The 72,089-nt window shown below is 35.2% G+C and overlaps 2 protein-coding genes across 2 annotated transcripts; both read right to left on the bottom strand.

Annotated features, from left to right (window-relative positions):
• Positions 1–17,519: 17,519 nt before the first annotated feature.
• On the bottom strand, positions 17,520–18,050 carry LOC136032421 (uncharacterized). Its single transcript, XM_065712731.1, has one exon. The coding sequence runs from the start codon at positions 18,048–18,050 to the stop codon at positions 17,520–17,522; it is 531 nt and encodes a 176-aa protein (XP_065568803.1).
• Positions 18,051–19,680: 1,630 nt separating this feature from the next.
• LOC136031926 (uncharacterized) lies at positions 19,681–44,102 on the bottom strand. Its single transcript, XM_065711918.1, has 3 exons — positions 43,944–44,102; positions 26,071–26,277; positions 19,681–19,987 (listed from the first exon to the last, which is right to left on the bottom strand). Exons 1-3 carry the CDS (start codon positions 44,006–44,008, stop codon positions 19,900–19,902), a joined length of 360 nt encoding a protein of 119 aa, XP_065567990.1. The 5' UTR covers positions 44,009–44,102; the 3' UTR covers positions 19,681–19,899.
• Between the last annotated feature and the right edge of the window lie 27,987 nt (positions 44,103–72,089).

Genomic DNA, 72,089 nt, shown 5'->3' with positions numbered 1-72,089 from the left:
AAGCTTATAGAGGATAAATATAAGTAAAAAGAACCATGAATTCAAGAAAGGGTGGGATTCTACCAACCAAATCCAGCGGAGAAGGGAATTGGTATTGGACGTAAATTTAAACCACATTAGGATGCTTTTGAGGGCTTTTAATGAAAATATTTAGTTTCTTTCAGCAAGGACTATACATTCCCTTTTGAGAAGCTTACATTTGAATAATATTTTTATCTCCAAATTTCATATAATCTCGTTATAGATAAATTTAAGCCAAATAAGATATTGTTGAGGATTTTTAATGAAAATCCCTCGTTTTTTTGAGCCAGGACTATACATTCTCCGTTGACAATTGCTCATTTGAATAGTATTTTCTCTTCATTATCTTATAATTTTGTTGGAGCTAAATTTAAGCCATATTAAAATATTTTAGATGGTTTTTAATGGAAATATCTTTTGTTGTTCCGCATAGTCGAAAACCATAATAACTACGTCTTTGGGGATGACTTACTCCCCCACAGTCCCTGGGGAAGGGGTTGCAAGTTACAAACTTTGACCAGTGTTTACATACAGTAATGGTTATTGGGAAGTGTATATACGTTTCAGGGGGATTCTTTTGGTTGGGGGTCTATATGTCTTGGGGGAAGAGAAACTCAATGAAAAGGGCGCAGAATTTTCAAGCATTACAATAAAAAAAATAAACATTAAAAGGTTTTTTCAATTGAAAGTAAGGAGTAGCATTAAAATTTAAAACGAACAGAGATTATTAAGCATATAAGGTGTAGCATAAAAAGAGAGGTATTTAGGAGGAGATAAATACTTCGCTCTTTATGCTAAAGTATTTAGTAGTTTCAGTTACTTATTCCACGGCTTTTCTGTTTCAGGGGTCATTTTTAAAGATTCGGGACAAAACTTAAGATTTAGTATAAAGAGCGGGGTATTAACGAGAGATAAGCCCCCTCATATACATACTAAAAATATAAGAATATAAAAGTTTGTTACGTAAGTTAATTAAGGTACGTACATTTTTTACAAATAAAAACGTTCGTTAAAAATTAAAAGTTCTTGTTGCCTTTTTAATTAACCAAACAATTGGAGGGCAACTATGCCTCCTTCCCCACCCCTTATTTTTCAAGACCATCTGATCAAAATTAAGAGAAAGCCATTTAGCCAAAAAAGAATCAGTATGCAAATTTAATTTTAATAATTTATGTGCGAAGAGCCAAAATCAAACATGCATTAATTCAAAAATGTTCAGAAATTAGTATGCAAATTTCGTTTTAATAATTTATGTGGGGAGAGCCAAAATCAAACATGCATTAATTCAAAACGTTCAGAAATCCCTGGCTCTTTACGGTGAAGTTTGACTCTTTGCCACAATTTTAATCTTCAGAATAATTAAAACCTTTAGCATAAAGAGCGAGGGATTGCGGAGGGGAAAACCCATTTCATATACGGAGTAATTTCTGTTCGTTTTAAGTTTTAATGTCGTTTCTTACTTTCAGTTAAAAAACTGTTGTTTTTTTTATTTAATGGCTCAAAGAAATTAGGAATTCTCATTAAAATCCTTCAAAATATCCTAATCTGATGTAAATTTACCTCTAACAAGATTATTTGAAATTTGAAGAGAAAATAACATTCCAATGTGCGCTTGTCGACGGGGACAGTATGTTCCTGGCTCGACGAAACGAAGAGTTTTCACAAAGAGCCCTCAAGAATATCTTAATGTGGTTTACATCTTACACTCGCCCCCCTTACGTCCTATAACTTACGTCTAATACCACTTCCCTCTTGGAATTGGTTGGTAGGATCCCCGCTTTTCTTTGATTCACGGTTCTTTTTGCTTATATTTTATCCTTTATTAGGGTTTTCACATTTGTTTTCTCTCAATTTTTTGAGTTTTAATTGCTTTTTCCTATGTTTTACGGGCCAGCCAAATATTGCCATAGTGACCTAAATTGCTTTGACTAACAAATCCTAGAACTTAAGCTTAAGCTGGGAGGTGTTTAGAGAATATTTCGACTAAGGGGGAGTGAAATCTAACACTCAGTCAAGGCTTTTCCATAAAAAGTCCATAAAGTACCTACAAACCTACATAAAATCTATTCTTACCCCTTAAGAAATTATCTCTTATCTAAGAAATATGACGAATGCACAAATTTGGAATCACCATTGAAATCATAGTTTCAACCTTAAAAGAACCCTGCTCTTAACTCAGTGTAAAGTCAGTGTTTGACGTCTTGTCGAATTCTTTTATAACGACTCCCCAAACACAAGGACTGTTTAAAAAATAAAAAGCTCTTTAAAAGTATTTCATTTTCAGTGTAAAGAGCGAGGTATTGAGGAGGGGAGCTCCCGGTAGACGGAGTCATTTTATTGTGTTTTATGTTTAATGTTGCTCCTTACTTTTACCTGAAAAAACTTGTTTATTTGTTCGATCAAGCACTTCAAGGTAGCCAACTGTAAGTAAGGAGCAACACGGCTTAACAGTAACCAATATTCTAAAAGATGAAACTTTCATATCAATATATTTGGCATACCAATAATAAGACATATCAAAATACTTGGCTTTTTATGCTGATTTCAAATATATAATATTTGATTGAGTTGTTTTGCCCATTAAAAGCTGAGAGCCTGAGAAAATCTGACTGATTTTCAAAAAATGAGGTAAACATCCTATAAGCGTCTAGTAAAAATCTCACTGAAAATTGCACCATCAGATTCAGAATATCAAAGAACCGTACTAAAAAGGTTTCAAACTCCCATGTGCAAAAATGTGGAATATTGTAATGTTTGGCAGATGAAATACAACGGATGCTTGTTTATTCTTTTTTACAAGGGATGATTACATCGAGCCAATGGACCTAGAACATTGGAAGAGACTTCATTCGAACCGAAATTAAAAGCACCTGTGCCCCTTTTAAGCAACCAAACAGATTAGAGGGTAGCTAATTTCCCTCCCACGGCCCTTTCTCTCCAAGTTGATCTGGTTACACTTAGTAGGGACTTGCATGTTAAGTAATATTTTAGAGAATGCTATCAGATAAACTGCTATCAGCGATGAAATAAAAGCGATAGTGCCATTATGGCTAGAATATGCTACACCTTTATAAATGATCGAATTTTCCCTGTTCCTCTCTACCACACAAACAACAAAGAAAGATAAAACTCCACAAAATAATCTCAAACGATACTGCAGTAGAGAAAAAAGACTAAAATAACGCTAATATTTTGTCTGTATCTCAAATAGGCGTCCAAAGCACAAGATAAAAAGAAAAAAACACTAAGCTAAAAACAAATAAAACTATCAGCAGTAACAATAACTACAATTGTCACTACTGGCCCACGTAGGTAAAAGAAGCTATTCGAGTTATCAAAATTTTGATAACTCGATGAGAACATCAAAAGTTTTCGATGAGAACATCAAAAAACTGAGAAAAAAATTTGAAGATTGAAACTATGTTAACTATTCCGTTGCAAAATAATCCTCTTGTAAGCTAATATTGAAGCAACTCTTTTTGGTATAGTATTTGATCTTGTCTCCTGGTGATTATATAAAATTATAATTCCTTATGGTTCATTTTTCAAAATACAATCATAAACTGGGTCAATATTTTAATTCCTTGTGTCTCTATTTATTGAAAGATTAACAAATATATGTTTTTTAATTTCTATAGCGTCCCTTGCCCACTGAGAGAAACCCCTATTATTAGAAATAGCTGTAGCCTCATTAAATTGTATAAAATGTTCATGATGAAAGAATGTATTTTCATCCAGAGCGGAAACAAAAGTTTCAGGAGGATTTCTCAAGTATAGGGTTTTTCTATTGAATTGCGATGCTCAATAAATTGGTGAGCTCTACCAATATAAATATTTCCTCAAGAACAAGGAATTTTTTACACCCCACTAACTAAATCTCCCCCGGTTAAGTCCTTCCCAGAATTAAGAGAACTGCCTAATGATCTCACTGATTGGAAACAAGTATGTATGTTATGTTTACGGAAAATTCTTTTAAGAATCTCCTCCAAAATAGGTACATAAGACAAAGAAATGAAACTTTTCGGCAGATTTAATTCTGTACACTGTGAAACCCCAATAACCCTATTGTCATGTTTAATGCGTCTGTTTCTTATTATTTTATCAATGAATTTAACCGGGTAACTATTACAAAATAAAATATACCTCAAATACATTAATTCAGAATCTAAAAACTCCAGGGAACGAATTCCGAAAGCTATTCTATCCACCAGTGCAACCACAACCCCTGGTTTTACTGAAATAGGGTGGCACGAATGGAGGATCAAATACCTATCACTGTGTATAGGCTTTCTATATACTGAGAAAAGTAAATAGAAATCTCTTCTAATCAGAAGGATATCAAGAAAAGGTATTTTGTCCTTTTCTTCAAACTCCACTATAAATTTTACGTTTTTATCGAAACTATTTAAACGTTTATGGTAAAGGTCTAAGGACTCTAAGCCGTGTTTCCAAATGCAAACCACATCATCCATGAGTCTGCCCCAGAAACAAGGGAAGAGCTTATATTTGTGTATAGCGGAGGTTTCAATAGAGTCCATGAAGAGATTTGCAAACAATTAGCCACTTCTGTCAATTATTATTTTTCTTTGGTTAGTAAACATGTAAATTTGTTAAATCAGCAATTTCTCTTTAAAAAATGCACAAAGAAATCAGTAATTTTTAAACCTTTTAGAATTAATACCTATTTTGGTACTGAAAATGAATCAAAATTAAAAAACAAATTAAGTCTCATGGCTTTAAATCACGTGACTTCCGAGCAAAAACAAAGACGTTTTAAGTTGTCCAAAGACTTAAATTTTGTCGAAAACTTTTGAAGGAAAAACCTTCCATCTGAAATTTTTATGAGAATTAGAGATATGACCGTTAGACCTTTTCACCATGATTTCCATTTGTAAAAGGTTCGTTTGGTCGACAAGTTTAAAAGACTTTGGTTTGAGAAGTTCCAGGATTCAGATGTTTTTTTTCCTTGTTTTTGTCTTGGTCCTGCCACTAATAATTTGTCATCATACACCTTAATAGACAACAAGAGGCAGTGCTGTTGAATAGTTTTAGATTCTGTTTCCAACACCGATTTCTTTTTCAAAATTAAAAAAAAAGTTTTTTTTAAATGAAAGTAAGGAGCGACATTAAAACTAAAAACGAACAGTAATTACTCCGTATATGAAAGGGGCTTTTCCTCCTCAACGCCCCACTCTTTACGCTAAAGTTTGACTCTTTCTCTTACTCTACTTATTAAAACCGTAAAAAACCTCATTGAATTTCTCATCCCCCATGAAATATTCCTCCAAGAAAAGATCTTCCCATATAGCCCCCTCCCCTGAACCCCACGTCCAAACCAAAAAAATTCCCCTGATACCGTCGGTACACTTTCCAGTAACCATTACTGTATGTAAACATTGGTCAAAGTTTGTAGCTTGCAGCCCCTCCCCCAGGGACTGCGGGGTGTAAATCGTCCCCAAAGACATAGTTATTAGGTTTTCGACTATGTTGAATAAAAAGGCTATCTCGGAGTTTTGATCCGGTGACTTTAGGGAAAAATGAACGTGGGAGGGGGCCTAGGTGCCCTACAATTTTTTTGGTCACTTTAAAAGGGCACTAGAATTTTAAATATCTGTTAGAATGAGCCCTTTCGCGAAATTGTAGCACCACTGGGTCGATACGATCATCCCCGGGAAAAAAATAAATAAACACGCATCCGTGATTTGGCTTCCTGCAAAAAATGCGAAATTCCACATTTTTGTAGATAGTGGCTTGAAACTTCTACAGTAGGGTTCTCTGATACGCTGAATCTGATGGTGTGATTTTCGTTAAGATGGTATGACTTTTAGGGGGTGTTTCCCCTATTTTCTAAAATGAGTTAAATTTTCTCAGGCTCGTAACCTTGAAATACTAATCTTGATGAAACTTATATATTTAAAATCAGCATTAAAATGCAATTCTCTTGATGTAACTATTGGTATCAAAATTCCATTTTTAGAGTTTCGGTTACTATTGAACCGGGTCGCTCCTTACTACAGTTCGTTACCACGAACTGTTTGATAATTTCTAAGGTAGTGTAAGGAATTATGGATTCTATTGATATAGTCGAGGCTCCTCAGAAGCTTAGAGCTGAAATCGTAAGGAAAGTAAACAATTTAACATGAGAAAAATTGAAAATGATATCACAAAAATGACGTTAAAATACGTTCTGATTTGAAAAAGGATAAGGTCCTTACTATCGCTAGGGCAGACAAAGGCAACACTATTGTTATTATGAACACTGATGATTTTGGTCATAAAATGAATACAAATATTTTTGATACTACTACTTACAAAGAATTGGATTTCGATCCTACGGATAGTATGTAAAGTCGATAAGAAAGGAATTGGAGTCACAAAAAAATAATTTACACATTACCCCACAATTTTATCATAAATTTTATCCAAGAGGTTGTTCCAAACCCAAGATCTATGGTCTACCTAAAATTCATAAGACGGGAGTCCCTCTCCGTCCTATTGTATCACCTTTATCATCACCTATGGCAAAATTAGGAAAGTGGTTGCTGGCAGCATTGTGTCCAATCTTAGGAACGCAAAGCTCATATAAGTTGAAAAATTTCACATTGGAGGAGAGATCAATTCTCTGTAGTTTTGATGTGGTTTCCATGTATTTCTATTGTAATGTGAAAAATTACAAAGATATATTAAGGATTAAATTACAAAAAGCACTTTGATTTGATACCAGCAGTGACCATGGCTAGTTTGGAGATTGAAGTCATTATGAAGTTGGTTATCCTTGCAAACGAATATTCTCTTTATTTTGGTTTTAGATGTGAATTTTACAAACAGGTGTTTGGTTTGGCTATGGAGGTATTTCTCTCTTCTTTGTTGGCAAATCTCTTCATGGACTCGCTATAAACAGTTTTAGGCTCTCCCCTTGTTTCTGGGGCAGATTCATGAATGAAGTGGTTTGCATTTGGAACCACGGTTTAGAGTCCTTAGCCCTTTTCCACAAACATTTAAATAGTTTTGATAAAATTGTAAAACTTAAAGTGGAGTTTGAAGAAAAGGACAAAATACATTTTCTTGGTATCCTATTGATTAAAAGTGATTTTTATTTAATTTTCCCAGTAGGCTACATAGAAAGTATACACACAGTGATAGGTATTTGAACTTCCATTCGTGCCACCCTATTTCAGTGAAACGAGGGGTTGTGATTGCACTAGTGGATAGAGCTTTCAGAATTTGTTCCCAGGAGTTTTTAGATTCTGAATTATGTATTTCAGGGATATTTTATTTTGTAATAGTTACCCGATTAAATTCATTGATAAAATAATAAGAAACAGACGCATTAAACACGACAATAGGGTTATTGGGGTTTCACAGTGTACAGAATTATATATGCCGAAAAGTTTCATTTCTTTGCCTTATATACCTATTTTGGTGGAGATGCTTAACAGAATTTTGCGCAAACTTAACATAGATGCTTGTTTCCAATCAGTAAGATAATTAGGTAGTTCTCTTAATTCTGGGAAGGACTTAACCCAGGGAGATTTAGTTATTGGGGTGTGTAAAATTCCTTGTTCTTGAGGAAAGTTTTATATTGGCAGAACTCACCAACAATTTATTAAAAAATTTGTCGAGCATCGCAATTCAATAGAAAAAATCCTACAATTAAGAAAGCCTCCTAAACTTTTGTTTCGGCTCTGTCATCCTAACATTTTATACAATTTAATGAGGCTACAGCTATTTCTAATGATTGGGGTATTTCTCAGTGGGCAAGGGAGGCTATAGAAATTAAAAAAAAAACATACGCTTGCTAATCTTTGAATAAAAAGAGACACAGGGAATTTAAATATTGACCCAATTTACGATTTTCTTTTGAAAAATGAACCATTAGTCGATAAAGGAATTAAAAAATTTACAGACCAAAAAGAGTTACTTCAATATTGGCTAACAACAGGATTATTTTGCAACTGAGTAGTTAACTTAGTTTTAATTTTCATAATTTTTCCTCAGTTGCTTTGATGTTCTCATTGAAGTAACTCTAATAGCTTCTTTTTCCTACGTGGGCCAGTAGTGACAATTGTACTTATTATTACTGGTGGTGGTTTTATTTGTTTTTAGTTTAGTATTTTTTCTTTTTATATTGTGCTGAGGACGCTTAATTGAGATACAGGCGAAATATCCACGGTATTTTAGTCTTTTCTCTCTACTGGCCGCAGTTTCAGTTAAGATTTTTTTTTTGTGGAGTTTTATCTCTCTTTGTTGTTTGTTGTCATGTCTGACCAGTTCGGCTTAGGAACTTTTAATCTACCACACATAATTTCAAACTTATATTATAGACATTCTTGAAAGGGCATACCTATGTGCATAGGCTACAGGATGCTTCAATTACATTCATGCATCATATTGAAGTTTCATCTTAGATCAATAAATTTTAATGATAAAAACTTTTGAACTTTCAAGTTTTATCAACAGAGACAAATTTATAGCCATTATTAAAAGATATTATAGCCATTATTAAAATTATTAATTATTATTAAAATTAACTATTATTAACTATATTTATTATAATAAATTATTATTAAAATTAATTATAGCCATTATTAAAAGACAGAAAAGAGCAATTCAAACTCGAAAATATAAAAAAACAAAACGAGTAAAAATCTTCTTAAGGATAAAATAAAAGCAAAAAGAACCACGAATTAAAGAAAGGAAAGGATCATACCCACAAACTCCAGAGGGAGGATCAATATTAAAGTTAAATTTAAACCACATTTAAGATATCTTTGAGGGATTTTAATGAAAATGCTACGTTTTGAGTCTGGACTATACATTTCCCATTGACAATCTCAGATTTGAATAATATTTTCTGTTCAAATCTCACGTAATCTCGTTAGAAGTAAATTAAAGCCTCATTAAGATGTTCTTGGTGGCTTTTAATGAAAATTACTCTTTTTTAGGACAAGGACTATCCCTTCAATGTTCACAAGCGCACATTTGAATAATTTTTTTCTTGAAATTTTAGACAATCTCGTTAGAGGTAAATTTAAGCCATATTAAGATACTTTTGAGGACTTTTAATAGAAAAGCCTTGACTGAGTGTTAGATTTCACTCCCCCTTAGTCGAAAGATTCTCTAAACACCTCCCAGCTTAAGTTTAAGTTCTAGGATTTGTAAGACCAAGCAATTTAGGTCACTATGGCGATATTTGACTGGCCCGTAAAACATAGGAAAAAGCAATTAAAAGTCAAAAAATTGAGAAAAAACAAATGTGAAAACCCTAATAAAGAATAAAATATAAGCAAAAAGAAACATGAATCAAAGAAAAGCGGGGATCCTACCAACCAATTCCAAGAGGGGGGTGTTATTAGACGTAAGTTGTAGGACGTAAGGGGGGCGAGTGCAAGACGTAAACCACATTACGATATTCTTGAGGGCTCTTTGTGAAAACTCTTCGTTTCTTCGATTCAGGAAAGTACAGTCCCCGTCGACAAGCGCACATTGCAATATTATTTTCTCTTTAAATTTCAAATAATCTTGTTAGAGGTAAATTTACATCAGGTTAAGATATTTTGAAGGATTTTAATGAGAATTCCTCGTTTCTTTGAGCCATTAAGTAAAAAAAACAGTTTTTTTTTTTACTGAAAGTAAGAAGCGACATTAAAACTTAAAACGAACAGAAATTACTCCGTATATGAAACGGGTTTTCCCCTCCGCAATCCCTCGCTCTTTATGCTAAAGGTTTTAATTATTCTGAAGATTAAAACTGGGGCAAAGAGTCAATCTTTACCGTAAAGAGCCAGGGATTTCTGAACGTTTTGAATTAATGCATGTTTGACTTTGGCTCCCCACACATAAATTATTAAAACGAAATTTGCATACTAATTTCTGAACATTTTTGAATTAATGCATGTTTAATTTTGGCTCTCCGCACATAAATTATTAAAATTAAATTTGCATACTAATTCTTTTTTTTGGCTAAATGGATTTCTCTTAATTTTGATCAGACGGTCTTGAAAAATAAGGGGTGGGGAAGGAGGCATAGTTGCCCTCCAATTGTTTGGTTAGTTAAAAGGCAACAAGAACTTTTAATTTTTAACAAACGTTTTTATTAGTAAAAAATATATGTAACTTAAGAATTAACATACGTAACAAACTTTTATATTCTTATATTTTTATTATGTATATGAGGGGGCTTATCGCTCGTTAATACCCCACCCTTTATACTAAATCTTAAGTTTTGTCCCGATTCTTTAAAAATGACCCCTGAAACAGAAAGGCCGTAGAATAAGTAGTTGAAATTACTAGAACACTTTAGCATAAAGAGCGATGTATTTATCTCCTCCTAAATACCTCGCTTTTTATGCTACGCCTCATATGCTTAATAATCTCTGTTCGTTTTAAGTTTTAATGCTACTCCTTACTTGTTTTAATGCTACTAAATTGAAAAAACCTTTTAATGTTTATTTTATTTGTTTTTATTGTAATGCTAGAAAATTCTGCGCCCTTTTCATTGAGTTTCTCTTCCCATAAGACATATTCCTTCAAGGAAAGATCCTCCCACATAGCCCCCTTCCCTTAATCCAGCCCCCAGCCAAAAGACCCCTCCCCTGAAAACGTATATACACTTCCCAATAACCATTACTGTATGAAAACACTGGTCAAAGTTTGTAACTTGCAACCCCTCCCCAGGGACTGTGGGGGAGTAAGTCATCCCCAAAGACATAGTTATTATGGTTTTCGACTATGCGGAACAACAAAAGATATTTCCATTAAAAACCATCTAAAATATTTTAATATGGCTTAAATTTAGCTCAAACAATTTTATAAGATTATTAAGAGAAAATACTATTCAAATGAGCAATTGTCAACGGGGAATGTATAGTCCTGGCTCAAAAAACGAGGGATTTTCATTAAAAAACCGTCAACAATATCTTATTTGACTTAAATTTGCCTATAACGAGATTATTTGAAATTTGGACACAAAAATATTATTCAAATGTACGCTTCTCAAAGGGGAATGTATAGTCCTTGCTGAAAGAAACTAAACATTTTCATTAAAAGCCCTCAAAAATATCCTAATGTGGTTTAAATTTACCTCCAATACCACATCACTTCTCCGCTGGAATTGGTAGGATCCCCACCTTTCTTTAATTCATGGTTCTTTTTACTTATATTTATCCTCTATAAGCTTTTTTAACGTTTTGATTTTTCCATTATTGAGTTTAATTGTTTTTATGGCACTTGGTATTAACCAAGTGACATATAGCAATCGCCAATTCTGTCGGTCTGTCGGTCCCGGTTTGGCTACTTTAGGCACTTTCAGGTAAGCTAGGACGATGAAATTTGGCAAGCATATCAGGGACCGGACCAGATTAAATCAGAAATAGTCATTTTCCCGATTTGACCATCTGGGGGGAGTGGGGGGCCGGTTAACTCGCAAAAAAAAATAGAAAAAAAAGTATTTTTAACTTATGAGCGGGTAATTGGATCTGATGGAAATTTGATGTTTGGAATGATATTGTGTCTCAAAGCTCTTCTTTTAAATCCCGACCGGATCTGAAGCCATTGGGGGGAGTTGGAGGGGGGAAACCTAAAGTCCCGGTTTTGCTACTTTAGGCACTTCCAGGTAAGCTAGGACGATGAAATTTGGCAAGCGTATCAGGGACCGGACCAGATTAAATTAGAAATAGTCGTTTTCCCTATTTGACAATCTGGTTGGGGGGGGGGCTGGTTAATTCGTCAAAAATAGAAAAAAATGAAGTATTTTTAACTTATGAGCGGGTAATTGGATCTTAATGAAATTTGACGTTTGGAATGATATTGTGTCTCAGAGCTTATATTTTACATCCCGACCGGATCTGATGACATTGGGGGGAGTTGGAGGGGAAACCTAAAATCTTGGAAAACACTTAGAGTGGAGGGATCGGGATGAAACTTGATGGGAAAAATAAGCGCGTCCTAGATACATGATTGACATATCGGAACTGATTTGCTCTCTTTGGGGTAGTTGGGGCGGGGAGTAATTCTTAAAAATTAGAAAAAATGAGGTATTTTCAACTTACGAACAGGTGATCGGATCTCAATGAAATTTGATGTTTAGAAGGATATCGTGTCTTAGAGCTCTTATTTTAAATCCCGACCGGATCTGGTGACGGGGGCGGGGAATTGGGAGGGGGAAACCTAAAACTTGGATAACACTTAGAGTGGAGGGATCGGGATGAAAAAGTCCTAGATACATAATTGACATAACTGGAACGGATCCTCTCTGTTTTGGGTTGTTGGGGGGGGGGCTAGGGTTAATTCTGAAAAAATAGAAATAATGAGGTATTTGTAACTTACGAAGGAGTGATCGGATCTCAATGAAATTTGGAAGGATATCTTGTCTCAGAGCTCTTATTTTAAATCCCGACTGGATCTGGTGACATTGGGGGGAATTGAGGGGGGCCTAAAATTTGGGAAACGCTTAGAGTGGAGGGATCGGGATGAACCTTGGTGGGAAAAATAAGTACAAGTCCTAGATACGTGATTGACATAACCGCAACGGAACCGTTCTCTTTGGGGGAGTTGGGGAGGGTTAATTCTCCACAAATTAGAAAAATGAGGTATTTTTAACTTACGAAGGAATGATCGGATCTTAACGAAATTTGAAGTTTGGAAGTACATCGTGTCTCAGAGCTCTTATTTTTAATCCTGACTGGATCCGGTGACATTGGGGGGAATTGAGGGGGGACCTAACATTTGGAAAACGCTTAGAGTGGAGGGATCGGGATGAAACTTGGTGGGAAAAATAAGCACAAGTCCTAGATACGTGATTGACATAACCGGGACAGATCCGCTCTCTTTGGGGGAGTGGGGGCGAGGGTTAATTCTGAAAGATTAGAAAAATGACGTATTTTTAACTTACGAGTCAAGAAGGAAACATGTTTGAGAAGGAAACATGATAAGAATACAATATGCATAACAATTGTAGCAAACAGATTTTGCATGGAACTCCCTATATTTTACCCCCCCCCTTATTGTGTAAATATACAGTCGAAATTATATATTTTCCGTTTATTCTCCCAATGCGTCTCTCTTGTTTCATACCTTGTACTTATTAATTGAATTAACTGTTTAAAAGAAGAACCGGAAAACAAGTGATGGGTGACAGAATGCATTGGTTTTACATAATTTAGACTATATATTTGCTTTTTAGGGGAAGGTGGGTTGGCGGTAAAGTATAGGGGGGATCCATGCAAAGGGTGTTAGCTACAGCTATTGTGCGTATTATGAAATGTTTTCTTAACATGTTTCCTTCTCTAGGCTATACCCCTAAGCTGTAACTATTGCTGACGAAATTGGAATTCCCTAAGAAGCAAAGTCCTGCGGATGTAACTGTTCCAGTCATCTATACAGTCAGCACAGTAAAGGGAAAATATTTTTACACTGTGACAGTCATCAATGATGATTTTACATTCATGAACTTAGCTATTGACTTTTTATTAGTTCCCATATCCTTTGGGCACAGACAACGCGGACCCCAGTTATTGCTCACCTGTTTCAAAGGCCGCCTTTTCAAATGCGCAATTTAAATACGTATTTAAAACGTTTTCCATGAATTTGATAAGCAGGTCATTCAAAGAATATATGTCAAAAGATAAGGATAAAATTGTAACTGAAATGTATGAAAAAATTCCTACCTGTAAAGAACGGTATCGATAATTCAAAAGGGCAAGGTAATCATTTTTGATATTATTCTAAAGTCGGGTGTTGAATAATCGATAGCCTTGCAGACTCAAAGGACTGCAGGTACATACACAGGCTCTTGGTTCGTTTTTTAGGGGGGGGGGTGATTAACTTAAAAAACAATGAAAATTGGTTCTATTAGTCTGTGGCCTTTTGAAAGAAAATTACTGGTACTTATGTATTATACCTAACACACTCAAGAAGTGTAGTTACGTTAATCATAATGAAACACACCAAGACATGATGTAAATATAATACTTTAGTTTATACAATAGTATAATTTGGGCTATATATTTGCAAATTAGGGGGGGGGGGAGAGAATATATCTCAGAAATGGGTTAAAAACCTAACCTTACCCCCACCCCCTGATGTACAAATATTTGGCGCAAATCATACAAGTCCAATGCATTCTGTCTCCCGTCATTTGTCCTTGTGGCTATGAAACCGGTTTGGTCAGATCGTACATTCAGCTAACAGCTCGACTGTTTGGTATGTTACATGGCCTAAGTAACAAATTATTTTATGGTCTTTCCAAACATCAGGATGGTCTATCTGACACTACCCCCTCCCCCCTCTTTTGTTAGTTTATTTCAGCTTAGGGTAAATGTTTAGTTTCGTCACAAGTTTTCTAAAGTGTGTATTACTGCATATAGCAAGATTCTGATGATCGCATATTTTTTCTCTGTTATTATTAGAGAAGCGCATTTATTTTTTACCTTTCTAAAATCCCCCTTCAATGAAACTAAAAATGCGTAAAGTGGGCTTGCTTACAGGTAACATTATCTATAGAGCGAAGCTCCATGAGCCCCGCTGGCAGCGGGGTGAGGTTTATATTCTATATTTTTTTTAAATTAGTGTTAAAAAAAACCTCAGACTAGGTTTTTATGGCACTTGGTATTAACCAAGTGGCATATAGCAATCGCCAATTCTGTCGGTCTGTCTGTCGGTCTGTTGGTCCCGGTTTTGCTACTTTAAGCATTTCCAGGTAAGCTAGGATGATGAAATTTGGCAGGCGTATCAGGGACACGACCTGCTTAAATTAGAATTAGTCGTTTTCCCAATTTGACCATCTGGGGGGGGGCGGTTAATTCGTAAAAAAATGGAAAAAATGAAGTATTTTTAACTTATGAGCGGGTGATAGGATTTAATTGAAATTTTATGTTTGGAATGATATTGTGTCTCAGAGCTGTTATTTTAAATCTCGGCTGGATCTGATGACATTGGGGGGTGTTGGAGGGGGGAAACCTAAAATCTTGGAAAACACTTAGAGTGGAGGGATCGGGATGAAACTTGATGGGAAAAATAAGCACAAGTCCCAGATACATGATTGACATAATCGGAACGGATCCGCTCTCTTTGGGGTAGTTGGGGTGTGGGGGGGGGGGGTGTAATTCTGAAAAATTAGGAAAAATGAGGTATTTTTAAGTTACGAACGGGTGATTGGATCTCAATGAAACTTGATGTTTAGAAGGATATCGTGTCTTAGAGCTCTTATTTTAAAGCTTGAACGGATCTGGTGACATTGGGAGGGGGGAGTTGGGAGAGAGAAACCTAAAACTTGGAAAACACTTAGAGTGGAGGGATCGGGATGAAACTTGGTGGGAAAAATAAACACAAGTTCTAGATACATGATTGACATAAACGGAACGGATCCGCTTTCTTTGGGGTAGTTGGGTGGGGGGGGGTTTACTTCTGAAAAATTAGAAAAAATGAGCTATTTTAACTTACGAACGAGTGATCGGATCTCAATGAAATTTGATATTTAGAAGAATATCGTGGCTCAGAGCCCTGATTTAAAATCCGACCGGATCTGGTGACATTGGGGGGGGGGTAGTTGGGAGGGGGAAACCAAAACTTGGAAAACACTTACAATGGAGGGATCGGGATGAAACTTGGTGGGAAAAATAAGCACAAGTCCTGGATACATGATTGACATAAACGGAACGGATCCGCTCTCTTTGGGGTATTTGGGGGAAGGGTTAATTCTGAAAAATTAGAAAAAATGAGGTATTTTTAACTTACGAACGGGTGATCGGATCTCAATGAAATTTGATATTTAGAAGGATATCGTGTCTCAAAGCAATTATTTCAAATCCTGACGGGATCTGGTGACATTGGGGGAAGTTTGGGTGGGGGAACCTAAAATCATGGAAAACGCTTAGATTGGAGGGCTCGGGATGAAACTTGGCGGGGAAAATAATCAGAAGTGTTACATACGTGATTTGCATAATTGGAACGGATCCACTCTATTGGGGGGGGGGGGGTTAATTCTGAAAAATAAGAACAAATGACGTATTTTTAACTTACGAAGGAGTGATCGGATCTTAATGAAACTTCATATTTAGAAGGACTTCGTAACTCAGATCTTTTATTTTAAATCTCGACCAGATCAAGGGTAATTGGGGGGGGGGGGTAGTTGGGGGCGGACCGGAAATCTTAGAAAATACTTAAAGCGGTGAGATCAGGATGAAACTGGATGGGAAGAATAGAAACCTGTCTAAGATACGTGACTGACATAACCGGACCGGATCTGCTCTCTTTGATGGAATTGGGGGGGGGGGTAATTTTGAAAACTGAGGTATTTGTAACTTACGAAAGGGTGACCTAATCTTAATGAAATTTGGTATTTAGAAGGATCTTGTGCTTTTAAAGTTCTTATTTTAAATTCCGACCAGATCCTGTGACATTGGGGGGAGTTGGAGGAGGAAACCGGAATTCTTGGAAAATTTGAAAATTGGGGTATTTTTATCTTACGAATAGATGATCGGATCTTAATGAAATTTGATTTTTAGGAAGAATTTATGTCTCAGAGCTCTTATTTCAAATCCCGACCAGATCGTTTGACATTAGGGGGAGTTGGAGGGGGAAATCTTGGAAAAACACTTGGAGTGTAGGAATCGGGATGAAGCTTGGTGGATAGAATAAACAAATGTCCTTGATACGTGATTGACAGAATCGTACTGGATTCGCTCTCTTTGGGGAAGTTGGGGGGAGGGGTTCAATGATTTGGCGAGTTTGGTGCTTCTGGACGTGCTAGGACGATGAAAATTGATAGGCGTGTCAGGGAGCTGCACAATTTGACTTGATAAAGTCGTTTTCCCAGATTCGACCATCTGGGGTCTAAAGGGAGAGGAAAAATTAGTAAAAACTAGGTATTTATAACTTACGAGTGGGTGATCGGATCTTAATGAATTTTGATATTTAGAAGGACATCGTGACTCAGAGCTCTTATTTTAAATGCTGACCGGCATTGAGCCTCTTATTTTCCTTTTTAAATCAATCTATTGATTCATAGTATTTTGTTAGAGCTCATACCATATGATCTCTTGGCTCTTAGCTCTTCTCGCTTCGTCACAAGTGCCATATGAGCTCTTAGCTCTTGTTTTTTCTGTTTTTTAAAAGTGTTTGTAAATTTGATTGTATTAATAAAATTTGAATGTACTATAGGTCGTTTCTTTTAGATTTATTGATCTAGCACAAAACTTCAACGTATTTCACTTTAGCATTTTAAGTATCTTGTAGTTTATGCTCATAGGTATACATACTGAGGGCATGTTTGACAGTTCCATCCTTGAATTTACTCCTATCTCTGCGAGGTTTTGTTTTATTCTTTCTTCGTGTTGTAAGACGAAGGATAATTTTTGTGATGATCATTTATGATCTGAACCAGATTTCTATCCAGTATCTGCTCCCTTATAAGAACGTGAATCTTGAACAGAGCTTCTCCATCGCTGGTGGATGAGTTCGTAGTCATTTTGGGCTTTGGTAACGCCACTTTTGGAATCTCAAGTTAATAGGTGGCTTGGCTTATACTGGAAAAAAGTATTGGAAGCAGTCAGTTGATTCATCAGGGCATAATTGACTAGTCTTTCAACATTTTCGCAACATTGACCTAATCCAAAATTACAGAGCACTTTGCAAGTGGCTTGGTCCATAGGTCCCACTCTAGCATTGAAGTTTCCACCTACAATTAGGTAGTCTTGCGCGGCTATAGCTGAAGGCACGGTCTTTAGTTCCGTGTGAAAATGGTTTTTCGTCTCGCCTAAGGCATCACGCGTGGGGGCATAGCCCGACAGTAGATATATATTAGCTGGCCTGCCCTTGAGTCTAATCTTGGCTAGGCAGGGGGAAATTGTTTCCGATTCTAGAAGAGAATTTCTGGCTCTTTGGCTTACTAGGAATCCTAAACCGTGGAGTCCTGAGTTTTTCTCAACTCCTGAATAGAAGAAACAGAATTGTTGGAGTGTTTCAACGGCAGTAATGACTTTTTTGCTAGAGCCGCATATTCTTGTTTCGAATAGGTAAAGTATATCCATTTTTTATCTTCCTATTTCGTGCGCGAGGAGGACTTGAATAGTGTGTCTTTGGCGGATCGCACATTCCAGCAACCGATGTTCAGTTTTAATTTAGTTTAACTACTCCTTTAGTCAGCTTACTCCTTGACACCTTCACCAATACGGGGGCCGCGTATTATACCAGGTTGCCGTAGCCATATGCAAATTCTTACGAGGTGTGAGATCCATAGATGTTTCATGGGGATATATTTGGCCGCAAGGACCCTAATCTTGCGGGTCACACGGAGTGCGTTTGCTACCATCTCACTTGGCGTGGAGCTAAATGGTCCCTTCACGACTTTGAGGTGCGCTGACGGGTTTCCATTGCTGTCAAGGGACGGAGGTAGAAGCCTCATTAGCTACAATCCCACCACAGCCTCGAGAAACGTAGGCTTAGCTATGATCCTTTAATCCCAACCTAGAAACAGCAGAGGCTTCACGAGGAGGGATCAGGGACGATCTAAAAGAGCTCACTTGAAATACAGTTAATCGAGAGCAACCCTTCTCTTTTGCCAACTATCAAAAATATGATTTTCTTGGCCTACAGACCTATACCTGAACGTTTTGAGCTAATTAGATAACTAGAATCTAGTGAGCCCCCTTTTTGCGGTGTAAAGCCTATGTGACAGAGTTGGAAAACTGCATAATTTACACCCAATGCCCACCCGGTTATGGGGATAACCTCACTGCTGGAGAAATATTTTTTGAGTGATTCGACTTTTCGGACAAAACATCTGACTAAAAATTTCGATCGGATGAGTTTGGACGGGATAGAAGGCGGGTAGCAAAATGACCAGGCTCAAGTTTCCCAATAGGCCCACAAGAATCAGGCTTAGGGGCAAACAAAGCTAGGGGCGTACAAAAAATTATCACCAAGCAAATTTTTCTCAACAAAAACTGGACTGATGAGATTTATCCTCAAGTGCAAGGAAAAGCAGCTGAGAGTTCGGTATTACCTCTCTCTTTCATTACTTTGGTCATCATTTGTGGTCTGTTCGGTGCTACCATTATTGCTGAACTTTCGAAGATTTCCCCGAGGATCTCGCAAAAATGGAGGAGCAAAAACGCTTGGGCCTAGAAGTGCCAAAGCTTTAAGTCTGACCCTGAAAAAGAGGAATGGGACTGGCTGCCCTTCAACCACTTTAAACTCTTGAAAGGAGCACCCGATTGAGCCCCTTCATAATTCCTACAACCACCCCTTCTATATGAATCGATCTAGTAAAAACAAATATATATATATATATATATATATATATATATATATATATATATATATATATATATATATATATATATATATATATATATATATATATATATATATATATATATATATATATATATATATATATATATATATATATATATATATATATATAATCCACTTCGCCCTTTACTTAGCGCTACTGTCTTGGCTATGATGACACATGTCATGGTAAATTTCTAGCAAACCATTTATCTAATGAAGAAATCACTGGAGTTTTGTAAAATTTCCGCTCTTTAAGGATTTTGTTTTTCTCACTGAATGAATAAACATACGTAGCAGCCTTGTGGGGGGCCATTATTGAGGTAAAACTTTAATAACCATAATTAAAATTCTTATTAATGGGTGTAGTAAAAAATAAACCATTTATTACCTGTGTTGGACTTTACAAGTCATATATAAAGTAAATCAAAACATTTAGCAAGGAAAAACAATCTAAAAGGTGCATCCAGAAAATGCGAACAAATGTTGAATTAGTGTGAAAAAGTACGAATCATGCAGAAATTCAAAATTCAGATCATGCAGAAAGTACGAATTCGTTGAAATACTATTCCAACCGGCATGATGTTATAGTTTGTTTTCGGCAGAGCTTTCGGTTGCAGTTTCAAATTGTTTTTGTCTTTCGGCTATTGCTCTATCCTCTTCCTCTTGGAGTCTAGAAAATAAGTTTCAAAATATAGATTAATGCATTTATACAGCACTTCATGGAAAAGGACTACTTGTTAATCATAACTGTTGCCTCATTTTTTTCTATTACAAAAGTAATCAAGTAATTTCTCTAAAAGGTTTCCTGACATCCCATACATTGTAAGCTTGATTTACACATTCGTTTAAGAATATCATTGCGTTTTGGGAAACCCATTATGGTGAAAAAAAATCCTGAACCAAACTAATTCCTTCGACTAATTGTCATCTTTACTATTTTACATACCTAACTAAATAACTACATAAAACTTTCTCCATTTATAACTCGAAAGTGACGACCAGTGCTAAACCAGTGCAACAATTAATAGCAGTGCTCTGACGTTCCGTCCACTCGGCTTTCGGTACGAAACTACTATTCCGAGTGATTTATCGATGATCATCGCTAAAATTCTTTCTAATCAATTGAATAGAGTCAGTCCCAGTCTTATTTATTTAAAAATAACCGTTTTTACGACCAAAATAAAAAGCAAAATTAAAACTAAAATGAAGCAAACAGAAACATCGTATATGCCAGGACACCAGCCAATACCTTCTACTGTTTACTCTGGAGTACTACAACTAATGCTTTCCTTTACCACTTTTAGGGTGTATTCAGGTAAAAAAACAACAAGTTTTTCAATTGAAATTAAGGAGCAACATAAAAACTTAAAACGAAGATAAATTATTCCGTATATCAGGGGGTACTAAACCTTCCTAAACCCTCAGTCTTTACGTGAAAGTTTTAGTTTTTGTTACCATTCTTTGAGAAATTCCACCCTGCTGAAAAGTTACCCGTGAAAAACTCTCCGGCAGAAAATACTACCAAAAGGCATCCATATACTTCTCAATGGACAAATTGCGAAGCTTACAGCCTTATCTTTGGAAGGTCAATTCATCACCGTAGGTATGGTTATCAGGTCTTTCAACTATGCTAAGTCAACGGGCTATGTAAAAACTTTTAACACATGACTTCGGGGAAAAGGGCTTCGGAGCGGGGTTTAGAAGCCCTCCAATCTTTTTGGTCAATTAAAAAGGGCACTGGAACATTTGACTTCCGCTCAAATGAGCCATCTCCCCATATTCTAAGATCACCCCTAGGGAAAAACAATAAAAAACAAACAAACAATTAAACACTTTCTGGTCTTGGTCTTTTTTCTAGAAAAAAATAATGCTAAATTCCACATTTTTGTATACAGGAGCTTGGAACCACTTCTTAGAGGTTTTCTGATAGTGCTTCATCTGATGGTGTGATTTTCATTAAGATCGATTGACTTTCTCATCAAACGATAAAACTAAAGTTAGTGCTTCGGTACCCCTTGTCGAGCATCTAGGAATCTAAAGTCGGGGAAACAGCTTGTTACTTTCGGTACCCAAGAATTTTGAAGCAATTTAAACCCTAGTATGTCAGTTATCAATTTTGGCGCTCAGAAAAATCAATAAAGCAATATAGATAACAGAGTAGTATACGCGATGAATGCCTATGGGACCCTTACTCGCGAAAACTATTTTGCTGGGAAACAAAATCAATGATGTTGATGGAAAAAAACAGGGAACTCAAAGAGAAAAGGGAATTCAAAGAGCCTTTGAGTTTAAATGAGATTTATTTTTAAGAACTCTTAAGACTTTAGCGTAAAGAGCGAAGATTGAGGAAGGGACAATCCCTCGTTTATGGTATAACTTCTACTTTATTTTAGCTTCAATATTGCTCTTTATTTTCAGTAGTACTATTTTATCGAGTTTCTGAATCTTCTAAAGAAGCATGAAAGGGCCATTACCTTCCCTCCTGCGTAATATTTTCCCTAAAAATTCCCCCAAACTTTCCACCCAGCAGAAAATTTTCCCCGTGAAAAATTCACCCGCAGAAAATACTCCAAAAGGCATCCATATATTTCTCGATGGACAAACTGCGTAGCTTACAGCCTTCCCCAGGGACTACGGAGGGTCAATTCATCACCATAGGTATAGTTACTAGACCCTTCAACTATGCTGAGTCAAAGGGCTATGTAAAATTTTTAACGCAATGACTTGGGGGAAAAGGGCTTCGGAGTGGGGCTTAGAAGCCCTCCAATCTTTTTATTCAATAAAAAAAGGCACTCGAACATTTAATTTTCGGTCAAATGAGCCATCTCCCCATATTCTAGGATCACTTATTCAATACGACCACCCATAGGGAAAAACAAACAAACAAGTAAACACGCATCGGTGGTCTTTCTTCTGGCAAAAAAAAGCCAAGTTCAACATTTTTGTACATAGGAAGTTGAAACCACTTCTTCAAGGTTTTCTGATGTGCTTAATCTGATGGTGTGATTTTCATTAAGATCGATTGACTTTTCCATCAAATGATAAACCTAAAGTCGGTGCTTCGATTCCCCTTGTCGAACCTCCAGGAACATAAAGTCGGGGAAACAGCCTGCTACTTTCGGTACCCAATAATTTTGAAGCTACCTAAAGCCTGGTATGTCAGTTACTTATTTCGGTGCTCAGAAAATCAATAAAGTAATATAGATAACAGAGTAGTATATGTGACGAGTACCTATGGGACCCTTACTTGCGAAAACTATTTTGCTGGGAAACAAAATAAATGATGTTGATGGAAGAAAACAGGGAACGACTAGTTTAAACCTTAACTAGTTACCTTTTTTTGTTAGGTAACTGGTCGGGTGGGGTAAATATTTACCCCATAACTAAAATCGCTTGTAAATAAAAAATATTCCAGATAGGAGCTAGTAATTTAGCTTTAAGCAAATACAATATGTTTAATATAAAATTGAATCATCTAGATACATTCTGGGCAAACTTTGTTGAGCTGGTCTTTGTAGCAGCCGTTTTTGCAGATGCTAAAGACCCTACAGTCCTACAGTCGTCTTCTGGTTAGCTGAACGAGGACATAAACTGCAGATCTGATTTTCGCGGCGAGAATATAAGAGTTCGTTATCTGAACTACTGGTAGACTCGATTCTGACAATATTGGACATGAACTTTAGAAGTTCTCGAGAAAGGGAATTGATGGATACTCTAAACATTAATGAGACTTCGTAAGGGATACTCCCAAATTTGTTAGGATTTGTCAGCACTGGATCACCTTTTCTTGACTTCTTGTTGTATTGACAAGTGATCTTGTGTGTAAGTCTGGAATACCAAGCATTGCGAAGGAAATTGTAAGGAGCTAGCGCTGGTATCGACGGCTAGTAGTGCAGTTGGCAAATTTTTGATCTAAAGGTCAACGCCAGATTTATTTGCCTTGTAAAACTTGACTATCTCCGGGTTGTCTGAGATTGTATCTATTGTGTTTGTGTTGTAAATTGAAGAGATCGAAGCTACTGCTTTGATCTCTTCTTAGGCACGTGCGATATAATAGTCTTCTTCTTAGCAAAGTGAAAGATTTAGGAACCAGGATCACGTTCTCTGTGCAGAAGAAACGTATCTGGGAGCTCGTGCTTGTTCTTCTTATGCAGGTAGGATTCAGTATATTCAGCTCGTTAACCAACTCAATTGAGGAGTACCAGCTATCAACGGTTATGTTTCTGTTTGTGTTAAAAGCTTGCAGAGCTAGAGTCGAAGCGGCACAGGTAGGAATGGACATCGACTGTGTGCCTACCATCTTGGTGGTGCCACAATAAATGAAGGCATTGGATAAGTAGCAGTTGAAGGCATTAGCCAGATACTGTGTTTTCAGTCCAAACTTGGATGGCTTTGAAGAGATTTACATTCTGAACAGGCACTAGCCCCTGAATGGAACAAGTATTCCTTCGATTGTCAAATGCTCAGACGGGGTGAAGTTCTAGCTGCATTCTGTAATCAAAGAGCTAACAAGACTTCCGATAGGAGCTAAATGATCTTGACATTGTCAATTCGAAAGATCATCAAAGCGCACGCAACCCTCAATGAACAGAAACCTTCGAAGACACATGATTGTTCTAAATATATCTCAGCCAGTCCCGTCAATTGCAAAAAAACTTTCAGCATCGTCTCTTCCAAATTTGAACATTCTATCTCGGTATGGCAGACCGATAAAGGCTTCTATTTTGATGTAGTCTTCAGACTTTGTAAACGAACTCTTTCACAGTGGACTGAGCTTGCGCTTGGCTCAACAGAGCTCAATTTTTTCATTGGTATGATTCGTAATTCCCTGGACCATTTTCTTACTGAACAGCCCCCGTTCTACAATGGATGGTCCTGAAAAGCCTGGTAGTTGTGACACTATATTAAAAGATCGAGTACGTGAAGTTTACGGTGGCTGCTAAGTCCATTTCGTTCTACTGTATCAACCGATAAACACACCCACGGGCCTCTTCCATCACCTTGCAAGAAGAACGTCATCTTCGCCTAACGTAATCGAGGTCTGGGGTTCTTGTACATCTACAGAACTAGTTTGACGAGCTTCTTCGTCTTTCTTTTCGTCAGTTTCACCTTCTATGACATCTTCTTCGACATCCTCTTCAAAACTGAAAATCAGTATCCCTATCGTGACCTTCATCTTCATCTGTTAGATTTGATAGATATTCTTTTCTTTCAAGACGTTCCATGACTTAATTCCTCAGTTAGTTTCTTGAGGATACTCATCTTGACTTCCTAGTGAAGTAAGGAATAAAATGGAAAGGCAAAAGAGAATAACGAAAATCAACTTCTTGGCAAGAAATACTTTTTGAACAGCAGAAACATTAAATATTTTGCTACAAAGATTGCAAGACCCTCAGTATTGGTATTGGTGAATAATGAAAGTAGTACAACTATAGTCTCTCTATCGAATATTAGCCATTCAGACTCTAATAACCGTTAATCAAAATATTTGATCTCGACCGTTTTCAGTTTTTTGCTATAAAAGTGGTCGGGTGGAGTAAAAGTTAAGTTTTAACAGAAGGAAATATTTCTGTCTGTTATAAAGTAATTGCTCTAACCAAAGGAATCTGCAAAACATGTTTCTTGAAGATCCTCCTAGCTGCTGTCCTGAGTCCAGGTGGTCTTGCTGGATTTAGCAAGATGCTGGCTTGAGTCCGGATGTCTTTGGGTCCAAAAATTAGTAAGCTACTGCCTCGGTTTTAAATACCAAGGACCATCGACCCGGCAAGAGACCTGGGATTAATAAGTCTTCTCTTGCTGAGCCCAGTCTGTCTCCAGAGAGAGCTATTTACTTTAACGCCACTCATTAAATACTAAACTAGATACTTCAAATAAAGATTAAATCTAATTAATCAAATCATGCAAAACTTTAATTTAGTTTTATGTTCTATCTTGCCCAGTTACGTCAATTTCTATTTTTCCTATATAAAATCTAAAAGACAGGAAATCACTACTTGGTGCTGAAAAGCTTTATATTCTTTCATGTGCTGTTTTCACTTTTCATCCGCTTGATTATTATCTTCCAGTGTCTAATAGATTTTCTTCATCCATTCTATCTGATCGATCGGGTTATCTTTTCCATAGTTCTCAGAATATTAAATCCCTGCTAACTTCAGCACTAGGACGTGATTTTAATACTTTAGCTGAGTGTTGTGGCCATGTTATACGGAGTACCCTTCCTGATACCCTTCAGAATACCCGAAATACCCTTCACGGAATTCCCATGTTATACCCTTCCTGATTCGGCTATGAGAATGCCACTCGTTTCACGCATTAAAATGGCTTACAAACAAATTGTGCTTTTGCATGTTTTTTTTCAAGCTTTCCTTTATAATTATTATTGATTATTTGGGTTCCATTGGAGCGGGTCTAGTTTTTTGGAGTACTCAGAACAAATTCTTAAGAACTACTAAAATCTTTCTAACTCTCTTCATTTTCTGTAAATGTTTAGTTTTAATTACTGTATATAAATTTTGAGTTTATATAGAACCTGAATCTTTTCACTCCTTCACCCTTCTTTGTGGGGATCAGTGTCTTGCACCTGGTGAATGATTTCTTTTTTTGGTGGAGATAGATATTTGTTTTCATAAATACTTGGGATTATAATAGATTATCAGTAGATACTAGAAAGAATAGTAACATCTAATGTGTTTTGTTATTTATTGCATCTACTCCCCAGCCTTGATTTCACGCCGTTGAAAAAGTGGGACTTACTTTCCAACATCTTGAATCTGAACATGGTAAGGAATGTCTGCTTCTCTTAGAATAGCCTCTAGCTCTGGGATTTCTTCTTCAGAAACCATGATGTCAACATTTCCAATTCTAGGAGGGGTCCAAAAGTCATATTTGCCATTTTCGTAAAGGTTTGCTAAAATTTGTACTTGTTCTCTGTTCCGTGTAACTGCTCGGGTTACCTGGTATCTGAAAAACAAAACCCTGAACGCTTAGAAAAATTATTCATCCATACCTTAACATGATCATATCTACCGCTTAAATGCAATTACGTCATGCTTAATGCCCTCCCCCTCTTATACCCCGTGATGCTTAAGATAAAAGTTAAAGTTTATAAGTTTTAAAGTTTTAAGGCAATGCTTCGTGAAAGGGGTTAGTATGTGTACTTGAGTTAAACAAAACAGTAAATCTTCAAGATATTAGAAGGACATCCGCCTCCATCAAACACTCCTTACACAAAAGCTCCGCTTTTAGTCAAAATGCATTTTATTATTTCAAATAACAGAGCTTCCGTTAAAATTTACCATTTCCACATAACAGAGGACCTGTAATCCCTTCAACATCAATATCGTAAGCTTTGTGTAAATACATTAATCCAAACTAAGCAAAGTTAAGGAACAAACTCCTCATTGAAGGGCCACTCACGTGAGTATAAAATTTGAGACTAAGAAGAAAATTTTGTGACCTTAGGTTCCCACATCTCCAGATGAAAGGATGACCAGATGACCTTCCCTTTAATCAAAGAGTTCATGGTAACGAGATGTGAGCAGGGAGCATCTTGCCCCATGGTAACTGAGACTAAAAAAACAGAATTTCGATGAGAATAGATACGTAAAAAAATTAGCTTTTAATGCTGATCCCAAATGTTTAAAGTTCATTAAGGTTTATGTCACCCTTCAAAAGCTACGAGCCGGGAAACATTTATTTGATTTTCGAAAAAGAGGGAAACACCAACAAGAAGTCAAGCAATCTTAGTGAATCATATCAAAGAACCCTCTGACGAGGTATCTTCAAGCTGTTATCTACAATAATGCAGAATTTTGAAAAAAAAAGTTTTTTCAAGAGTGAGGGTTGTGGCGAAGAGAAAGGGTTTAGGAGGGGTAGCCCCCCTCATATACAGAATAATTTATGCTTCTTTTAATTCTTAATGCTACTCCTCACTTTCAGTTGAAAAAAATGTAATTAATAGTAGGCCTACAGTTGTGGCTTAACTATTCAATGCTGCAGTATCCTTGGTATTATCATATAAACGGTCTATATAACGGTAAATTTCTTCGAAATACTAAAAACTCTAGATTTCAGGGGGAAATCAAACAGTTTTGTACCAATATTTATAATATAGTAAAAGGGGGAAATCAAAATGTTTGGCACCGATGTTTATAGTTATACATTGACTGGGTCTTTATTGATTAAATAAAAAAAAACTTGTTTTTTTAACTGCAAGTAAGGAGCGACATTAAAACTTAAAACGAACAGAAATTATTCAGCATATGAAAGAGGCTTTCCCCTTTGCAACGCCTCTCTCTTTACGCTAAAGTTTGACTCTTTCTCACAACTCTACTTTTTAAAACAATAAAAAACTTTAGCGTAAAGAGCGAGGCGTTGCTGAGGGGACAACCTCTTTCATTTACAGAATAATTTCTATTCATTTTAAGTTTTAATGATGCTCCTTACTTACTAAAAAAAAAAAAAATGTTTTTTTATTTAATTTCTGAACGTTTTTCAATTAATACATGTTTCGATTTTGGTTCACCGCACATGAATAAACAAAACAAAATTTGTATTTTAATTATTTTTTGCTAAATGGCTTTCTCATAGTTTTGATCGGATGATTTTGATAAAAAGGGGTGGGGGAGGCGTAGTTGCCCTCCAATTTTCGGTTACTTAAAAATCCAACTAGATTTTTAATTTTTTTGTGCGAAAATTTTTGTTAGTAATTAACATACTTACCTTACGAATTAACTTACGTAACGGACTTCTATATTTTTGTGTACTTTTATTATGCATATAAGGGGGTTTGCCCACTCGTCAATACCTTGCTCTTTACATTAAAGCTTGAATTTTATCCCAAATTTTTAAGAATGACCCCTGAATCACAAAAGCGGTAGAATAAACAGTTGAAATTACTAAAAACACTCTAGCGTAAAGTGCAAGGTATTGTGGAGGAGAAAACCTTATTATATACGTAACATTTTATATTTGTTTTAAGTTTTAATACTACTTATTACTTCCAGGTGGAAAAAGTTTTTATTTATTTTCTCATTGTTTCTTTTTATATAATGCTAGAAAACCCTGCGCACCCTTCATGGAGATTCTCTTCCCTTCTGATAAGTTCCTCCATGGAAATATCCTACCATGTAACCCAATCCAACGACCCACTCCCACTCCAACGCGAAAAAGTCACCCTGAAAACTTTTGTACAATTCATATAACCTTTACTATATGTAATTAATGGTCAAAGTTTGTAACCTGCAATTTTCCCCAGGGACTGGGGGGATTAAGTCGACCCCAAAGACATAGTTATTATGTTTTCGACTAAGATGAACAGAATGGCTATTTTGAAATTTTGATCTAGATTACTTTTCAGAAAAATTTACGTGGGAGGGGGCCTAGGTGACCACCAATTTTCACTTAAAAAGGGCACTAGAACTTTTAATTTTCATTAGAATGAGACCTCTTGCAAGATTCTAGGACCCCTGGGTCGATACGATCACCCCTGGGAAAAGAAACAAACAAATAAGCACGCATCCGTGATCTGTCTTCTGGCAAAAAATGCAAAATTCCACATTTTTGTAGGTAGGAGCTTGAAACTTCTACAGTGGGGCTCTCTGATACGCTGAATATGATAGTGTGATTTTCGTTTAAAATCTATGACTTTTAGGGGCTGTTTCCCCCTATTTTCTAAAATAAGGCAAAATTTTCTCAGGCTCGTAACTTTTGATGCGTAAAACTAAACTTGATAAAACTTACATATTTCAAATCAGAACTAAAATATAATTCTTTTGATGTAACTATTGGTATCAAAATTCCGTATTTTAGAGTTTCGGTTACTATTGAGCCGGGTCGCTTGAACAGTTACCAAGAACTGTTTGATTGTCACTCAGTATCATTTTTGGTCCCATTCAACGAAAGTTGTTGTCTTACGAGATAAATGGTAGAATTCTCTGTTTTGCTATTGCTTCCTCTATTTTGTTAAATAAAAAGGGCATTAGTGCATACCCGATAACATTTGACCAATGATTAGATATGATTTGCTGTCTTTTCAATGTCTACAATCCTTTGTGGTAGCAAAATTATCTAGAACAATTATCAAGAACAAAATTATCTAGAACGAATACCTTTGAACAATGATTAGATATGATTTCCTGTGTTTTCAATGTCTACAATCCTTTGTGGCTATAAAATTATCTAGAACTAAGGTTGGGAGGTTTCGAAAATTAAATTTTTACAGAAACAAAGGGTTAGGTGTATGAATAAAATCATCCTCTATCCAATAAAGAAAAGGACGAAGACACTCTTTTTTAAATGAGAGGTTTGACGACAACAGAAAAATTGATGCCATAAAACGGCGGCATTTACTTGTTTGTTTTTGCGAAACACATAGACACCAACCTAAATATATGCAAACATCAAAACAGAACTTTCGAGAAGTGCACAAAAGTAGTAAAGCCACTTAAAATTTTAGTGTAGAAAGTTGGTGCAAAAGATTTCTTCTTACTGTCATGGTTCTTCGGAAGTTCAAGTCAAAGGATTCGCAGTTACGAACTGTAGGTAAGGAGCGACACGGCACAATAGTAACCGAAACTAAAATGCACAAAAGTAGTAAAGCCACTTAAAATTTTAGTGTAGAAAGTTGGTGCAAAAGATTTCTTCTTACTGTCATGATTCCTCGGAAGTTCATGTCAAAGGATTCGCAGTTACGAACTGTAGGTAAGGAGTGCCGCGGCACAATAGTAACCGAAACTAAAAAAAACAGGACTTTGATATGAATAGATATATCAAAAGAATCGATTTATTATGCTGATTTCAAATTTTTAAGATTCATTAGGATTAGTCTTACCAATCAAAGCCTACAAGACGGAGAAAATTTGGCTGATTCTTGAAAAAAGGGGGAAACAGCCCTAAAAGTCAAAGAATCTTAAATAAAATTGCACCATAAGATTCAGCAGATTAAAGAACTCTATTGTAGAGGGTTCAAGCTCCTATCTACAAAAATATGAAAATTTTGTATTCTTTGTCAGAAAAAAATATCCCAGACAAGTGTTTATTTATATATTTTTGTTCGTATAGAACAAATCCCATATAGGAAATTAAAAGTTCTAGTGCTCCTTTAAAATGACCTAAAAGACTAGGAGGTAACCAGCCCCCCTCCCATGCACAGTTTTTTCCCAAAGTTGTACGATCAAAATATTGAGATGGCCTTTTTGTTCAGTATAGTTTAAAAGTCCAAAAACTATGCCTTTGGAGATAACATGACACCCTAGAGTCCCCAGGTATAAACATTCAAGTTATAAGATTTGCTCATTGGTTATATGTTGTATTTGTTGTTGGGAAGTTTGCCTACAAGATTAGCAAAAACTTATCGTACCAATCTAATCAAGTAATATTCTGTCCTAGCCAGAGTGAATTCATATCCATCAGCCCAACAGCATATTGGGAAAATTGAAAAGGAATATGAATCGTGTAATTTTCTGAAACAGCCTTAATAGTCCGGGGTATATATTTGCAGAGATTGAATTATCTGCAGAATCTTTCCATGTAAGGAGAGATTTTTCAGTGAAGGGGGAGCCAGACTTCCCGACGCTATTTAAAACACCATTAGAATTTTTAGATACGTTCCCTTAGAGAATGATATAAACTTGTTCAAAGCCTAGGAAAATAATCTCTCCTAGAGAAGTTTTACAGAAGTTTTCCAAGAGAATGATACAAACTTGTTCAAAGCATAGGAGAGTACTCCTTCTTCGAGAATTTTTCGAGGATTTTTTCTTAGAGAGTGATACAAAGCTGGTTCAAAATATAGGAGAAAACTCCTTCTTAGAGAGTTTTGAGAGATGTTTTCTTATAGAACATTATAAACTTGTTCAAAATATAGGAAAATATTCGTTCATTATGAATGTCAAATAATACTTATTAGAGAACGATATGAACTTGTTCAAAGCATAGAAAAATAGTCCTTCTTGGAGACTTTTTACAGATGTTTTCTTAAAGAATGATATAAACTTGTTCAAACATAGGGAAATACTCCTTCTTAGAGAACTTATAGATATTTTCTTAGAGAAAGATATAAACTTATCCGAAACGCAGAAAAATACTCCTTCTTAGACAATTTTTAGAGATGTTTAGAACTTATTCAATTTTTAGAAATTATTCAAAATACAGAAAATTAGTCCTTCTTAGATAATGATAGCCCTTAGAGAACACTAAGAGAATGATATAAACTTGTTCATTATGTTATTTTCTTAGATAATATTCTAAGCTTATCCAAAACATAGGAAAATAGCCCTTGAATTCAAAAAGTACCTCCTCCCACAGCATGGGTACCTGCAACCCACGTAAAGCCAAAAGGCTGAATAAGAAAAAGACTAAATCCTTAAAAAAGGTTTAAGTTTTCATGAAATACCCATATAAATCATATTGTTTTTCTAGCTATTACAAACTGTTGGTTGCAGGTACCAAGGGTGCGGCATGTTGGTTGCAGGTATTATGGGTGGGTTGGAGGTACTCATTCCGTCGGAGGAAATACTTTTAGTGGTCAAGAACTACTTTCCAATGTTTTGGGTAAGCGTGGATCATTCCCTGGGAAAACATTTCAAAATATTCTCTATGAAGGAATTTTTTTCGTATATTTTGAACAAGTTGATATCATTTTTTAAGAAAACATCTCTAAAAATTCTCTAAGAGGGACAATTTTGCTATGTTTGAACCTTTTCATATCATTCTCAAAGAAAAAAATCTCTAAATATTATATGGAGGATTTTTTGGTTGGGGGAGGGGTTGAGAAGAGGAGAATATGCTGGGTGAACTTTCCATCGAGGAATTTGTCACGGGGGAATAAAATTTACATGAAGGGAGCGCAGGATTTACTAGCATTATTGAAAAAAACAATGAAAAAACAAATACGAAAAAGTTTCTTTTCAGCTGGAAGTAAGGAGCAGCATTAAAACTTAAAACAAACAGAAATTATTACCCATATGAGGGGCTCACCTCCTCCTAATACCTCGCTCTTTACGCTAAAGTATTTTTAGTAATTTCAACTATTTATTCTACGGCTTTTGTGATTCAGGGGTCATTCTTATTGAATTGGTACAAAATTTAAGCTTTAGTGTAAAGAGCGAGGCACTGACGAGGGGGCGAACCTCCTCATATATGTAATAAAAACATGAGAATACAAAAGTTCTTTACGTAAGCTAATTTATAAGTTACGTATATCTTTTACTAATAAAAAAGATTCGTAAAAAGTTAAAAGTTCAAGTTGCCTTTTTAAGTAACCAAAAAATCGGAGGGCAGCCAGGCTTCCTCCCTCGCTCTTTTTTCTCAGAATCATTCGATCAAAATTACGAGAAAGTCATTTAGCCAAAAAAATAATGCAAATTTCGTTTTAATTATTCCTCTGCGGAGAGCCAAAATCAAAACATGCATTGATTCAAAAACGTTCAGAAATTAAATAAAAAAACAAGTTTTTTTAACGGGAAGTAAGGAGCGACATTAAAACTTAAAACGAACAGAAATTACTTCGTATATGAAAGAGCGCCTTCCTCGTCAACACCCCGCTCTTTACGCTAAAATTTGTTACTGTTTCAAAAAAGTAGAATTAAGAGAAAGACTCAAACTTTAGCGTAAAGAGCGGGATGTTGATGAGGAAATGTCTTGAAAACGTCTTGAAATGTCGAGAAGCGTCTTGAAAAAATGTCTAAAAATTTCCTGAAACTTCTTGAAAAACGTCTTGAATAAAAATGTCTTTAAGCGTCTTAAAATGTCTTGAAGAGAAATGTCTAGAAACGCCTTGAAGAAAACATTCCCGATTACATAACATGCACTTGCGTCCATTTACATGAGGAAACGAACCCTATTATGTAACATACGCATGCATATCTAAGAAAACAAACCTTATTACGCAACATGTACGTTCATCCTGAAGAAAACATTCCATATTATGTAACAATCAAAGGAATGACAAAGTAAACATTCTCTATTACGTAACAGTCACATCCATCTCAAATTCCTTATTATGCAACAATCACCTGCATCTTGAACCAAATCTATAACACCAGCATCTTAAGGGATTCGATCTTAAACTTCTTCGTTATCTTAAATAATTACGGAAGACAAGAGTAGCTGCTATGGGCCGGCTTAAACCTGAAGATAGGTCACTACTTTTTTTTAAGTTTTAATGTTGCTCCTTATTTCAGTTGCAAAAAATTGCGTTTAATTTATTTTAAAATAAATCCAACGGTGGGAGAAGATGAACCCTGGTGTAAACGGTTGACTAAGACTAACTATCTTCTTTAATAATAAAAAAAATCATTACAGGACGTATTTCGCTACAATGCATCAACTAATTAGAAGACCCTCTCTTGACACGTTTTGAGATATCTTATCATGCACCGGACAAGTTTTTAGCGTGAACACCCCAGCCCTCTCTTTTTTGGACGTTCTACTATTGAAGCATAAAGTAAGGTGAAATATTAGTTGTCGAAAACTGATTTTTCCCCCAGGAATATAAAAGGGCATACGCTTAGAATTGGGGTAATTGAGAAGTAAATGTGATAAGAAAACAATTTTTATTTCATAACATGTTGAATGATTGTAGTTCCATATTTTGAAGGTGCTTCCATTATAATTTAAGCCCAACTCCATCTCTAATGTGCATATATATATATATATATATATATATATATATATATATATATATATATATATATATATATATATATATATATATATATATATCTCATATATCATATATATATATATATATATATATATATATATATATATATATATATATATATATATATATATATATATATATATATATATATATATATATATATATATATATATATCAAATTATAAGCTATATTTCCATTCATTTGGCCATGCGTCACTCTTGCTTCAACCCGTGTACCCGTAAATTCAATCACCGCTGACTAAATCAAGACACGGGAAAAAATACATAGGAAATATATAATTTTGGGCTAATATTTGCACATAAGGGGGAGCTGAAGGTAAACCAGGCTGGAAGCGCATTCAAAAGGAGATACCTACAATTTGTATTGCATATTATGAAGTAAGAAATGTTTTCTTAACACGTTTCCCTCTCAATAGCTCCAATTCTTGGCTTATACTTGCAAAACTATTCACACTTTATTGGAGTTGTTGAAAATAGCTCATTGAAAATCAAAATCTTATTTTAACCTTTCATCTAATTTTATCTCATCAAGAAAAATGTTTGTCGTCCGATTATTTTGAACAATAGACTTTGTCAAAATACTGATAACATTTATAAGAAATTTTCTGCAAATTTTCTTCTTTTTAGAGTTTAAATTTTTTTCAATCTTCACATTTGGTTTTATTATACTCCTCACACTTTTTTCACAAATCTTTTTTTGGTGGTCGTCATTTCTTTTTTTGTATTTAATTTACAAGTCCAGTTTCGACTAGCTCTTTTAAATCAACAGAAACCCCATAATGAATTGCTTAATAAACAGCTAATGAGATTGTATTAATAGTTACTCTATTTTCCTTCAATGCTCTTTAAACCATCTATAAAAAAAAACCCCTAGGTACTTCCGTATTAGCAAGAACACACTCGAGAAGTGAAGTTATGTTAATCCTAAGGAAATATACCAGAATATTATGATGAAAACATAATACTTTAGTTTATAGTTTGGGCTATATATTTGCACATAAGGGGGATGGGGCAAAGTAGCCTAACCTAACCTTACCAGCACTCCCCCATCCATAATGTGCAAGTATATAGCCCAAATTATACAAGTCAGATGCATTCTGTCACCTGTCATTTGTCTTTATGGCTATGAAATCGGTTTTCTTACATTGTTTATTCAGCAAACTTCTCGATTATGTTCTGGCTAATGCGGAAGCACTAAATTTTATACACAACACTGAATCCCGGGCAACTAATAAACCAAAAGGCATTGTAACGCCTAGATTCTGTACAAAAAAGGCCAACCCAAAGTTAATTTAGCCAGATAGCAAATAAGCGATTTATATTCAACGGAAGTTGTGTTCATATAATCTATATATTTGAATCCCGCCTTTGATACTGTTTCATAATTGTAACCGTCTAAGCTCAAAACAGTTAAGCCCTTATCCAAAGAGTATGGGAAACTAAAAGAGTGGAAACTTTGGCGATTTAACATGGGTTCAGTTTCAGGTTCATTTTAATAATAAAATAAGTTACAAAATGTCCAGAGCCCGGCTGAGAAGACAAATTCTTAATACACGGGATGGAAAAAAACTCCTTTAAATAAATACAACATCCATACTTCACTACATGCAATTCAAACAAGCGTAATTAAACATATTCCCCCGTCAATTGCCCGGTCAACAGCACCACCCGGTGACGCGTCCAGCGAAATAAACATAACAATAAATAAAAGATACCAAGAATCCTGGAGAATGCCTAGGTCCAGTATCATAAAAAACCATATAAAATGGGAACAAACTTAACATCCCAAAGACAACCCCCACCAACCAACAACAATTCACTTATCACAAAAAATTCCAAATAAATCAACATAAATTTAAGTTTTCGTTTATCTGTTTTAATTGATTTTGAAGCATCCATTTTCGACGTATAAATATTCCAATACCGAATTACCGAGTTTCGAAGGGAAAATTTCGATCTTTCATTTACTATTCTTGGCTGATATAATTTTTTGAAATTTCTAGTTAGATGTCCGTGGTCAATAATTTTAAGTAGGAAAAGGTTCGAGGAACAAAAAAACGAGGGAAGTAAACCACGGTCATACTTCAGTTTGAAGAGGAAGAATATTAAGGAAGCAATACAGAGAATCAGCTGACGACTTCGCTGGATATAATTTAGGGGAAGCCAAGTAGCTCTTAAGGACCCGCAAAGCTTTGTTCTGTTGTCTCTGAAGTGGCATAATATGAGAACTAAATGTGTTAAGGTAAACAAGAGATGAAAACATCAAATGAAAATGAATAAGTGCATAATAAATTGATCTCATTGCTTCAAAGAGAAGGGATGACCTGAGTATTCGCATTATACCTATATTTCTCCCCAATTTCATTCGCAGATTAGATTGATTCCATGATAGAGTAGAGTCAAGGAGGACTCCGAGGTATCGCATAGTTGCTGCTCGTGAAATCTTTATTTCAAAATCACTTGATTCAATTAGTTGAAGCTTAGGAACTGCAGCGTTACAATGCAAGAATTCGACAAATTTCGTTTTATCAGCGTTCAGAGCTAGGTAATTTGACTCAAGCCACAATAGAAGGTGGTTGAAAGCTTCTTCCAATGCAAGTTTCAAACAGCTCACATATTTCCCTGCGACAGTACACACAGTGTCATCCGCAAATTGCAAATTTAAACCAAATATTCTCATTGAATTATTCAGATCGTTCACATAAATTAAGAAAAGTAGGGGACCAATTATTGACCCTTGCGGGACACCAGTGGTATTAGATTGACCAGTCATTTCAGATGAAACATCACCTCCATCAACATACTGAGAACGGTCCTTAATATAAGATGCTATTAGGGATTTTGCTGGCCCTCTTATACCATAATGATCCAACTTATGTATTGAAATATCGTGAGATACTGAATCAAACACTTTTTTAATGTCAAGAAAAATGGAAGCTGGAATTTCTCAACGGTCAAGAATTTCATGGACATACTGTGTTAGTAATAGGACCGCATGATCGGTAGTGTGACATTTACGAAATCCGAACTGAAGGGGATCTATTATTTCAAAATGATCTAAAAAACGCACTATTCTATTGTACAGACAACGTTCAATTATTTTTGAAAAAACCGACAGGAGCGGTATAGACCTATAATTTTATGGAATTTTTTTCTCTCTTCTAAGAAAACAAATGTAAAGTAAAGAGCCACTATTCTTGAGTCTTTTAACGACGAAGGAAACGTCCCATTTTTAAGTGCCAGGTCTATTATATGACATAAAATGTGCGAAATTTGGGGTAGTATTTCTTTCAACAGAAATATCGATGATCCATCAATAACCTCATAATGACCATTTTTCAAAAAAGTTACTACATTCTTTAATTATTGTTCAGAAACCGGTGTTAAAATATTGACATCATGTGATGGCGGAAGGAAATTTCTAAAGTCATTTTTATTTTGACTACTTGACCCCGATGAGGCAGCAGACTCAACAGTTTTTCCCCTATTTTAGCAAAATGCTGGTTTAGGGCATCTGCTATTTCCTTCTTGTCATTAAAAGGTACTTGATTTTCAGGCATGCACATTTCATCTGGAAAACTTTGGTCCTTCCTTTTACTAAGGCATTTGTTAATTAGGAACCAAGTCTTTTTCGGAGAGAAACGAACGTTCTCAAACTCTCGTTCATAATAATTCCGTTTTTCCAAACGAAGAATTTTTGACAATTTACTTTTATACCTTATAAATTCATAAATATTTTCATCAGATGGACAGTTAAGTTGCCTCCTGAAAAACTGATTTTTAAACTTAATAGATTTTAGCATGCCTTCGGTTATCCACGGCTTATTAGGAGATTGATAACGTCTCAGACCAATCTTTTTTACCGGGCATGTTTCATCTAATATTTCCTTAAACTGCTTTAAAAATAAATCCATGACGTGGTTCACATCCTCAGATTCGAAAGGTCCATTATAATTCATAATACTTAATCTTTCTTTTAATAGTCGTAGCGTATTTTTATTGAGTAACCGTGACTTTTTGGAAAAAAAATTTTTTTTTCGGTTTAAGCTCACTTTTTAATTCAGAAAACAACATGAAATGATCAGAAGAATCCACCATCACTATCCTCATCAGGTTAGTCTCGAAATTTGTCATAATATCGTTAATCAGTGATGCCGACGTTGCATTTACTCTTGTAGGTATGCTACAAAGTGGTAATAAACAATGCGACAAGCACATCGATAGAAAATCTATCGCATTTTTGCTAAGTCTACACTCATTCTTTATCTGTTGTCTGATGTGAATCATAAATCCAATTGATGTTGAAGTCTCTAATCAAAATTACTCTTCTGCACTTGCATGATATTAACTTCATGAGGGTATTGAGTGATGACGAAAAAGAAGAGGGTGACACATGAGGGGGCTTATAACAAACGTAAGAGGCAACATTCTCATTATGTACTAGCTGTTGGGGAGGCGCTTCGCACCACCCCAACACCTAGTTGGTGGGGGCGCTTCGCCCCCTCCCAAGCCCCCCCGCGCGCGTAAGTCGTTACGTGCCATATTAGTTACGCGTCATTGTAGTTGTGTCCCTGTGTCCCACCTGTGAATATATCTGTCTATATATATAACAATAAGTTGTCTGTGTGTGTGTGTGTGTGTCTGTCGAGTGACGTAATGTTCGTGTGTCGACTGACGTCATGTTTGTCGACTGACGTCATTTTAAGGGTTGAGCTGTATGCGTCATGAAGTTGTTTGTCGACTGACGTCATGTTTGTCAACTGATGAAATTACATACCGGGACATCGGGACACAAATGACGACCGGGACACAGAGAATATAAATGACGACCGGGAACCTGTGATGAACCTGAAGTAGCTATATGATCTATATCATTATTGTTAATATATTTATTTTTGGGGAGAGCCGCCACAGATTCGTCCATATTACCAAAGTCTTTTTTCACTAAATCATGCGCTAGAATTTGTTTAAGGTCAAGCGGATCCGCCTCTAGCCTATTAAGCCTATTCCCAACATTTGTAAATTTAGACATTAATTCTTAGAAGATAAATAATCGCTGGAGGCGCCCCCAGGCGGCACAGGCAAAGATAGGAAAATTAATAACTGAATTGAATAAAATACACACTTAAGAACCTGATCTACATCTACAATAAAAAAGAACAAAAGAGAAGACAACAAAAGACAAAAAAAGGATCATGATTATTACGGCTCGATCGTATTTCATTTTTAATCAAACCATGATGACGACCAGAAAAAAAGAAAAATATATATATATATATATATATATATATATATATATATATATATATATATATATATATATATATATATATATATATATATATATATATATATATATATAAATATATATATTGTTAGTATACACCCATACTAACAGCAAAAATAATCACTTATCTCGACAAAACCCCATAAAAATAAGAAATCAGATGAACTTTCAACTGTTGTCATTTAAAAAAAATAATAGTCATTTTAAATGATCATTATAATCGTCACTGCAGTTCACTGATAACTGTTAAGCTTCATGATGGTCATCGTATTTTATCCACTTTTCAGAGCTCAGGTGACATACTTCTAACCATAGATCCGCTCCCTTTTGTTTGATCCTGGAGGACTCACATTTTCTAGCTTTGCGCAGACCCTTAGCCTTAACAAGGAGGCTGTTCCTAATATCGTTAAGTTTGGGAGGAAGATCACACACAACGCGGGCTCCGGACCCTTTAAGCTTCCCCACATTGCGCGTAATTAATGGCACATCTTTGTCGTTGCTAAGGGAAAGAAAAACTGGTTTTAACGTCTCAGTTCTCGATGAGCCCCGCCTAGTGGTAATGTTATTGCTTGTTTTAGACCCCAGTCTATGCAAATTGTCAATTGTAATATTGCTAGAAATTCCCAAAGTATCACTGATCCATGATTTCATGTGAGATTCCAGGGTTTGGTTACCCTTTTCATTTCGTACACCATGAATGATGAGGTTTTTTCTTCTGCTTTTTAAGTCAATTAGCAATAGTTCTTTCGACAGTAATTCGCAGGAAGCTTTATGAGCATTCAGTTGACTTTCGAGTTCACGAATCCTATTTCCACGTTCTATTCCATCCGATTTTATGATTTCAATATCAGCTTTCAAACTCACAAACTTCAGTGACAATTCCTTTCGGTTTGCCAAATTATATCAAGTTTCATCAACTTGGCATTAATGCTAACTTTAAAGTCCTCAAAATCCTTTTTGCTGACGCTCGCCACCTTTCCATGGAAGAACTTCTCATGGGGGAAGACTTTCAAAGGAGGGGGCGCAGGATTTTCTAGCATTATTTAAAAAACAATAAAAAATAAATATGAAAAGTTTTTTCTACTGAAAGTGAGAAGCAGCATTAAAACTTAAAGCGAACAGAAATTATTACGCATATGAGGGGTTTACTTACAAACGTAGTTACAAATTTAGTTACAAACTTAAACCAGTGTTTACATACAGTAATGGTTATTTGGAAGTGTATACACGTTTTTCAGGGGGATTAATTTGGTTTGGGGGGTTGAGGGGAAAGGGCTACGTGGAAGGATCTTTCTTTAGAGGACTTTGTCACGGGGGCAGAGAAATTCAATGAAGGGGGCGCAGGATTTCCTAGAATTATTATAAAAAAAGAAAAAATAAATATGAAAAAGTTTTTTTCAACTGAAAGTAAGGAGCAGCATTAAAACTTAAAACAAACAGAGATTATTACGCATATGGGGGGTTCATCTCCACATAAATATCTCATTCTTTACGCTAAAGTAGTTTTAGTAATTTCAACTATTTATTTTACAGCCTTCTGGTTCAGGGGTCATTGTTAAGGAGTTCGGACAAAATTTTAGCTTTAGTGTAAAGAGTGAGGTATTAGTGAGGGGTCTAACCCCCTTCATTTACATAATAAAAATATTTATAATTCTTAAGGTACGTATATTTTTTACTAATAAAAACGTTTGTTAAAAATTAAAACTTCTAGTTGCCTTTTTAAGTAACCGAAAAATTGGAGAGCAACTAGGCCTCCTTCCCCACCCCTTATTTCTCAAAATCATCTGATCAAAACTAAGAGAAAGCCATTTAGACAAAAAAGAATTAATATACAAATTTCATTTTAATAATTTATGTGCGGAGAGCCAAAATCAAAAATGCATTAATTCAAAAACCTTCAGAAATTAAATAAAAAAAACTAGTTTTTTAACTGAAAGTAAGGAACGACATTAAAATTTAAAACGAACAGAAATTACTGCGTGTTTGAAAGTGGCTGTTCCCTTCTCAACGCCCCGCTCTTTACGCTAAAGTTTTTTACTGTTTAATAAAGTAGAATTGAGAGAAAGAGTCAAACTTCAGCGTAAAGAGCGGGGTGTTGAGAAGGAAGCAGCCCCTTTCATACAAGGAGTAATTTCTGTTCGTTTTAAATTTTAATGTCGTTCCTTACTTTCAGTTAAAAAAACTAGTTTTTTTTTATTTAATCTAGTTAGAATCACCTTAGATCATTCCTTGCTATCAACAATAATCTTATGCAAAAAAAAACAGGTTTTGCACGGTTGGCTTAAGCAAGATTAAATAAAAAAAATAAGTTTTTTTTAACTGAAAGTAAGGAGCGACATTAAAACTTAAAACGACCAGAAATTACTTCGTATATGAAAGAGGCTGCTTCCTCATCAACGCCCCGCTCTTTACGCTAAAGTTTGACTCTTTCTCTCAATTCTTCTTTTTAAAACAGTAAAAAACTTTAGCGTAAAGAGCGGGGCGTTGATGAGGCAGCAGCCTCTTTCATATACGAAGTAATTTCTGTTCGTTTTAAGTTTTAATGTCGCTCCTTACTTTCAGTTAAAAAACTTGTTTTTTTTTTCATTTGATTTCTGAACGTTTTTGAATCAATGCATGTTTTGATCTTGGCTCTCCGCAGAGGAATAATTAAAACAAAATTTGCATTTTTTTTTGGCTAAATGGCTTTCTCATAATTTTGATCAAATCATTTTGAGAAAAAAAAGCTGGGGAGGAAGCCTAGTTGCCCTCCGATTTTTTGGTTAATTAAAAAGGCAACTAGAATTTTTAATTTTTTACGAATATTTTTATTAGTAAAAGATTTACGTAACTTATAAATTGGCTTACGTAAAGAACTTTTGTATTCTCATATTTTTATTACATATATGAGGGGGCTCGCCGCCTTGTCAGATCCTCGTTCTTTACACTAAAGCTTAAATTTTGTCCCAATTCATTAAGAATAACCCCAGAATCACAAGAGCCGTAGAATAAATAGTTGAAATTACTAAAAATACTTTAGCGTAAAGAGCGAGGTATTAGGAGGAGGTGAGCCCCTCAAATGGGTAATAATTTCTGTTCGTTTTAAGTTTTAATGCTGCTCCTTACTTCCAGCTGAAAGAACTTTTTCATATTTATTTTTTCACTGTTTTTTTTTTAAATAATGCTAGTAAATCCTGCGCTCCCTTCATGGAGATTTTCTTCCCCCATGACAAATTATCGATGGAAAGTTCCCCCAGCATATCCCCCTCTTCTCAACCTCTCCCCCAACCAAAAAAATCCTCCTGAAAACGCATGTACACTTCCCAATAACCATTGCTATATGTAAGCACTCGTCAAAGTTTTAAACTTGTTGCCCCTCCTACGGGGACTTTGGGGGAGTAAGTCGTCCCCGAAGACATAGTTATAAGGTTCTGCGACTACGCTGAATAAAATGGCTATCTCAGAATTTTGATCCGTTGACTTTGGGAAAATAATTAGCGTGGGAGGGGGCCTAGGTGCCCTCCAATTTTTTTGGTCACTTAAAAAGGGCACTAGAACTTTTCATTTCCGTTAGAATGAGCCCTCTTGCAACATTCTAGGACAACTGGGTCAATGCGATCACCCCTGGGAAAAAAAACAAAAAAAAACAAGAAAACAAAAAAACAAATAAACACGCATCCGTGATCTGCCTTCTGGCAAAAAATACAAAATTCCACATGTGTGTGATTTTCGTCAAGATTCTATGACTTCTAGGGGGCGTTTCCCCCTATTTTCTAAAATAACGCAAATTTTCTCAGGCTCGTAACTTTTGATGGGTAAGACTAAACTTGATGAAACTTATATATTCAAAATCAGCATTAAAATGCGATTCTTTTGATGTAGGTATTGGTATCAAAATTCCATTTTTTTAGAGTTTTGGTTACTATTGAGCCGGGTCGCTCCTTACTACAGTTCGTTACCACGAACTGTTTGATAAAATGACCAGCCAGAGAATAACAACTGTCTTACAGTGTTAATGATTATATCCAAAAAAGATGTTTTCAGTATGAACCCTCAAACAAGACAGATATAAGTTGATATGATATGAGTTGAAAACTACTAGCGCCAGATGCAGCGTAGTGGCTGGCGAAACCGTTAAAATATCAATTAATAAGTAGAAAAAATTCCATTTGAACTGGATAATTGGTAAAGGCCTAACCAAATAGTATTGTAAACTTATAGTTTCCCATGCTCTTTGGGCTTGATCTGTATATTTACATCACCTAAAGGTGAAGTCTCTGGGTAAGTCGTAAAAATCAAGTGTGTGGATAATTAGGGTAGGCTAACTTACTGTTTAAAAGACATATTTAAGGCCTAGCCTATTTGTCAATGATGGCAAAGGGTTATGCCTAATTGCCTTGTTAACATAACTAGGCGTAGCATATATTACAAGGCCTAATTATTAGTAGGCCTAGGTTTGATGAGGGCAAATCATGGCTAATTAATTAGGTCTAAAAAATGCAAAATTTTGCCAGCTGGTTGATGGCATTGGTGATTTTTTTTTCACTAGCGCTAGTTTTCACTCTTATGAGTTGCCAATATTCTTCGCCCTTATCATTCGTAAATAAAAGTTAGCTCTTAAGAATACTTCCCTAAGATATTAAAAGATGATGATCATTTTAGTAAAAAAAAAATTACCCTTTGTAGGAAACTTTCCCAGGAGCAACCATCCCACAAAAAAATAAAATAAGAATCTCCTTCATGCTCGAAGTTTCTGAACTGACCAGATGACGTTCCTATTTCGAAAACAAATGCTATCCGCCTCCTCAACTGATTGCGTTTCCTTCAAGTACATGTAATCAAAACTAGTTTCAAGCATTTGGTTGGGAAATGAGATAAATCTTACGGATCATTTAGTATTCAAACATGTTTTAACAAAAAAAATATTCATTAGTTTTAAGAAGAGCCGGTAAAACCTTGAATAAAACTGTAAATAAGGGTTTTCTTTAGTAATGTTAACAAGAAGTCAGGGAAATTTTTTGAGCATTTTGTCGGGTAGAATATTTTGTCCATGAGTACGATTTCATATTTGATTCCACTAACGAGGGATTTCATGAGTGGAGGAGAAGTATTATTCTCTCTACCCTGCTTTTCACATTAACCTTGCCTAATTTGCACTTGTAAGTATTAAGAATTTACGAGTTCTTCAACTGATTGACATTATCGTGAAAAAGCTATGCTTTGTGCAATGTTAAGTAATTTTGCAAGTTTAATTCCCTCCCTCGCCATAACTCACCCGATATGACCCAGTTCTTTCCACGCTCGGACACCTTCTTTACGCTACACTCATGCACCTATTGGAAATTTTTACAGGAGCGCTACTTTGCAATGCAATCTCATTGCACTAACGTCAATGTCATCATTTTGTTTGATAATCAAAGATTAAAACGCCAACAAAGGACTGACTATATGTCACAGACACAAAGGATGTAATACAGACATTCAACTGAAATAACTTTATAGTAGCCTACAGACAATTTAGTGCTTGTGCTTTACTGTCCTCAATTTCTTCCTAAAATGTTTTAATAAAGGTTGTCTAGTTAACTCAGGGCTATTCAAATATTTAAAACTAGTTGGTGGGGGCGCTTCGCACCCCCCTCCCAAGCCCCCCCGCGCGCGTAAGTCGTTACGCGCCATATTAGTTTCGCGCCATTGTAGTTGTGCCCCTGTGTCCCACCTGTGAACATAGATAGATATATATATATATATATATATATATATATATATATATATATATATATATATATATATATATATATATATATATATATATATATATATATATATATAAATAAGTTGTCTGTGTGTGTGTCGAGTGACGTCATGTTTGTGTGTCGACTGACGTCATATTTGTCGACTGCCGTCATATATGGATTGAGCTGTATGCGTCATGAAGTTGTTTGTCGACTGACGTCATGTTTGTCAACTGATGAAATAACATACCGGGGCACAAATGACGACCTGGACACAGGGAATATAGAGGACGACCGGGAACCTCAAAGAGAAATTACAGATTGGGACACCCGGACACAAATTACGACCGGGACACAGGGAATATAAATGACAACCGGGACACAGGGACACAACTACAACGGGGACGCCGGGGGCACAGGTGGGATATATAAATGACGACCGGGACACAGGGATTGTTCGAATAGAAATTACAGACCGGGACACAAATGGCGACCGGGACACCGGGACACAGGGAATATAAATGACGACCGGGACACTCAAAGAGAAATTACAAACTGGGATACCGGGACACAAATGACGACCGGTACACAGGGAATATAAATGACGACCGGGACACAGGGACACATCATTAAAATAATGAGGTATAGATCTGGATACGGATTGTTTTTCCCATGGACAATTATACGTTGCATGTTCAAGAGTCAGTAAACCTGGCAATCTATTTATATGCACAGACAATGGGACAGCGAAGGATGTTGTATATTCGCATGTTTTACGTAGTTAAAAACATATATATATATATATATATATATATATATATATATATATATATATATATATATATATATATATATATATATATATATATATATATATATATATATATATATATATATATATATATATATATATATATAAATATATATATATATATATATATATATATATATATATATATATATATATATATTTATATATATATATATATATATATATTCACAGGTGGGACACGGGGACACAACTACAATGGCGCGTAACTAATATGGCGCGTAACGACTTACGCGCGCGGGGAGGCTTGGGGGGCGCGAAGTGCCATCCCAACAGCTACTATATATATATATATATATATATATATATATATATATATATATATATATATATATATATATATATATATATATATATATATATATATATATATATATATATATATATATATATATATATATATATATATATATATATATATATATATATATATATATATATATATATATATATATATATATATATATATATATATATATGTATATATATATATATGTGTGTGTGTTTTTAACTACGTAAAATTTGCGAATATACAACATTCTTCGCTGTCCCATTGTCTGTGCATATAAATAGATTGTCAGGTTTACCGACTCTTGAACATGCAAAATATAATTGTCCATGGGAACAACAATCCGTATTCAGATCTATACCTCATTATTCTAATGATTGCTCTTGAGCTTTGTTGATGGTAATTGCTAATTGAAGATTCCCTGTGTCGCCGTCGTCATTTATATATCCCCCTGGGCCCCCGGCGTCCCCGTTGTAGTTGTGTCCCGGTGTCCTGGTCTGTAATTTCGGCAAACAAACAAACAACTTATTTTTATATATATAGATTGCTGAAGAAGTTCAAGTGATTAATTATAAATGTTGTCTGTATCATTTAAGCATATATTAAAAACAAATCTGGTAAGTGTATCAAAGCTAGCTAGCTTTTTTAAGCCAAGTGCTTTGTTCTGAGAGTCTCACTAGCTGTTAAACCTCTCCAAAACTAATGATAACAAGGATATACTTTGGACATCTGAGACAGCCTGGGACAATCAACATTAGTCATAGGTAGTCTTGTGTTGTTGTAAAGCTTGTGTTGGGGTCTAGTTAAATAAATACTATTGCCTAATAAGAAGAACAATACATTCAATTTTTCCTTCGGTTATTTATAATATGGGCTAGCAGACCTATCCTGGATTAGTGGCTGCTACGATTACCAGATTTTCGATTACGATTTTCCAGTCCTTGGCTATTTATCAATTTACCAATTTATTGAAAAGCAGATGATGGTTGTAAAACGACTGTGCCGGTATTGCACTGTCATACAGACCCCCTTACCACAACTGATGAAATTGTTATCAATATGATAACCAATAAACAGGCCAGTCCATTGGTTGTGAGCACCTTTCTTGCAGCTGAGGAACGAGGACTTGAAGATGTAGCCAAGTATGTCAAAGGGAATGAAAAAATCTTTTCAAAAGTTAAAGTAGCCCCTATGCATGTTGCTTCAAGAAAATTGGAATAAAAAACGAATGCCGTTGGACAAAGCACAGTTTTCTCAGAGCTTATGATAGTGAAAAGAAATTTCTGTGGGATAGATGCCAGCACTAAGAGTGGACTGGAACAGTTTAAAATCAGTCTGAGCTTTCAGCTCTTTTCATCTGCTCTTTCAATTTTTGAGCTCAGGGATTCTACGTTGGTGCTTTGAAGTGGTGTTAAGTCTACCATGACAATCTTTCTGAGAGAGGTCAGTGGCTAGCGTGGATGACCTGAAAACCTGAACTTCGAAGAGGAACATTGCTGGTATTGGCGTTAAGTCTTTGTTATCTACTTTATGCCATTGGTTCACCAAAAGCCAAAAGCCAGTTAGGCTACCTGGCCGCTGCTCAACAGTCTACTCCTTCTTAGTGAGCTTGAAAATTGGAAACTGGACAAAGATTGTTGAAATAAAAAGAACAAATCAGTTTTGCCGAGAGCAATTTGTCAAACATGAGGGGCAAAAAGATTTGACTATATAAGCAACTTAAGTACCACGACACCTTGCGTGTATGGCTGTCTGGAGGATTTTAAGAGAGGATGAGAGCTGTATGTTCAAGCCGTGATGTTGATTCACTTAATTTCGGGGCTATTCTGAGTAGCACACTTGAGAAAGCGGACACTAGAACGGCTCTACACGTTGACTTTTGCTTGAGAAACGCCTTTGAAAGGGTGACTGTTTGTGCCAATGACAATGATGTAGTTGTGATACTATTAGACCGAGTCTTTCGTCTCCTTAATATTTTTTCTGGGGAAAATGTTGTGCCTCAAATCCTCGTGAAGTTTCCAAATTATTACGTCCCCGCGAATCTTTTGTCTCAGAGAACGGAGGAACCAATTTTGAACTCCCTGGCTAAAAAGGAATGCGAACATTCTTAGCGTCCACCAAGAAGATGGTTTGTACATGCAGATCCAGTGTGCAGTACTAAAGCTGAGAGATGAAAATTTCACAGAAGCCAACATGTTCTCCTTCCAAGATGTTGCCAGAAAGCTGATAAACAGCACTTGTTGCAAGGATCCTAATCAGTTTTTCCCTCAGGGATTTACGATTACATTTTTACCCTCGTAAGAAGGTGCTGAAAGCGTTGCCACCCACAGAGTAGGAGGGACGTTTTGTTTGTTGAACATTGTAAGCGTTCTTACTATAAGCTTGTAATTCGGAATGCCTCATTGATTGCAAGACCATGTGTGCTAAGCTCTTTATGTTATGGGTTACAATTTTCAGGACGAGATGTTCTTCCAGTTATATCAAGCGCTTCCTTGATTCCGTCGGGTTATTCATAACACTTTTGTGAGTGTACCAAAAAGTGTACCAGAAGCTTTAAATACCTTCCTCGATTTTGAGATGTTTTGTGTGCTTGTGCCAGAAAATGTCATAATTCGCCCCAAGAAGTATAATGTACATGTAATTTATAGTCATTTTCTTTAGATTCTTCTTCTCTCTCTTTTTTCATCAAAAGCTCAATTTATGCAGCTATTTTTTTTATTTTGGGCGTACTTCTGTTGAAGCGAGGATTCAAAATCTCTGCACTTTAATTTATTCCGAGTCGCTTCTGTTTTGACGCTACCAAAGGAATGGAGTTACAAAGGTGCTTTCAGGTTCCTGTGTAGCCTCAGTTGCTCTGTTTCTCGCCCTTTGAACATAACTCTGATACAAGTACTGGAAAATTGATTTCTGTTGTCACCACTTAGGCATGTTCTAATATTGTGAAGTTAGGAAGCTAGATCTGATTGTGCTCATCATTTTTTTTTCTCTCTCGGTACCTTTTTTGGTTTCCCATGTTAAGTTCAAACCTCTCATCTAGGTCGAAAAACAGAAAATATAGCTGATGACGTCATTGATTATGCAAAGCAGGTGATATCGGCTTTGACACACAAGGTTATTATTGAATCTATCTCTATTCGTTCTCAGCAACCAATTCTATCCCTAATAAATTCCAAAAACCTTCTTTAGCGCGTTGAAACCTTGATGTTAGAATTTCATTGGCTGGGTCTCTGACTAAAGCATATAATTTGGACAGACCTGCGTTAGGGTTGTGGAGAGAGGAAAGGGTTATTCGTTATTGTGATAGTCCGTGCATTTGCCCCCCTCAGGTGGGAGCAAATTTTGTAGACGCATGGAAGATAAATATATCAAAGAATGGGATTGGAGATATTGACAAACATGTAAATTTATGCATCAATTGGTTTATAACGTGCCCCTAGGGGGCTTAAAATTGGAGCTAGTATTCCCCAAAAACGTTATTATGCCTAACTGGGTCTTAGGTAATACAATTGCGCACCTAAAATGGTATAGCACACCTGTATGTTACGTAATAGGCTTTGTTTACTTTTGCTTGTTACTCAATAGGGTTGGTTTACTTTTGGTTCTTACGTCATATACTTTGTTCACTTTTACTTGTTACATAATAGAGCATGTTTATTTTTGGTTGTTACATAATAGGGTTTGTTTACTTTAGGATTTGTCTGGTTGTTGCGTAATAGGACTTGTTTAGTTATGCAAATGTTACATAATATAGTTTCTCTTCTTTAAAACCTACAAGGGTCATTACAAAAACCTTCAGGGTTTCCCTTAAGTAAAGGCATTGTCCCCAATTACTCATCACCTGATATTTGCATGCTCTACATACACATAGTATTTTGCTGTATCGGCAAACAAAGGATTTCCAGCCATTTCTTATAAATATATTTCTAATTTCTTATAAAATATATTTATTATTGATTTTTTAAGGAACAAAGGTTTGTTGGTAAACAAAGGGTGCATCACTATTTTAGGGAAACAGAAGCGCTATGCGATACGCTATTGATTCCTATTCTTCTAGCGGGAACCGAGTAATTTTCTTTGTCCTCGGGGAATATAAAACACGTACTAGAATAGAATTTTCAACAGTTTTTCTTATCAGATTTTGAAGAGACAAGTCGATTTTCTAGAATATATGCTAATTAAAATTTGAAAAAGAATTAGATTTCTGTTTCTACGCTGATAAGTCTGATTCTACATTGAGGATGCCCCCTTCCTCCCCGCACACGAAAAAAAGTTATACATACTCAAACTTAACCTACTATAACTCTCTAAATTGGAATAGCAATTAAAACACCACCTCCCCTTGCATAAAATAGTTTTATTGCAGATAAATTTGCGTCGTTTTATCAATCAAGTACATTTTACTCTAAATTTACCCCATTTTAAATCGCATTAAAAAATGAAGGCTTATCTTTGAGAGATGGGTCAAACACGAGTTAATTATTATCCCCCGTGCGTAGAGTGTATTTCAGCATAGACTATATTTATCGTGAACAAGTATCATCTGCCATGTGGTTAACTAATCGTGAAAAATGGACACATTTGTAACACCTGCAATGTCTGCTAAATACCAGTTATGTAAAGGGAATGAAATTTCAACGGAAAAAGCGTGTTATTTTCGCTAAAATTCTTTTCGATACGGGCTTAGAGTGCTTCAGGTATTCAGTCCTTATCATAGGGCATAAACTGAGGCAAAGGATGTTAGTTAGACACATTTGGATGGTTTGGTAATTTTTGGGATGGGGAGGGACAGAGTTTCCAAAAGTAGATTTTAACTATTTAAAGGGGCATAATCCTGTAACACTTAAGGGGATTGACAATTTTAAGAAGGCAAATGAGCATTTAAAGATTGTGGTCTCATTGTTACAGTATAATACAGAGTATGAGGAGGGGAAACTTAAAGATGAAAAACGGGTTTATATTCAGTAATGGTTCCATCCTTTTAATCAGTGAAATACTGTGTATGGCTTCTTTACGAGCCTGCAAAAAGCCATAATTCAATTAGACGTTAATTTCCTATTCCCCGACATAGTCAGTTTTTTTAGAGGGATCAGAATATATAACGAGGGGTGGGGGGCGCATCGTGCTACTATTGTGCAATGATTCTTTTAAGATTCCAAATAAAATTAAAATTAAACCTCCACAGGAGACACTAGAAGTGTCATGAATACCAGTCCATGGTTTGCTATTCAACAAAGTCGAATCGTGTTAAAGAACATGGAGCGATTGCAATCTTTTAAGGGCATTCTCAAAAAGAATCCAGTAACACCATTCAGTTTGTAGAGGTATTTGAGACATTGGGTGGGGAAGATTGTGTAGGTACAGCCAAGGTTGCACTTATTAAAACAGCCAATAAGTCAATTTCACGGCTGCATATAATTTATACGATGATTTTACCACCAGAGGACAAGGAAGAAAATTCGTTGAGTATAGTAGGGAAATGTCAGTCGGCAAATATGACCATTTAAGCATTACCATTTTATTGGGAGGGAGCAGCTTTCGGGGCTGGCACATTGATCTTATAATTTAATCGTTAATTTTACTCCAAAGCTAAGCACCTTATCTACACTAGGATTGATCAAAAATAATACCAGTTGATATTCGCTTTCGCTTAGATTAACACCAAACTAACAAATGAGTATTTGTGATGCACAGGTCAAGTATTTACGTTGCTTCTACTGTGTTATGATAAGATAGTGATTGACTTGTTGGACAATTTCATGGATAACGATTATGATCGTGAGAAGCGTAGAAGACAATATCGCGCTCATTCAGATAGGGCCAGGACCTTCAAGAAAGGTCCAACTCCAAAGTTTGGGACCAGGACCCTCCCTGAAATGTTTTTGTAGAAATAGGACCGCAAATAGCTGGTATGTGCTTTTTAGCATATCCTCCCATTAATTTTTAAGATTTTGTTGTAAATTTCACTAGGCAGTTATAATATCTGGCTGATAAGTTTAAAATGAGGAGTAGGCTTTCTAAAAAAAGCAGTCAATAGCCAGTGATTTCAAGATTTGGAATATTGTGCCTTCAGGTAATAAGGTTGAATTTGAGAAAACACCTTTGAAAGCTTTGAAAACAAAGAAAAAAAGTTTTACTTTTGAAGAATTACACGCTATAACGAAATAATCTGATATTTTATTGCATAAAGGTGCTATTGTTGAACGTGCGAGCTCAGAATAAAGCAATTACTTAGTATTTCTCCATTTTTTATCGTCCGATGAAAAATGGTTTTCGGTTTATTCTGAATCTTAAAAAGTTAAATAAAAGCGTTAAATATTGTCATTTTAAAATATAGACTTTTTGCCAGTGGTTCTCTTAATGAAAAAAAAATATTACCTGACCTCTGTTGACCTTGTGGATTTATATTATTCATGTCTTGTTGATCTTGATGATCGAATGTTGCTTTGTTTAAAGAAGATTCTTGCTAGGTTTTAATGCCAAATCAAACAGTTCGTGGTAACGAACTGTAGTAAGGAGCGACCCGGCTCAATAGTAAACGAAACTCTACAAAACGGAATTTTGATGCTAAAATATACATCAAAAGAATCGGATTTTCATGCTGATTTTAAATATATAAGTTTCATCAAATGTAATCTTTGTCATTAAAAGTTAAGAGCCTGAGAAAATTTGCCTTATTTTGGAAAATAGGGGGAAACAACCCCTAAAAGTCAAAGAATCTTAACGAAAATCACACCATCGCATTCAGCGTATCAGAAAACCCTATAGCAAAAATTTCAAGCTCCTATCTACAAAATGGTGGAAATTCGTATTTTTTGCCAGAAGACAAATCACGGGTGCGTGTTTATTTGTTTTTTTTTTCCAGGGGTCATCGTATCGACCAAGTGGTCCTAGAATGTCGCAAGAGGGCTCATTCTAACGGAAATGAAAAGTTCTAGTGCCCTTTTTAGGTGACCAAAAACATTGGAGGGCACCTATGCCCCCTCCCACGCTCATTTTTTATTCAAAATCAACCGATCAAAATTTTGAGATAGCCATTTTTTTCCGCATAGTCAAAAACCATAATAACTATGTCTTTGGGAATGACTTACTCCCCCACAGTCCTTGGGGGAGGGGCTGCAAGTTACAAACTTCGACCAGTGTTTACATATAATAATGGTTATTGTTAAGTGTACAGACCTTTTCAAGGGGATTTTTTTGGTTTTGGGGATGGGGTTGTGGGTTTGAGGGGGGAAGGCTATATGGGAGGATCTTTCATTGGAGAAATATGTCATGGGGGAACAGAAATTCAATCAAAAGGGCGAAGGATTTTCTAAAATTACTATAAAAAAAAACAATGAAAAAATAAACATGAAAACGTTTTTTTTCAATTGAAAGTAAGGAGTAGCATTGAAACTTAAAACGAACAGAGATTATTACGCATATGAGATATTCTAAAAATACTTTAGCATAAAGGGCGAGGTATTTAGGAGGAGATAAATACCTCGTTCTTTATGTTATAGTGTTTTTAGTAACTTCAACTATTTATTCTACGGCCTTTCTGATTCATGGGTCATTCTTAAAGAATTGGGACAAAACTTACGATTTAGTGTAAAGAGCGAGGTATTAACGAGGGTACGAACCTCCTCATATACATAATAAAAATTTAAGAATATAAAAGTTTGTTACGTAAGTTAATTCTTAAGTTACGTATATTTTTTACTAATAAAAACATTCGTTAAAAATTAAAATTTATAGTTGCCTTTTTATGTAACCGAAAAATTGCAGGGCAACTAGGCCTCTTTCCCCACCCTTTATCTCTCAAAATCGTCTGATCAAAACTAAGAGAAAGCCATTTAGCCAAAAAAGGAATTAATATGCAAATTTCATTTTAATAATTGATGTGTGGAGAACCAAAATCAAACATGCATTAATTCAAAAACGTTCAGAAATTACATAAAAAAAACTTGTTTTTTTAACTGAAAGTAAGGAGCGACATTAAGACTTAAAACGAACAGAAATTACTCCGTATATGAAATTGCTTGTCCCCTCCGCAATCCCTCGCTCTTTACGCTAAAGTTTGTCTCTTTGCCACAATTCTGTTTTTTAAAACGATTAAAAGCTTTAGCGTAAAGAGCGAAGGATTGCGGAGGGGACAACCCATTTCATATACGGAGTAATTTCTGTTCGTTTTAACTCTTAATGTCGCTCTTTACTTTCAGTTAAAAAAACTAGTTTTTTTTATGTAATTGTTTATCAGGAGCCCCAAAGGTTCTTCCAAAACACATGAAACGGAAAACACAGAAAGTGGCCGACAGTTATCTGTCTTTGGAATTTACTCATTGTATTTTTGTGTTTGAAACATCTTACTGTAAATGAACTGTCGCAGAATAGTGCCTTTTTAAAAATAGGGCTAAAATTGATTGTTAATGCTGGTTTAGTTCATGGTGAACTTTAAAATCTCTGTTTAACACTTGAAAGCGTAGCTAAGGTGCTCCACTTTGGAGTAGAATTAATAAATTAAACGCAAACTTACCAAGTTTGAAGTTTGATTGTAATTCTACTCCAAAAAAGGAGCACCAGTGTAGCTGAGAGTTCAACAGACCTCCCGATTTCCCTTCCCGCTGGACTCTCAACGCTTCACCATGAGGTTAACCATCGCAAATTACAAGGACTTTAAAATACTGGTATTATTTTTGGCCAATCCAAGTGATCGTGGATGTTTATCTCAGTTGTATTCTAAGCTTTGCTAGTGCTCCTTTTTTGGAGTAGAATTACAGTCTAACCTAAATCTCGGTAAGTTTTCGTTTAAGGCCGTGATTAAGTGAACTTGAAAACATCGAGCTTCAGAATTGAAGTAAGGTTAGCCTTCTGTCTTTTAATTCTCTAGAGACCGTTGGTTGTCAAAACTTCAAATAGTACCAATTATCAAGTCTTGTCAAAGGTTTTGATTGACAGCTTCCTTTGGTGAGATGCTTCAGCCGAGAAATAGTAATATATTTGGCTGGGTAAAAATAAGATTTTATTATTTAAAGTAAAATAAAAATTTTAAGATTTAAATTTTTTTTTAATTTAAAATTTTTTTAATTTTTTACTTAAAATTTAAGTAAAAATAAATTTTATTAGTTAAAGATATACGCAACTTACAAATTAGCTTACGTAAAGAAACTTCTATATTCTCATATTTTTATTGCATATATGAGGGGTTTCACCCCCTCGTCAGTACCTCACTCTTCACGCTAAAGCTTAACATTTGTCAAAATTTCTTAAGAATGACCCTGAATAACAAAAGCCGTAGAATAAATAGTTGGAATTTCTAAAATACTTTAACGTAAAGAGCGAGGTATTAGGAGGTGAGCCCCTCATATGCGTAATAATTTCTGTTCCTTTTAACAGAAATTATTATGGAATATTTACAGGAATTAATATTTACAAGAAAATAATAACAGGAATATTCTGTTCCTTTCAGTTGAAAAACTTTGCCATATTTATTTTTTCATTGTTTTTTTTAATAATGCTAGAAAATCCTGCGCTCCCTTCATGGAAATTTTCTTCCCCCATGACAAATTCCTCCGTGAAAAGTTCCCCCAACATATCCCACTCTTCTCAACCCCTGCCCCAAACCAAATGAAAACGCCCCAGAAAACGTCTGTACACTTCCCAATAACCATTACTATATGTAAGCACTGGTCAGTGTTAGTAACTTGTAGCCCCTCCCATGGGGACTGTGGGGGAGTAGGTCATCTCAGAATTTAAATCCGGTGACTTTTGGAAAATAATTAGCGTGCGACGGGGGCCTAGGCACCCTCCGATTTTCTTGGTCACTTAAAAAGGGCACTAGAACTTTTCATTTCCGTTAGAATGAACCCTATCGCAACATTCTAGGACCACTGGGTCGATACGATCACCCCTGAAAAAAAAACAAATAAACACGCATCCGTGATCTGCCTTCTGACAAAAAATAAAAAATTCCACATTTTTAAACAGTTCGTAGTAACGAACTGTAGTAAGGAGCGACTAGGCTCAATAGTAACCAAAACTCTAAAAAAATGGAATTTTCATACCGATAGTTATATCAAAAGAATGGCATTTTAATGCTGATTTAAATATATAAGTTTCATCAAGAATAGTCTTACCCATCAAAAATTACGAGCCTGAAAATATTTGCCTCATTTTAGAAAATAGGGGGAAACACCCCTTAAAAGTCATACGATCTAAACGAAAATCACACCATCAGATTCAGCGTATCAGAGAACCTTGTCGTAGAAGTTTCAAGCCCCAATCTATAAAAATGTGGAATTTCGCATTTTATGCCAGAAGACAAATCACAGATGCGTGTTTATTTGTTTTTTTTTCCAGGGGTGATGGGAAATTAGAGGGCACCTAGGCCCCCTCCCACGGTCATTCTTACCCAAAGTTACCGGATCAAAATTCTGAGATAGCCATTTTATTCACCATAGTCGAAAAACCCAATAACTATGTATTTGGGGACGACCTACTCCCCCGCAGTCCCCGTTGGAGGGGCTGCAAGTTACAATCTTTGACCTGTGTGTACATATAGTAATGGTTACTAAGAAGTGTACAGACGTTTTCAGGGGGATTTTTTTGGTTTGGGGGATTTTTTTACATATAGTAATGGTTATTGGGAAGTGTACAGGTGTTTTCAGGAGAATTTTTTGGTCGGCGAGAGGGGTCGAAAAGAGGGGGATATACTGGGGAAACTTTCCATCGAGGACTTGGTCATGGGGGAAGAAAATTTCCATGAAGGGAGCGCAGGATTTACTAACATTATTAAAAAAAAAACATTGAAAAAATATATATGAAAAAGTTTTTTTTCAGCTGGAAGTAAAGAGCAGCATCAAAACTTAAAACGAACAGAAATTATTACCCATATGAGGGGCTCACCTCCTCCTAATACCTCGCTCTTTACGCTAAAGTATTTTTAGTAATGTCAACTATTTATTCTACGGCTTTTGTGATTCAGGGGTCATTCTTAATTAATTGGGCCAAAATTTAAGATTTAGTGTAAAGAGAGAGGTGCTGACGACGGGGTGAACCCTCTCATATGTGTAATAAAAATATGAGAATAAAAAATTCTTCACGTAAGCTAGTTTATAAGTTACGTATATCTTTTACTTATAAAACCATTCGTAATAAATTAAATTTCTAGTTGCCTTTTTTATTAACCAAAAAATTGGAGGGCAACTAGGCTTCCTCCCCCGCTCTTTTTTCCCAAAATCATTCGATCAAAATTATGAGTAAGCCATTCAGCCAAAAAAAAAAAAAAATCAAATTTTGTTTCAATTATTACTCTGCGGAGAGCCAAAATCAAAACATGCATTTATTCAAAAACATTCAGAAATTAAATAAAAAAACAAGTTTTTTCAACTGAAAGTAAGGAGCGACATTAAAACTTAAAACGGACACAAATTACTTCGTATATAAAAGGGGCTGCTTCCTCATCAACGCCCCGCTCTTTACGCTAAAGTTTTTTACTGTTTTAAAAAGAAGAGTTGGGAGAAAGAGTCAAACTTTAGCGTAAAGAGCGGGGCGTTGATGAAGAAGCAGCCCCTTTTATATACGAAGTAATTTCTGTTCGTTTTAAGTTTTAATGTCGCTCCTTACTTTCAGTTGAAAAAACTTGTTTTTTATTTAATATATTTAAAATCAGCATTAAAATGCGATTCTTTTGATGTAGCTATTGGTACCAAAATTCCATTTTTTAGAGTTTCGGTTACTATTGAGCCGGGTCGCTCTTTACTACAGTTCGTTACTACGAACTGTTTGATAAAGTTGGAGGACAAGCAATATAAACAAAGGTATTTTATTTCAAATGACAATACAATTAAGTATGTAACTACAAAGAAGGATAGAATGTAAGGAAAATGAATTTTCCTGTTACCGGTATTAGACGATTAATCTTATAAGTACGGCTCTTGTATTGGAACCCCCTGTGGAACTTTGGGATCAAAGCATCAATGAAGAATCCTTTCAGCTTGGGAAAAATCTTTTCGGTCCAAAAGCCTGGATTGCGGTCTATCTTTTCAATGTAGAAGTCTTTCTGGGTAAAAATCATGAAAAAGCAAGTATATAGCTGAGCACATTCAAGCTGACTGATTGTACTTGGTAAAAGTAGTCGTGGCCTCGTTTGGGGTTGACCAGTCCATTCTTTCCAACTTCCATGCAATAGTCCGCCTTAGACTCTTTTCGGTTCTTTATCCACTAGCCTATCCCTAAATTTCTCGCAGTTTCGCAGTTCCATACCTCGCTTTGATTTAATTTTCCCCATGATTTCGGCTTTGTGTGCATAACTTTCCTGAAGGCTCCTGACTATTTCTCATTTCTATGTTTCTTCATTGCATTGAAATAATTTATGAAAATTTCACACTATTAACAAGCAGCTGATTATTCCAGCTTGTCATTCTCGTCTCTAGGGGTTATTATCGGCGATCTGAAACGATTCTTTATGGCAACCGACGTGTAAAAATTTCAGGTAGCTGAAAATATTCTAGGGGACTGTTAGAAAACAGGAAAATACATCAAAAAATGGTTCCAATCATCTTATAGGTTATTGTCTTCTGCACATGATAGTACCAATTTTGTTCCAAAAGCAATATCCTTCATAGAGTACACTTGTGAAAAATACCTAGACATTTTCTAAGATTTCTAAGCAATTAGAGGAAATAGAACAAAATCCTTTCAAACATTTTGTAGCATCTTCAACAAGCTATGGCCTGATATTAAAAGCGGCATCTTCCGCCAATGAATACTTGAGTACTTTTTAAATATAAATTTTCAATTTAACATGGGATTTTCGAGTTCCATCAGTTCACTTAATCACCCCCTTAATATATGAAGCGACAGAATTTTCTACCGTTTTAAATGCACAATTCCAACTATGATTTGAATTTCATGTTACCAACGTTGGTAAATTTTCAGAAAGGTGAAGTTATAAATAGCGCATGGATAGATGGGTCTTTTTCATATAAAATTATATACAAATTGTCAGAGAAGTTGTTGTTCTTGGAATTCAAGTGAAAAACAATTGAAAATAATAATATGTACTTGAACAGAATCTGTTTTTCAAATTCCTATAATTTTTCCCCAAATCCCTCAGTCAATTGATTCAAAAACAGAAAAGCGACGATTGTAACATTTCCCTTTCCTTAAATACCACTTTCCAGATGATGAACTGTATTATTTATTGAAGTTTAAAGGCATATAAGTGTATGAGTACTACAGCTCCACATTGAGGCTACGTGAAGAAAAATTGCCACTCATTGAAACATTTTATAATTCAGTTCACAATTGTCAATGCTCCACTGCTGACTATGAATTTGCTAAAACATTAGGGCCAAGAGAGGGTGTAAAAATTGGGAGGGTTACTTTAAAATGTTCCTGGCAGGTGATGTATTGACGTTGTTGGATATTGTTTGTAAAAACACGAAAAAAAATTGCGAAGAATTTGGGTTTGATTGGGTTATTTCTAATTAATTCCTCACCTGGTGATGGATTTAATTCTTAAAACCAGTAAAGAAGAAATAGGTCTAATCACAGACGTGGATCAGCACTTATTCTGTTTTGTAAAGTGGGTGAAAAAATAAATTATTATTGGACAAAGCACCGGCGAAAAGTCTAATGTGGTTTTTCTTGATATGAATTCACTTTATCCGTCGGCGATATCTCACTGCTCTTTGCCGTTGGGGAATTATAAATGGCTGGACAAACCCTATGCTCCAAGTTTCCCTAACATTTCCATTGTTGAGGAGAATGGGCCGCAAGGATAGTTCTTCGAAACTGATGGTGAAAAACCAGTGAAACTTCATGACTTGGTAAAGAACAATGTTTTCCAATGCATAAAAAGAACCGTGCATTGGATTCATTGAGTCCCTGTAATTTATCTTTGGTAGAGGATGGGGGTATGCACTAGACACCTTGAAAATATAAGCTTACTGCCGACCTTCATCTGAAACAGAATATTGTTGTACATCCCGTTCTTTTGTGGTGGATGCTGGTCAACAAAGATTCATAGAGCTCTTCAATTTGATCAAAAGCCAAATATGAAGCTGTTTACTTACACCTTTGTCTGTAAACACTCTGACGCAAAAACAAAAGGCTGAAATGGAGATATTTATACTTGATTTAAATTCAGCTTTTGGCAAGATGTGCGAGAGTCTGCAAAATAGGAGTCGTTGTGACGTTTAACTAGCCTAAAAGAATGTGCTTAATTCATTGCCGATTCGAATTTCACATCGTCCACAATGATAGACTCCAATATAGTCCTTATATATAGGGAAATGAAATGTAAGTTTATATAACAATATTGCAATTTTAGAAATTTCAAAAAATTGATTGTTTCAATTTTATTACAATGTGTGTAAGCTCCAGTGGCCAGGGGAGGGGTGAAATCAAGATAATTATGGAGACACTGATTAATTCCAGGTTTAAGCAGATGATCTGTTTGACAATTTGAAAAATGGTGAGCAGATTAGCTCTCGAATGGACTACATCAACTGAGATGAGTCTACTTACACGAAGCTAGTGAAGAGCCAAATCCCAAATCAGTTGTTATTTTTAAAATTCGAGTCGGGGAGCAACTTGATATCCAATTGTGTACTTGCAGGTCCGAAAGTGTACTATGTGCAAACGCACAATAAGGACATAATAAAAAGTCTGCAATTGGTATCTTCACCCTATGTAATAAAAATTTCGTTTAGAGTGGTTACAGGAACTGTGTAGAAAATAATTTAATTCCAAGAACGAACGTCATGGCGTCATGTGTCATGTGTAGCACATTTAAGAACTACACAGTTAAAGTTGAAAAAATTGCCATGTCAGCAATATAGGACAAATTCTATGTGCGTGCGGAAGATGTGCAAGTGCTGACACACGGTCATTATCTTACTTTCAGATCCAGACGTATGTGTAGATTACAGACGGCGTCTCGGTCTGGAGAAAGTTCAGTGGTTGCTGGAAGGAGGGTCCATTTTTTTCAATCTCCAGCTCAGGAGTGTTTTTTTTAGTGTTTTTTTATTTATTTATATTTATTTGTTTTTTATTTTCATTTATTTTCTTCGTAAAATTAATAATACTATTTTTATTCATATTATAAAATTCACGTGTTTCAATTTGCTTACTTGAAGAAATGTCAAATACACTAACTGAAGCGTAGACCAGGTTCATCTTCCCGAAACAATTTAATACCACAACGATACCAGTCTCTTAACAATGAACTGTAATCACGTGTAGGATTTTTTCCAATCATACTAGCATAAGTATTTTCCCATTGATCATATTTATCACAGTGACAATTGGAGTACAGAAAACTTTTAGTGTGAGGGTCATAAACATCTTCAAGACAAGAATTTCAGTCTTTAATATGCACTGCGTATCCTTAATGCGGTTTATACGGATTGCTTAATCTACACTTTTCATTATAGCCATAAATAATAGTACAATGTTCACAAGATGACCAGGTGCCAAATCTGTTCAAGCAAATTTGAGGTGTGTAAAACATTTTTCAATGGTGGTTGTCTCACGTCCAAAAAGAAACTGGCTCATGAGCAATAAAAGGAATGTCTTATAGGAGGAGGAGAAATCGAGTAAAGTGGCAAAACTTTTTTGACTTATTTCTTGTTGCCTTGCAAAATGGCCGTCTTAAAAAAATTTCTAGGCAGTGGTTAAAAGCAAAAACACAATAACATTTTGTTTTGTTTCAACTTATATATTAACAAATTGATTAAATGCATCTGGCCCACGACATAAAAGTTTCATACAATAGTCCAAAGATGGAGAATCATTTCTTATTATGTCGTTAAGGATTCTTTGAGAAAATATTTTCCTTTAGAAGAGATAACTCTAGGAAATCATCATCTAAAATCAAAGTTTTTCCGAAGTTATTAGATTCCTATGAATTTTCTTTTCTCAAATCTAGCCATTCAAAATCCTGACCCTCCCAATAACGATTACAGACTAACAAGGATTCTTTCTCGCTAATATCAAACTTACTACTTTTATATAGATTGATTCAGATCGTTGCTTCAATATATCTCACTGTTGCATTTAATCTGTCCTTTAATCTTTCTATATGCATTATATTCACTTTTGCTCCAAAGCATAACTGTTCTTCCGACTTTAATATACTCAACGATATTACATGTTTTGCTAATGTATCCTTTCATTTTAGGGCTAGACGGCAACCCGCTGTAATTTCTACTTCTACATTAGGCACTCTAGGTTTATTTCACCGTTGTTAGCGCCTTCAATATCCAATAGAGCAACCATTACTAAAGAAAAATATCCACGATGTTGTCACCCTTAACTCTTTTTTAATACTGAGGTGAGTGAAACCTAAGTTCTAACAGCTCGTGTATTATTGACCTTCAAAACCAGTTTTTGCCAGATTATAAAGGTCCATTGGAACCAAAACAAGCCAAATAAGATTGTTTCATCATCACCTGTAAATATTGGACCACGATTAATTTTTTTACAACCGGGACCTCCCCGCTTGACTATCGAACTCTATCAAGTCCTATTACGTAATATTCACTTGCATCTCCTAGAAAACATTCCCTATCGCGTAACAACCAAAAGCAGACAGACCCTATTATGTAGCAAGCAAAAGTAAACATAACCTATTACGTAACGTAGAGGTCTACTGTACTATTTAAGGTGCACAAAAGTATTACCGAAAACTCAGGTGCGCGTAATAACGTCTTGCGCGACTAGTTGCTCTAATTAAACATTCCCTATGGGTGGTTTCAACCAATTGAAGTGTCACTAATTATAAGGAAGGCTGACTTAAGCATAAAATAAAAATGGGAGCCTGTATTATATTCAAGATTTTTCTGTCATACTCAAAGGCACAAAAATATTACAAATTTAGGAAAACAGTCCTCCTTTTCTCCTTCTGTCTCTTTTTTTTGTGTGTGTTTGTGCTGTTGCATTGGTGATTTCTCGTTTCATGATGTATATATATATATATATATATATATATATATATATATATATATATATATATATATATATATATATATATATATATATATATATATATATGTATATATATATATGTATATATATTTGAGTGATTTCTCGTTTCATGATGTATATATATATATATATATATATATATATATATATATATATATATATATATATATATATATATATATATATATATATATATATATATATATATATATGTATGTATATATATATATATATATATATATATATATATATATATATATATGTATATATATATATATATATATATATATATATATATATATATATATATATATATATATATATATGTATATATGTGTGTATGTATGTATGTGTATATATATATATATATGTATATATATATATATGTATATATATATATATATATATATATATATATATGTATATGTATATATATGTATATGTATGTATATGTGTATATGTATGTATGTATATATATATATATATATATATATATATATATATATATATATATATATATATATATATATATATTTATTTTCTTTTTTTTTGTGTGTGTGCTGTTGCATTGGTGATTTCTCTTTTCATGATATATGTATATATATATATATATATATATATATATATATATATATATATATATATATATATATATATATATATATATATATATATATATCATAAATGTTCTGGCGTGAAGTAATATTATGACCAATTGAGATTATTCCAAAATTATTTTGGAATTGTATCAGAGGTTTAACGGAAGTCCTGCAGAAGGCATATATATATATATATATATATATATATATATATATATATATATATATATATATATATATATATATATATATATATATATATATATATATATATATATATATATATATATGTATGTATATATATATATATATATATATATATATATATATATATATATATATATATATATATATATATATATATCATAAATGTTCTGGCGTGAAGTAATATTATGACCAATTGAAATTATTCCAAAATTATTTTGGAATTGTATCAGAGGTTTAACGGAAGTCCTGCAGAAGGCATATATATATATGTGTGTATGTATGTATATATGTATATATATATCATAAATGTTCTGGCGTGAAGTAATATTATAACCAATTGAAATTATTCCAAAATTATTTTAGAATTGTATCAGAGGTTAGAGGTATATATATAAATAAATATATATATATATATATATATATATATATATATATATATATATATATATATATATATATATATATATATATATATATATATATATATATATATATATATATATATATATATTTTTGTGTTTGTGCTGTTGCATTGGTGATTTCTCTTTTCATGATACATTAAATTAAAACTACCGACTTTTGCTTCAAGTTTTTCAGGTTTTCGAATTATTTCAAGTTTTCATGCTGTGAACCTTTAATCTTTCCTTTAAAGTTCACCAAAAATTTAATTTTATCTAGCAAGGTTGGTCTTTGTGGTTAACTAATAATTATTAGCTACACTTTTCTAATGGGTTGATTTATGTGGTAGAAAAGGAAAGAAAATACCAAAAACCACCGAAACAAAACTTGTGTAAGAACTAGACGCTAGAACTCGTTTATAGTTAAGTTCGTGGAAGAGATGTAAAGTAAAAAATCTTGATTTATACCAAGGTATAATATTAACCATGATCAGGTTTCAAGCCACTTTAAGCTGTAACGGTCAGAAACGCAAAGATGATAATCTTGACAGCATAGTATTTTCAGTCCACCAAAAATTTTGATGATTTCAAATTTTGAACAAAATTAACCTCATAAAAGTTTTCATTAAGAGATATATTGCTCTTCGGATCATTAAACTTACCAATATTTTTGCTTGTTCATTTTAATTTGACTTTTCCGATAGTAATTTTTATAGGTTAGCTTGCATCTTATAAACACTTATTTTCTTTGCGTTATTAATTTAAAACACTTTTTCAGAAAGCAAGTATTTTGAAGAAAAGTAAAGAGCTCCATTAAACCAAAAATGAGCAGAAATTAAATCCATCTATCTTCCAAGCGTACAATTACCAAAAATCACCATCAATAAATAAATAGCATCCAAAACGAAAAGAAATTACAATAAGAAAACAAGCCAAACTCAATATGTACAAAAATCAACATACTAGGGCAGACAAAACTCATGCCTTCTCAAGACCAGAGGATAATTTGCACTTTATTGAAGATAAAACATATTTTCTATCTTTAATCTTTTTTAGATTAATAAATAAAATTTAAAAACTTTAAGAAAACAAATATCAGTTTATATATATTAAACTGACAATCCACGGTCATTTTTTCAGGAATGGGCAAATTATTGTTCCTGCCTTGAGAAGGCCCGGGGTTTTTCAGGCCTACTTCTGTTAATTTCTGCTCGTTTAGAGTTTGACTAGGTTGATTTTTGGATTTTCTATTTGTTTGTTATTTCATTTACTGATTGATAGTTAATTTTGGTAGTGTTACATTTGGAAAATTATTTGAATTAATTTTTGCAGGTTACTTATTTAAAGGAGCTTTTTACTTTTCTTTTGAAAAGCTTGCTTTCTGAAAATATTTTTTAAATTAGTTTCTCTTCTTTTTTTTCGGGGGGGGGGATCAGCTTCCTTATGTTCTTGAATAAAATATCATCAATAAGCGTTTTTTAGTGGGGATTATCCGATTTTTTGAACTATTATAGTAACCCTTCCATAAAAGCCTTATATGCACTCAGGGCACAACATGCAGCACCTGCTCCCAGGCTCTGGGGCGTTGTGTCGCCCTTGGAGTTTTTTTTATCTGATCTCTAGACTTATTTTAACGAAATGGCTATCTAAAAATTTCAATTGGGTGGATTTGGGGTAAAGAAGTCAGGGGGCGGGTTGCCCTCCGTTCCCCTCTGACTCTTAAGAACAGAACTATGGCTTTCAGTTTCCAATACAATGAGCCTCTCCAAAGTCTAAACAGCCATTCTTTCCAGAAAAACTGTATATGCCCCCACGGTATAATTTACAAAACCTGCCCCTGGGTTCTGGAGAATTGTGTAAACCCCGGGGTTTTTATTATATGATTTTTGGTCTGTTTTGGACAAAATTAGTTTCCCAAAAATTCGACTGGAACCATTTGAAAAAAGAGGGTAGGTGAGGAGGGGGATAATTGCCATCGAATCACTTTTGACTCTCAAAGAAGAAATTAGAACTTTCAATTTCTTGTTATTTGAGTCCCTTCCGAAGTTTACATCTCCCATAAAAACCTTATATGAGATTGGGGAGTTGGTTACAACCCTTCCGTGGGCTATATGAGGGGGGTAGGTATGTTTAACCTGGAGCTCTGTTATCTGATCGTTGAACGATTATGAACAAAATGGCTATCTCAAATTTTTATTGAATGCATTTAGAGACAAAAGGGTGTATGTAAGGGGGAGGGTAGATGTTTTCTGATCACTTTTTACTTTTGAAAGGTAATATGAATTTCAATTTCCAATCAAATGAGCCACTTCTGAAGTTTATATGACCAACACCTTACATATACTTTATATACCCCGGGGCTTAACTTACAACACTTATCCTCGGGCTTGAGGAGGTTGTGTCAACCCCGTTGTTTTGTTATTTGATCTTTGAACTATTTTGAACAGAATAGCCATTTCAAAATTTGGATTAGATGCATTTCGGGATAAACGAACATTGTGGGTTCGCTTATTGCCCTCTGATTAACTTTAGCTCTTAAAAAGGGGAATAGAAGTTTCGATTTATAACCGAATTGGCCTCCTCCGACATTTATATTACAATCCCTTCCATAAAAACCTTATATGCCCCAGATCCATAATGTAGGATACTTGCCCCGGGGCTATGAAGTTACATGATGGTAATATGATATTTTGTTTTATGATCTTTGGTTTATTTTGACTGAAATAGCTACATAAAAAATCGATCAGACGCATTTGGAGTAAAGAGCGTTGGTGGGGAGGGCTAGTTGCTATCACATCCCTTTTGACTCTTAAAAAAGGAACTAGAACTTTGAATTTCTAATCATTTGAGTCTCTCCAAAGTTTATATGGCTACCTCTTTTAGAAAAGCTGCATTTTGCCCCGGGACATAAGTTACAACCCTTTCCCTGAGCTCTGAGGGGTATGCTGACCCCAAAGTTTCCGTTGCCTGATTCTTGGACTATTTCAAAGACAATGGTCATCTCAAATTGATCGGATGCATTTAACAAAAAGAGGGTGTTTATATGTGTGAGGGGGGGGGAGGGGGGTGGGCAAATGCTCTCCTAGTCACTTTTAACTCTTAAAAATGTAACTAGAAATTTTAATTTTCAATCAAATAAGCTACCTCTGAAGTTTTTCACTCACCCCTTGCATAAAAACCTTATATACCCAAGTGAAATAACTTACAACACTTGCCCCAGGCTCTGGGGGGCTATTTTGACCTTGTAATTTTTTATTTGATCTTTAGATCATTTTCAGCAAAACAGTTATCTCAAAATTTGGAGATTTTGGATTTTGATCAGATACATTTGGGGAAAAAAGACCTTGAGGGGGCTTGCTATTTGCCCTCTGATCACATTTGATTCTTAAAAAGGGCAATAGAAAGTTCAATTTACACTCGAACGATCCCCCTTCGAAGAAAAATGGCTTCATAGAAAATTAGATTGGACGGGTTTGGGGATAATAGGATTGGTGGGGGGGAACTCTTAAAAAGGGAACAAAAATTTTGAACTCCTAATCATTATTATCCCATTTAAAGTTTATTCGGCCACCTTTTCTAGAAAACCTTATATGCCCCCGGAGCATAAGTTAAAACCCTTCCATTGGCCTCTGGGGGAGGGGCTATGTTGACCCGGAAGTTTCTGCAATCTAATCGTTGGATAGTTTTAAAGAAAATGACTATCTCAAAATGATCTGATGCATTTAAGGAAACGAGTGTCTGAATGTGTGTGGGTGAAGGGGGGGGGGCAGAGGGGTTTTGATACCATCTGATCACTTTGACTCTTAAAAAAGTTATTTAGAATAATCAATTTCCGATCAAACGAGCTACATCTAAAGCTTATACGACCACCCCCTTCATAAAAACCTCATATGCCCCAGGGCATAAATTTCAACACTTGCCCTTGGTCTCTTGGGGGTGGGGTCAATCCTGGAGCATTTATTATTTCTTCTTTAAGCTATTTTGAAAAAATCAAAATTTTTATTCCCCCTGGGAATAGCGCAGATCACTAACCCTGGGCTCTGGTGGTTTTGTCGCCCCTGTAATTTTTTTTTTTTTTTGTTCTTTGATGTTTGAACTATTTTTAACAAAATGACTGTATAAAACTTTTCAGCGGGTGAGTTTGGGGAAAAAGGATGTGTTAGGGGGCTAGTTGTCCTCTGATCTTTTTGTCTCTTAAAAAGTGAACTAGAACTTTGAATTTCCAATAAAATGAGCCCCCTCCGAGGTTTTTACGAGCACCCCTTCCCTAAGAACCATATATGCCCCTAGGGCATAGCTTACAATGCCTGACCCGGGGGGGGGGGGGTTGTGTTGACCCCATAGTTTATTTATGGAATTTTTAGACTATATTTAAAATTTTATCTCATGCTCTAGGGAAAAAAGGCCATAAGGAGGGATAGTTGCCCTACGATCACCTTTTACTATTGAAAAGGGAACCATAACTTCCAATCTTCACTCTAATGTGTCCATTCAGAAGTTTATACGACCACCTCTTCCACAAGAACCAAATATGCCCCAGGGCATAAGTAACAACCCTTGCACCAGGCTCTTGGGGGGGGGGTATGTTAACCACTAAGTTTTGTCCTTTGATCGTTGGACTATTTCAAGAAAAAATGCTATATCAAAATTTTGATCGGATGCGATTGGGGAAAAAGATAGTGTACGGGAAGGGGCAGCTGCCCACCGAATACCTTTGATGACTCTTAAAAAGGATACTAGAAATTTTAGTTTCCAATCAAATGAGCGACCTCTGAATTTTAAATGACCACCCCTTGCATAAGCCGTCCTGTCCGAGTGGGTTGGTGTGCTGGATTCGGGATCCTTTGTCTGAGAGGATGCGGGTTCGAATCCTAGTGTACCCAATTCTTCAGTTTGGGACGGGGGTTAGTGGCGTGACTCTGTAAGCTTAGCCAGAGTGGACCCAGCTCTAAATGGGTACCTGGAGAAATCTGGGGAAGGTAAACAGGAAGGGTGTGCGAAAGCACAGGATGGCTGGCCCCCAGCCCCCCATTGCACTTCCTGGCTGATGGGCCAAGAACGAATATCAGCACCACCGGTAGGGATTGTAAAGTCTAATGCCGTATCCCTTACCTTTTTTTTACCCCTTGCATAAAACTTTATATACCCCCGGTTCATAACTTACCCCAGGCTTTGGGGTTTTCTGTTGACCACGGAACTTTTATTATTTGATCTTTAATCTGTTTTGAACAAAGACTATTTTAAAATTTTGATCAGATACATTTGGGGAAAAAGGGCATGAGGGTAGGCTTGTTGCTCTCCGATCACTTGACTTTTACAAAGGGCACTGTAAATTCTGATGTACAATTGAATAAGCTCCCTGTCAAAGTTTATACGATCATTTCTTCCATAAAAACCTTATATACCAAAGGGCATCATTTAAAACACTTGCCCCCGGGTTTTGAGGGGCTCTGTTATCAATGGATCAATGTTATATGATCTTTGGTCTATTTGAACGAAATGGCTATATAGATATTCGACAGGACGCTCTTGGAGAAAAGGAGGGTGGGGGCTAGTAGCTGCTGGATAACTTTTGACGCTTAAACAAGGACCTAATTAAACAAAAACCTAATATGCCCCAGGGCAAAAGTTAAAATCCTTCCCCCTGGCTCTGGGGAAGGGGGTATGCTGACCCCGATCTGCTTTTTATCTGATCGTTGGACTATTTCAAAGAAACTGTCTATCTCAAAGTTTTGATCGGACGTATTTGGGGATAAGGGAGTGTGGATAAAAAGTGTAGATGCCCTCCAATCACTAGTGACTCATTTAGAGGTAACTAGAACCTTCAACTTCCCAACACATGAGCCACATCTGAAATTTATAAGACCACCCCTTACATAAAAACCTTAATTACAACCGGAGCAAAACTTAAAACACTTCCCAAGGTCTAGGCTCAAGTTATTTGGAAAACTAAAACACTTCGTTTTTCATTACAAGAATTTTAATGATACGCTTGGGGACATAGGCAGATACACATGGGCTACTAGAAGCGAATTTAACTAGGGATATTTTGAAATTAGGCTCTAGTTATTAGGAAAACTAAAATATTATTGTTTATTGCATATAGGTTGATGATGGGCTTGGCGCATGGGCTACTAGAACTGAAATTAATTTGGGACATGTTGAAATTAGGCTCCAGTTATTTGGAAAAAATAAAATGTTTTAGTTTTTACAAGAATTTGGTGATACGCTTGGGGTCATGTGTATGCATGGGCTACTAGATGCGAATTTAACTGGGGAAATGTTAAAATTAGGTTTAAATTATTTGGAAAACTAAAACATTTTATTTTTTATTACAATAATTTGATGATACGCTTGGAGAAATGGGTCACTATACGTGGGCCACTAGAAATTAATTTAACTGGGGACCGGTTGAAATTAGGCTCGAGTTATTAGGAAAACTAAAAATTACTGTTTATTGCAAATATTCTGATGGTGCGCTTGGTCCATGGTCTATTAGAAGAGAAGATAACTGGAGGTATGTTAGAATCAGACTCAAGTTATTAGAAAAGCTAAAAAAATTATTCTACTAAAAGCGAATTTAACTGGGCTATGTTAAAATTAGACTCGAGTTATTGGGAAAGCTAAAAAAAATTGTTTTTTACTGCAAAATAGTTTCATGATGTACTTGGCACATGAGATATTAGAAGCGAATTAGACTTATGTTGAAATTAGACTCAAGTTATTAGGAAAAACTAAAATATGTTATTTCTTATTACAAGAAAATTTGATGGTACGCTTGGGGACATGAGCATCTATGCAGGGGCTATTAGAAATGAAATTAACGCAAAACTATGATTTTTGAGGACAATTATTTGAGAAAACTAAAATATTGTTTCTACTTAAAAAAAAATTGCAGCAATGCACTCCTCCCCTAAAGAATACGAGGATGTGTGATATTGTAGCCCATTATGAGAATGTAACCCCATCTGCCGTAAGAGACCATGATATGAAGTATTCTGCCCTCTGGAACCAAGGTGATGAAGTTGCCAGCCCATCAAGACCTGTGCCGTATGACCTTCTGCGTAAGCCAACACTGATAATACAAGCCTACAAGTAAGTAAGATCACAATTATCTATAGTAATAAATTTTTTGAAAAGCTTGAGGGCTTATTAAATGCTGTAACGGTAATAATTGAATTTTATGTCAGATAAATTTTGAGTCTATAAGAAGATTGAGGTTCCAAAACTGGCATAAAATTACCGACTACTAAAAACAGAGTCCCTAGTTCGAGGCTGTTGTTGGCCCTCAAAGTAATAGGTTTTTTACCAATAAGAAAACAATCAATTCTTTTAGCGATTAATAGTCTTTTACTGTTGAAAGGGAACATTGGATGTTCGATTGTTCGACGACTAACAGGATCAATACAAGATACTAGGGCATATAGGAGTGCTGTTATTGACGTTAAAAGTAAAGATCACCCTCTAGTACTGTTTAGGGTTAATTTAAGAGCTGAAATTTTGGAAGAGTAACTACCTCCTGGGAAGTTATGATGTTGTTAGACTCCAGGAAGAAAATTTGTGAGAAACTTTCCAGGAAAAGTTGAATACTAAACTTAATAGTTTAAAATTTGACAATGTGGAAGATGAATGGAATAATTTTAGCAAAGAAATTTGTGAAGTTGCTGATTGTGTCTTAGGGAAGAAAATTATGACTGCAGCTAGGAATATTAGTGAAAAAGCATTATGTTTAATAGAGAATAGAAGGGGTTTGCACAAGAATTATCTGAGTGATAAATCATTTAAAAACAAAAGGAATGCA

This window comes from Artemia franciscana, chromosome 10 (assembly GCF_032884065.1).
Source record: "Artemia franciscana chromosome 10, ASM3288406v1, whole genome shotgun sequence".
NCBI classification, from domain to species: domain Eukaryota; kingdom Metazoa; phylum Arthropoda; class Branchiopoda; order Anostraca; family Artemiidae; genus Artemia; species Artemia franciscana.
This window is presented reverse-complemented; position numbering and strand designations above follow the sequence as displayed.

Excerpts from the sequence above, each read along its gene's own strand:
- LOC136032421 (XM_065712731.1), bottom strand. The coding sequence starts at position 18,050 with ATGGATATACTTTACCTATTCGAAACAAGAATATGCGGCTCTAGCAAA.
- LOC136031926 (XM_065711918.1), bottom strand. The coding sequence starts at position 44,008 with ATGAAGGAGATTCTTATTTTATTTTTTTGTGGGATGGTTGCTCCTGGG. Across the intron at positions 26,278-43,943 it reads GGGAAAGTTTCCTACAAAGG|ATACCAGGTAACCCGAGCAG; the intron begins GTAATTTTTTTT and ends TTTGTTTTTCAG. Across the intron at positions 19,988-26,070 it reads CAGATTCAAGATGTTGGAAA|ACTCCAAGAGGAAGAGGATA; the intron begins GTAAGTCCCACT and ends CTTATTTTCTAG.